This window comes from Aythya marila (assembly GCF_965140915.1).
Source record: "Aythya marila genome assembly, chromosome: 5".
Lineage (NCBI taxonomy): Eukaryota > Metazoa > Chordata > Aves > Anseriformes > Anatidae > Aythya > Aythya marila.
In genome coordinates, this window is record NC_139046.1 from 15,396,974 (window position 1) to 15,469,062 (window position 72,089).

At 38.1% G+C, this 72,089-nt stretch overlaps 2 protein-coding genes and 1 long non-coding RNA gene across 4 annotated transcripts in view; 2 read left to right on the forward strand and 1 right to left on the reverse strand.

The window, feature by feature from the left end:
- Window positions 1–10,985: 10,985 nt before the first annotated feature.
- On the forward strand, window positions 10,986–39,893 carry LOC309879246 (uncharacterized protein; the record flags this gene model as incomplete). The annotated part of the gene is made up of 8 exons (XM_082762782.1): window positions 10,986–11,616; window positions 16,561–16,831; window positions 20,482–20,629; window positions 21,769–21,945; window positions 35,877–36,534; window positions 37,428–37,698; window positions 38,359–38,506; window positions 39,324–39,893. 8 exons carry the CDS (start codon window positions 10,986–10,988, stop codon window positions 39,516–39,518), a joined length of 2,499 nt encoding a protein of 832 aa, XP_082618908.1. The 3' UTR covers window positions 39,519–39,893.
- A 10,872-nt stretch (window positions 39,894–50,765) lies between these two features.
- The window catches only part of LOC309879247 (uncharacterized protein), a 45,145-nt gene continuing 23,821 nt past the window's right edge, over window positions 50,766–72,089 (forward strand). The window contains exons 1-5 of the mRNA XM_082762783.1: window positions 50,766–50,919; window positions 51,683–52,372; window positions 52,917–53,187; window positions 53,987–54,134; window positions 54,971–55,208. Coding sequence (XP_082618909.1) covers window positions 51,700–52,372; window positions 52,917–53,187; window positions 53,987–54,134; window positions 54,971–55,208 — 1,330 coding nt within the window. The 5' untranslated portion in view covers window positions 50,766–50,919; window positions 51,683–51,699. The remainder of the gene's footprint in view (window positions 50,920–51,682; window positions 52,373–52,916; window positions 53,188–53,986; window positions 54,135–54,970; window positions 55,209–72,089) is intronic.
- Window positions 58,354–72,089, reverse strand: part of LOC309878914 — a 19,107-nt gene continuing 5,371 nt past the window's right edge. The window contains exons 2-3 of one of the 2 annotated variants that reach the window (XR_014317632.1): window positions 61,685–61,872; window positions 58,354–60,083 (exon numbers count right to left, since the gene is read on the reverse strand). This is a non-coding gene — a long non-coding RNA (uncharacterized lncRNA). The remainder of the gene's footprint in view (window positions 60,084–61,684; window positions 61,873–72,089) is intronic. The other variant, XR_014317633.1, reaches the window with a different exon arrangement.

Here is a 72,089-nt window from a genome sequence, read left to right on the forward strand (position 1 = left end):
TGAGGCAAACATAAAGTTTTGGCATCATTTTGTCATTGCATGAACAGTTTTGTGAACCTGTAGTTTGCCCTGAAGATGGTGAGAAAGCGTGGTGGGGTGCAGTGGGCACTGCAGCAGGGACCTGATCTAGATCCCACTGAAACTGGGAAGGAAGGCTCCTGTTGTCGTTAGCTTGCTTGGATGAGGCTCTTTCCAGGAAGCAGCAGCTGGTATGGGACCAATCCAGAATGAGAGTTCCTTTATATTTTTTGTGTTCCATGGTTGCCAAAGCTCTTCCTGTTTTAGTAGCTATTACAAAGTGTCTCCTCATTTAAGAGCTCTTGAGCAACTGTTGATTTTTTTTCTTTCCTTTCATGCCACAGCCCATTATTAAGCAATTTTAAAAATGCATACATATATATATTTAATATATACATGTCTTCAATGACTGGCTTGTACATTGATTGAAGAGGCAGAAGTGACACGTGTCTGTGGGAGGTTTCAGTCTGGTTATGACCCGAGGAAAACAAAGTTACTTGCTGTTTTCTGTTTTCTTTCTCTAGAAAGTATGTCTTTTCCCCTTATGGTGCTGTTTCATTTTGTGTTGTTTTGTTTTCCTAGCGAATCAATATTTCTGGTATCCACGTGTGTTAGTCTTCTACAGAGGGATAAGATTCATCCTGAATCCATCAAAGATGTGCCACACAGTGGGCTGTTCTGTATCATGCTTGTCAGATAGAGGAGCTGAATGCTAAAGGTGCCATATGCCCAGCTCAGTGAGGCAGTACATATGCGTGCAGGATCTGACAAAGGGCATGCTGTTTGTGGAGCATCATGTCTCCACAGAACATCTTCAGCCAACTTATATTCTCATGTCCAGTGTTGATACACTTACAATCTCTCTGCTTTCCAATAGGTTTGAAGGAATATTTAGCTTTTGAAGGTTTTCATAGATTGCTGTCAAAAAATAAAATAAATGTATAACAATTGAGCTGTATCATTTGGAGTATATACCATCTAATGTGTGTTATGTGGCCGTTAAGGTGAAGGCAATTCCCTTTTATTGCCACAAGTGGTAGCTCACACCGATTCTCCAGTGATACACCCCACACTATTTGTGTCTACAGAGCTGAACCCATATGGGTACAATTTTCAGCAGCTTTTATCCCCACCTCAAATACATTAGCCATGCAGTGATGTTGCAGATAGTTCCAGTTACCCAGAAGCAGTTTAAATGGACTGACCAAGTTCAGTAAATCTCTGTTGTGCTTTGCCTTCTGGACCTATAGCTCCCTCTTCCAGGACCAGGACTATTGATTCTTGTTGTTTATTGTCTTAGAGCTCATTTTTTTGCACTGTGGTCAACATTGCCTAACAGAAGCCTTTTCGGGAAAAGCTTTTTTTTTTTTTTTTTTTTTTTTTTTTTGCTAAACAGTGCAAGGTCAGAATTCAGCTTTTCAGTCTGTCAGAATGGAGGTAATGGAGTTTAGCCTTCTGAATACAACTGCAAATATTTGCAATAGCGTAGCTGGAAATTGTGTGTTTGCTGAACAATGGGCCCAGTGCAATGCACCAATAGAACAACTACCTGTGCAGCTGCAGTATTTCACCCAAAGACTATTTTGCAGAAGTGAAAAATAATCATTTGAAAAAAACAAACAAACAAACAAAAAACAATCTTCACCTGCATCTTCCCAAAAGGGAAGAAAGTGCTTGCTGAAGTATGAAGTGTGTCCTGTTAAGAAGTATGTTTATTTAAGTCTGAAGTATGTCTGGTTGAGAGGTCGCTTCTCAGATCTAATCTGTATTCCAGTGAGAGCTCTGTTCTAGGAGACACAATGAAATTTTTTTCTCAGTTGTTCTGTCCTATTTCCCTTTCCAGTTCACTTAATTTATGAGACCAAGGATATGATATGTTTTTAAAGATTCTACTTTCAGGAAAGAATACATTATTTTTCCTCCATTTATTTATCCATACCTCTACCTCTAATTCACACAATTTCTATTTACACCAGCTTCTTGGTGTAAAGTTTGAATTTTACCTCTTCAATTTTCACTATCCATAGTTTTTTCTTTAGTTGTAATTTCAGAGTTTTAATCTCCATGTGTGTCTGTGCACCAGGATCCAATTTACAGTGAGCGACAACCTGTCTTCTAATTATCAGTAATTCATCTTATGGTGCAAAGTTGTCTAGTGAAAAGATATTTCTGAATTACTCTTAAAGAATGAGGATCTTACTGTACTATACAGCTGCTGTGGCTTGTAAATTCTTCCAAAGCAGTTTATTGGTTAAAATTTTGTTTCTTTTTTATTTATTTATCTATTTATTGTATAATAACATCTGTATTGCTTTGGGCTCATGGTCACAAGATGCATCATGAGTTACTCTTATCAGAGTTGCTTACTTCCCAGAACTTGCCTACACTGTGCAAAGCAGATGTTCACAGATGTGTCTAAGGCAATCCTGGATGAGCTAGGTCAGATATCAGAAACAGTGGAATCATGTTGCTTGGAACTCTGTTGCATGGTTCTTCCCAGGATGTGTCTTTCTAGTTGGACCTCATTTTTTTGTTAGTACTCTGGATTCTCAGGCATGTCAGAAACAGAGTATGCAAAGTACTGTTTGTGTTTTCCAGCTTAATTCTGGACCGTGCAACTTCCTTTAATGCAATGCTGGAACTGCTGCCTATGGCTAAGTCTCAGCTCTCTGAGCTTTTTGTGCATATTGAACTCCACTCAGAGTTGTGGGTGTTTTGTGCTGCTTTTGATGAGAGAGTTGGTGTTTGTGATCAGTTTGTGCAATGTTAAGTCATGCTAGACACCTAAACTTGTTCTGAATAAACTGGCATGAGTCTATGGCATACCAATATGCTGTGCAGAGCTGAGTTGTCATGTCTGAACAGTAGCACAACAGCAGCACAATTAGCTTGACTTCTAGAAGTCTGCACCACTTCAGCGTTGTGTTGTCTGCCTCACTTATCTTGCTCTCGGTTCTGGTGCCATCAGGTAATCTGTTGCACAACATAGCAATCTCTAGGACTAGCTCCCAAAATGGAAAAGTTTGCTTTCCAATCCTATTTTCTCACAGCTCTATTTTCTTTTTTAGTTTTATCTTCCCTTTGATCCCAGAATGAAAATTCTCCTTTCCATGATTAAGTTATACATGAAGGATGGTGGCACTTACTTTCTGAGACTGCTTAGTTGCCCTCTTCAGTCTACAACCTCTGATGTCTTACTGCCTGTCTAGCTGGAGAACCTTGAGAATGCATGCTGCACTTTATGAACTCTTAGGTTCTCCTCCCTGCTCTCATAAGAATTAACTAAATTGTTACACCTGCTGTCAGAATATTTAGGTAACTGGTAGTCAGCAGTATTTAGGTAGCCCAGTATTTAACCAAATGAACCTGAACTTGATTTTGTCCAATAATAATCCATAAAACAAACAGTATTTCTTCTGACAACCGTCCTGTCATCCTCTTTCATGGTTTCTGTTGTTTGTACTGACAACATGCATGTTTCTGTTTACATGTTCTCTAAAAAACGGACGTTGATGTACCTTTGACAACACGAAGCATGTTGAGATTTATTGATGAAAAATGTGTTAGTGTCTGGTGCCAGAATAAACAATTTTTTTTCTTCATGTACATGTTTCAAGAGTTCTACAGCTTGGATTGTCATTAATGAAGTGGTGGATTCACCATCCCTGGAAGTCTTTAAAAGATGTTTAGATGTAGAGCTTAGGGATATGTTTTAGTGGGGACTGTTAGCGTTAGGTCAGAGGTTGGACTCGATGATCTTGAGGTCTCTTCCAACCTAGAAATTCTGTGATTCTGTGTGATTCTGTAATCTCTATCTGTGTAGGACATGAAATTCTTTAGTTTTGTGTATTTTGAGACATAATGCCTTGCAGAAAGGAGATCAGCCCAGGGAGGAGGAAGTGAAAAACAAGACTGAAGACATTATTGGGATGGTTGCCTATGTTTATGGTTTATTAATTTAATATTGATTCTTTTTTCTTTGTGCTGAACTGTGAATCTCATTTTAATATAGAATGATTTTCTTTTCTATAGTGTTTCTACCTCTTCTTTTAATTAAAATTTTAATAGCTGGTGATAAGGACTGACCATAGAATGTCAATAACCTTGATGTCTGATGTTCAAGGGGTTAGTGTTTTGAGACAATGAGACGGCTGAAGCTAATGGAAAAACTGAATTATGCCAATTTTCTCAGCAGGCAGAAACCTAAAAGCAGTATAATTTCATAAAAGATTGATCAAGGAAAATTTGTAAGGGCAAGCCATTAAAATGGCAAAAGTTATGAAGTGTGAGACAGACTGCATAGGAGGAGAAAAAAGAAAGGAATTTTCTTTGGTAGCAGGAAACTCATAAATAGCTGAAGGACCTGCTGAGGTAGATGGGAACTAATTCAGAAGAAGAAATAATTCCCTGGCTTTGAAGAGAAGCCATGAACAGTAAATTAACACCAGAGTTCTTCAGAGTGATGGTTCTTCAGTTTTCTTGAGACAAACTGCTATTTACTTCTTGTCCTCACCTCTTTGTCTCCTCTTTTCCTCTCCTGTAGCCTCTTTGATTCTAAAAGACATGCTGGAGGTGAGGGCAAGAGGTGTTAGTGGAGTGGAGTTACTGGAGTGGAAGGGGACTTGGAAGGAAGGGACTTGGAATGAAGTCATTTGAGAAGGTGGTGATTGTAAAGGTGTTGTGCGGAGGACTTGTGGTATGGGGTGATGGGTTTGAAGGGGCACAAGAAAAGAGGGCTAACAGGACACTGAATTTCAGGGTAAGGTTGAGTGTGAGAGACTGCCCTCTAACTCAGGAGGAGAGGTGTTGCACTGAGGAGGTCTGTCCTATCTAACATTTTTGCCTTACTCTTCCTGCTAGCTTTTCTGGAGCCCTTACTTCAGGCTAGGAAAGCAAGAATACTTAAAAGAGTAGAGGAGGCTCAGGAATATGATATGGCTCTGTTGAGTCAGAATGTTTGAACCCTCAACAGAAGGGATGTCAGGAGAAGCTGGGTGGGATCCTTCCCTCCTTCCTTTCCAGCGAAAGAGAGAGGTGGGGAGCGAGGCAGGAGGGAGAAGAGCTACGAAACCACAGCCACTTCTATCCTTTTCCTGAAAGGTGTTCCCATGTCTGAAGAAACACTGTTAGGTTTGAGGATAGCAACCTCAAGAAAAGCTATTATTGAAAGACTTACATACATCCATGCATTCCCAGTTATAGGTTAGGTAATAGTAAGTATTTTTAAGGAATGCTGAAGAATAAAGTGGGTCTACTTATTTGTGATTACCATCGGCCCTTGGAGAGTGAATTAGGACAGCATGTGACTTTGAATCTGGGGCTCTGGAGAAGAGGTGCTCTAGAGGGGAAGGAGATTGAAAGCTGAGATATTGACCAGGATCTTGAGGACATAAGATATGTGGGTTGCTGTCTGTTCCATTGGCAGATGAGAGAGAGAGAAAGACTGAGCAAGATATTTGGAAAAATAATTAAGATGTTGAAAGAAGAGAACAATTTAGCCTTTATTTATTTATTTATTTATTTATTTATTGCCTTTTTTTTTTTTTTTTTTCCTTTCATTTTTTAAAGGCAGCTTAGTGTATGCAAATCCATTCTACTGTACTCAAACACTGAATGCTGGTGACACTACCCCAAATTATGCTGTCCAGCCTGTGATAGAGATCTGCCATAGCTTTCTGACATTTTAAGATATTTATGGTTAAATGTTTTCTTCCAGGTGGACAAACACTTCAGATGATTTTGGGACTAGCTGTATGCTTTCTGGAATTGCCAGCCCACTCCAAGTTATTTCAGTCTTGGTGAATTCCTCATCCTGTTTGTTGTGTAGTGCAATGGTAGGAACTAAAAGGATTATTGAAAATCCCAAAACTAAACAGAGATGCCTTGGAATGATTTCTATCTATGTAGGTCATCACTAACAGTGCTCTACCTCCTGAGCAATCATTTTTGAGAAATCCTACAAGCTCTGAACCACTTTTAAAAGCCAGTATTTTTGCTGTTGCAGGGAACTAGGTGTCCTAAATTAGGTGTAACCGTACAGATTATGCAGTCTATATACTCTAAATCTGTTAAATTTTCTGGAGAAAGTACTGACAGTTCCAGAAAAGTACAACTTAATATGAATCTGTTTTCCAGTCCCCGTTGCCTCCCTTTTTAATTATGGTGCTTCAGTTTCAATGGGACAACAAATTAAGAGATTCCTCTGTCCCTTTGAAAGTATATACGCACCTGGTATCTGTGGTTTAGTACAGGCTAAAGAGAGGCTTTCGGGCCTTGTTTATGAAGTAGAATTCCCTACTCATGCTACCAGTGGTTGCTGGGTAGCAGAGAGGACCATAAATAAACCTCTTGATTTCAATATCTTTGTTTCAAATAGATGTATTTACACTAAATTTTGCCAGCAGGTGCTTAATAACATATAAACAATTAAGTGCTAGCTCTGTTAGGAAACGTGGGGACTTTTGAAAAAGCTCCAAGTATAGATGAAACAATTTCCTCTTTCACTATCAATATCACATCTTCAACACATTCATTATTACTCTGGAATATCCCAGTCTTTGAAATTGAACTAAATGGTTGAATTCTTTTTAAACCAGTGTTCTGTTTATTATAAAGATATAAATAATTGTTTGTGGTTCCATTTTTTTCATCAAATACAGAAATTATACAGTTGGGTTAGAAACTGTTCCTTTATATGAAGTTCTTTGATAGCTTGACACTAGAAAGATATGATAAACAGGTTTGGACATTCTTTAGTACTAGTGTCAAGAGATTTATGTTCTTCATATATATATATAGTGTCAATCCTGTATCAGTTTTCTTTGCTTTCTTTCCAATTGTAGGGCAGGATTTTCCATGTCCACTAGTAGGCTTTCTCCTACAAGTGTCCTGAGGTGTGGTCTAGGTGTGTTCAAATCTAGCTTAGTCATTCATCTGTCACCTTGTCATTAGCATGGCGTCTGTATTTAATTGGGCTTCCTTCCTTCCTTTCTTCATCAGAAATCAGTTTTCAAACACTTCAGCCCATTATTAAAAGGTAGTTCTAGGTGAGATTCTTGACTCTACTAGAAACATTGAAAATAATATATTAAGTACTCTTTCACATGAGTATTATGCCTAAAGAATAAAAAGAATAAATTATCTTTTCGGTCCAGTATATAACCGCAGAGCCTTCTATTTCTCAGACTTTACTTTATACACCACCTGTTTAAGAAGTTTTTTTTGTTTGTTTGTTTGTTTTTGTTTTTATTTTCTTCTTCCCCAATCTACGAGTTGCTTGATAAGTGGTAATCATCAATGACTTTCACTGGTTGCATCTTTCCTCCCAGAAAATGTTACTGAGTTATTGTTGTGGTTAGTATTTTAAAGGTGTTTAGAAACACCATTGAGATCAGCACTCAATCTATTTTGTGCGTAGTAAAGGTTAATCCCTGCCCTAAAATGCTTGCTTCATTATGAAGATCATCACCAACAGGTCGTGATTTGGCAATGCTTCCCCTCTGCTTGTGCACACATTTGAAATGCTGTGACCAGTGCTGGGCTCCCTAGTACTAGAAGGACATGGGCATACTGGAGTGATTCCAGTAATGGTCAAGAAAGGTGATCTGACATATGAGGAGAGTCTGAGAGTTCTGGAACTGTTTAGCTCAGAGAAGAAAAGGCCTGGGGGGATCCCACATAATAAATACCTGGTTGGTGATGGGAGGAGTATAGAAAGAGCCAGCCTCTTCTCCGTGGCATCCAGTGACAGGACAAGCTTCAATGAGCATAAATTAAGATAGAAAAAATTCTATTTAAATATGTGAGAAAACCTGTCTTATTGTCAGTGTACTTAAACACCGAAACATTATGCCCAGAGAGATTGTGGAGTCTCTGTCACTGGAAACAATCAAAACACTACTGGACACAATCCTGAGCAAACTGCTGTACCTCCCTACAAGCATCAACCCCCCTGCCTTGAGCAATGGGTTGTACTACGTGATCTCCAGAGGTTTCTCCTTCAACACTGCTGTCACTGTGCTCCCACTGGCTTGCCACAGCAGTCACAGATTACTGTAGTGAGTAGGGATGAGCTCAGGATACCAGGCTGTCTGATCTGACCCAGCTGAACTTGGCACATGATCAGAGGGGCCTGCTCCCCACATGCCAGATCACAAGATATTAAGCTGGTCTAAAGGCTTGTGCTATTCAACACCCACGTTCCCAGGCTTCCACCCCCTGTCCCTAGGCCATACTTGTAACTGGGATCACCTGCATACAATGGCATCCTGGCTGCATTCCTTTTCACTTGGGCACACGGCTGTGCAAGTGGCCCCAGAGTTGCTATAGCAGCTCACACTGCTAGCAGTTCCTCCATGTGGGAGTGTATAGTGAGGTACATTTATGGCTGCATTTGTTAATGTAGCAAAACAGTGTTTTAAACCCTGCAACTATTAGAATCATCACTGAGATCATCCAGAGACAATCATGCCCAGGCATGGATATGCAGGAGACAAACAGGCTAGTTCACACACACACACAAAAATAAAATAAAATAATAAATAAAAAAATTGTCCCAGTGCATCAAGCCTAGTTCTCTTACCTTAATGGCACAAATGTTATAGTGAATGGAAGTTGTACTCACGATCTATCACTGATTACTATTTCTGGTGACTCTCTTGTTCATAGAAAAAAAATAAATTTTGGCAATTGAGCTGTGTATCAGTGTTTGATATTAACAAGCAGCAGGTTCAGTTTGAAGAAAAGTGGTTTGAATCTAACCAGGGTGATCAGATATTCATGAATAATAAAATGTCACATGAGACATATATTCAGCAAAGTTAGGTGTCCAGTAAAACTAGTTTCAACGTTGTTTGCTCTGCCTAATCTCTAAAATTATAATGTGTGAGTCACAGCCCTTAGATGATCTTAACCTTTACTAGAGGATACCCTGCTTTGTGTTCAGCAGCATAAACAACTGAGCAAGGACCTGTGCAGACCTGGTGAACACAACAGGAGACCCTTTGACTGTACCGTAAGTCATGCATATTTTTTGCTGTGGAATTACTGTCAACTGTTACAACTGTTTCTAAATAATCAATTGATAAATTGTATTTTCTTATTCAAAATACATTTTAAAGCTTTTTGCATTTTTTTATTAGTTTATTTTTTAAATATTAAAGATATACCCTCTGTGAGGGCACATTCATATAGCATAAGCCTCTTTTGGAAAACATGTTGAAATGTTTGAGAGAGTTAAATGAAGTAAAGGTGTGATAAATAGCAAATATGGTGCATGAAATGAAGCAGAAGTGGGGATTTAAGTATTACTTTCTAAAGCTTCTAGAGATCTCAGGAAAAAAAATGGATAAAGTGAAAGGTTAAAAGAATTAGAATAAGGGTAACAGTGGAGCAGGTCACAAACAAATCAGTGTACAGTTTTAACTATGTAGATATAAAAACAAACTTTCTGAAAGTGGTTTGGCAAGGGGTTCAGGTTGGAACAGATGCTCTTCCTTGCAATAGTAGTATTGTTATAACCATAATATTCAAAGAGTGTCGATATATAAACATAGAGATCCGTATTCTGAATTCACTGAATATTGGAGAACCAAGACATAGGAAAGTGGAGAATGCAAATGCAGAGTCATGTGGGAGCTGGTAAAGATTCAACAAATCAACATGATTTTACAAGGCATGAGAGTCTAAATATAATTTCACTTAGGTTTTCCATTTCAAAATCCTTTTATTTTATTCTAGGGAGTATTTTATTTTATTAAAGATTCTGTAGGTAAAGCAACATACTACAGGAGGATGTTCTAGATTTCTAAATATGTTCCACCTCTTTACTTTCTTCTGTCTGTTGACAAAAGTTGTTGAACTAATTAGGGAACCATTAATACTAATTTCTAGAGTTAAAGGTATTGCTACAGATGTGAATGGATTATTTTCTTGTTAGTTTGGAAAAGGCTTTCCTGTTCTGTGGGTATCTTTTAGTTTTGTTCCTCTAGATTTCACTCATTCATCTTAACATTTTGCCATTGCAGCCTTTTATCCTAAAATCACCTCTTACTGGATTTGTGATGATAAAAGCATGATTGGTCTCGTGTTTCCTCTATCTTTTTGTTTGTTTGTTTGTTTTGTTGATAATTTTCAGTCACAAATCTGAAACTTTGCATGCAGCAGGCACACTTGATTCCATTTGCTTTTCTGCATAGTTAACTCAATTTCCCTTTTTTAATAAACAATATTGTCTTTCAATGGTCTTGATGATTTTCTAATTGCTCAAAGCAGATTTCTCTCTTTCATTAGTTATATGGAAGTTTATTTGGTTGCTTGCTTTTAAATAGTGTTTATTTGTTCAAGCTTTATGGAATTACTGTGAATTTTCATCTCTTCCTCATTAAGAAGTGCATTTACTTTCTCTCTGGTGCCTCTATGTTTACCCATAGCCCATTTGAAAATGTGTGTAATATTTTGATTGTCACAATGGAGGAATACTGTGTGTTTCTTTCACTTTGGTTATTTATTTATTTATTTGTTTATTTTCATCTTGATAAATTTAACTGACTAGTCTTGACTGGCCCCCTTGCCTGTGTATAGACCTGTACTTTTGACTTACAGTTTTTTTTTTTTTTTTTTTTAATCACTTGAAACCACATTAAAAACAGAACTCTGGGGAGACAAAAAAAAAAAAATGTTTCAGAGAAAATGTAGCCTAACCTTAATGAGGGTGCTTTTCATATTACTTCACTTTGCTTTGATTTAAATTTTTATTCTTTCATAATTTGTTCAGTAAATTGAGTAATATTCAAAAGCCTACTTCCTTGAAATGGAAAGCTGGTATCTCTGAATTCAAATGGCCTGGAATCACTGGTACTGAGCTAGTTCTGTACAGTGAAGGGGCTGACTTATTGCAAATTATGAGGTAAAAAGATCTGTAAGCCAAGTGTTATTTTTATTTTCTTCTTTTACAGATTTATACAAACATGAAGCTGTTTTTCCTGTGCCTTTTAATTGTTGGGATTCATTCCAACAGTTATCTCTATGAGCCTAATCGCCAAGGTGTAAGAAACCAAAATCAAAGAGGCCAAGAAAATCGATATATGCTGCAGCAGACTGTAGGGAACAGCGTTTGTCAGTTTGCATGCTGTTTCTACAAGGAGATTTCTTCTCGTGAAAACAGTGGGAATATTTTCTTTTCTCCCTTGAGCATCTCTACTGCCTTTGCAATGCTGACTCTCGGTGCCAGATCTGACACTCTGACACAGATTCTTAGGGTCCTTAGTTTTAACCCACGTGAAATTTCTGAAAACCAAATACATGAAGGTTATCGTCAACTCATGCAAATGGTAAACAGAAAGAATGAGGCATTACAACTGAATATGGGAAATGTCCTGTTTGTGCTTGACCAGTTGAAACCACAAGATAAATTTTTAAATAATCTCAGAAACTTCTATGAAGGAGAAGCTTATCCTATGAACTTCAAGAGGGCTAATCAAGCCCAGATGAAGATCAATGAATATGTAGCAGGAAGAACCAATGGGAAAATCAGGGACCTCATAAATAACCTTGATCCACTTACTGAAATTCTCCTCATTAGTTATATTTATTTTAATGGTAAGATATACATATCTTATTCTCTTACTTCATGTACTATTTCCTCAGGTCAGTCTTCGACTTCATCACCTTTTTTTGCAATATGTTTATCATAGGGAATCATATCTTGTTTTACTTTTGGTCCTCATTCATGTTTAATTATAAACAAAGCTATTAGAAATTATTGTCTGCTTAATGCTGATGATAATTTTAGCAAAATTTAAGGCAAATTTTCCACATATATTTTAATGTATACATTTCTTTCTCAATAAAAAGTGAAATATACTTTCAGGAAGGCATTTCTATGCAGTAAGGTATGTAGTCCTTTACAATCTAGTAAGATTTATTTTTATACTAAGACTTTTTCCTTCTCCACTTAGGATTTTTGGTTTAACACCTTTGGAGATAAATTTAAAGAACACTGTTAAAGTAAAACAAGATGTTACGTAAAAGCAAAGCCATGCACTTACTCAATATTTCTGCAGTTACGGACTATAATTATGTATCCAAAGCTAAATGTGTAAAAATAGTTTTAGTTTCACACTGATGTTCTGTTTTCAGTATGCCTTCAATAATAGTGTCGATTTTTTTTTTTTTTTTTTGATTTGCAGATCCTAATATTTTCCAGTGAAGAAATGGACTCCCCTTCCCCCCTCCCCCCCTCCCCCCCTTCCAGAGTATCAAATACAAGCCTTCTGATAATAAGCTTGTTTTTCTTAAGTAACTTACGGAGTTTGCTTAGATACAGTCTACAGATCTTTCCAGAGCTTTTCAGACTGCTATAATGAGAAGAAGAGAAGCAAGGTTGTAAGGCTTAAAGAGTTATCTAATAACAGATACTGTATCTTCTTTTTAGGAGCACATCTGAAATGCTTGTATCTCAACGCATGCAGTATGAGGAACAAAGGAAATGAACTGGAAGCTTTGGTCCTCTCCTAGAGCTGTGATATCATTGGTATTAGTGAGACTTGCTGGTATGAGTCCTACAGTTGGAGTGCTGTGATGGAGGGCTGTTCAGGAGGGATAGGCAGGGTAGGCGAAACAAGGCATTGCACAGTACGCAAGAAGGAGATCAGAGTGGATAGCCCTTGTACTTAGAGATAATCATAGAATCATTAAGTTTGGAAAAAACCTTCAAGATCAACTACTCCTTCTGAGAATAAATTTTTCCTAATTTCCGACCTGAAATTAGGTTGGAATAATGTGGTAGAGAGCCTCTGGATGAGGTTTTATAGGGATGGATAGCAAAGCAGATGTCTTTTTGGGTGTCTACTATCAACCACCCACCCAGGATGATAGCACTAATATCATATTCGCTGATTCTGTAGGTCTTGGGGGAGATGTGATGGTATGTGGCTGTCTTGACCATGGTGGTTATGAAATAGTTGAGTTCAAAATTTTTGGTGGCATGAGAAAAAAAGGTCAGCAGATTTGCCATCCTGGACTTGAAGAGAGTAGACTTTAAGCTTCATAACTGGTGGCCTTTCCATTTGTGGTCACCAAAATTGCAAGGGACTTGTTCTATCAGCTGAATGTTCATAAGTTTGTGGGGCCTAATGTTCACCCCAATGTACTGAAAGAGCACTGAAGAAGTTAGTGGATGTTATAGCTGGACCCCTCTCAACAATTTACCAAAGGTCATGGGAGTTTGGGGAGGTCTCTGATGTCTAGCCATTACACCATTCTACAAGATGGGCATGAGAGAAGCCCCAGGAAATGATAGACATCAGCTCCTGGAAACGTCATGGAGAACATTGTCCTGAGTGTTATTGAAAGTCATTTAAAGAATGTCAGGCATAGTCACCATGGATCATGAAGGGAAAGTCCTGCCTTAGTAGTTTGATAAGATCACCCACTTAGCAGATGAAGGGAAGGCAGTGGATGTAATCTTTCTGTATTTCATTAGGGTCTTTGATACTGTCCCTCACAGTATCCTTCTGAAGGTAATGTCCAACTGTGAGATAAACAGGTTCACGCTGTACTGGGTGATGAACTGGTTCAATGGTGGAGCCCAAAGTGTTGTAATGAATAGAGATAGCAGATAGTCACTATTCTGCCGTATTTATCACCAGTCTTGCCTCTCCTTGAATATTGTGTGCAGTTCTGGGCTCCACAATATAAAAAGGATGCTAAGATACTTGAATGCATCCAAAGGAAGACAAAAAAGCTGGTAGAAGAGTCGGAAGACAGGTTGTATGGGGAGAGGTTGAGGACACTTGAAATGTCTGATCTGGAGAAGAGGAGGCTCAGAGGTGATCTCATTGCTCTTTACAACTTTCTGAGAAGAGGAAGGGCTGATCTCTTTGTCTTAGTTACCAATGTCAGAATGTGAGGGAACTGCACAAAGTTGCACCTGGGTAGGTTCAGACTAAGGAAAAATTTCTGTTCTATGAGGGTTGTCAAACACTGGAACAGGCTTCCTAGAAAGAGGGTTGATGTCCCATGCCCATAAGTGTTCAGGGGCATTTGGGCGATGCACTCAATAATATGCTGGAACTTTTGGGTAGCCCTGAAGTAGTCAGGAAATTGGACTTGACAATCTTTACAGATCCTTTCCGACTGAACTATTCAAATTCTATTCTAATTCTTTCAAACCTCTCTCTTACTCATTTTATCACATTCTGAAAACTAAGCAATTGCAGAAAAATAATATTATGCAATTTATCTGCTAAAAATATTGTCAAGCTTTTAAACTGAAATGGAGAAGGCATGCATTAAAAATTATATTCTTTCAAAACTATTAACTTAGGTGTTTCCATTCCTGTCCTCAGTATGACAATTCCCCCCAAAGTAACTCATAATCAGATTTTTATTGTTTTACTTTTCATCTGTGCCCCTGTTCCTTGTGTTAATCTCTGAAGGTTTGGCCAGAGTTAAATGAAGCTCTTTAGAATCCATATGACTAGTATTTCTTAATTCTCTTGAGTACATACTCTTTTGTCTGAAATAACGTTTTCAAGAGAGGTTTTTAAGTACCATATGTCATGTTTTTAAAAACTAGCAAAAAAACAACAAAACAAACAAACAAACAAACAAAAAAACCCCACATTTTTTTCCCCTGAAAGGTGTTTGCAAACAGAGCAATAGATTCAGTAAAACCTCAAATGTTCTAAGAGGGAAAACTTGATACACAATGGGGAAAAAAGCCAGAGAAATTTCGTATTATCAAGACTCTTCTGGAGTCTTGTTCTCTCTATATACATTACAGCTTTCCTTGCACAGTACTGGTGACTGTCCTTTCTGTTTTTTTTTTGTGGTATAACTTAGTTTAGAAGTCCTTCCCTAAGGACAAAAGTCTGGAAATGTTTTCCTGTTTCTCAGCCAGTGGACATGCTATTCTACCACAGTAAACGGGTCCCTTATCATTCCCTAGTTGAGCAGATCACCACAAAGTATCATACGGTGAGATTAATTTTTCCACTTGAACTCTGTAAAGCATTTGAGAAAGGTGCCATCCTAGAAGGTAACCTCATAAGAAAGAGGAGAGTGTAAGGAATGAGAGTTCCTATGAAAGAGGAGGAGAGGATTACTGAATATCATCTCTGTCAAACCTGTGTGTTAAATTCTAACATTCTACTCAGTTTTTAATCAAGTAAAGCTCATTTTGAAATCAGTGGGTGTTTTCCCTAAGTTGAGCATTGCGTAAAGGTTGTTGGAGTGTTTCAGGAATTGTGTCATTCACATTTTTGTGATTCTTTTTTTTCCCTTTTTTTTTTTTTTTCTTTTTTCTTTTTTTTTTTCCTTAAACCTTATCAAGGCAAAAATCCTGCCTGTTACATGTTTGATGAAAGAAGTCAGCCAATAACATCAGAATTGTGTTATTGTGGTCAGTACTAATGAAGAAACATGAAATCAGTAAATTTTCTTGTCTTAAGAGTAATGATGGTTGTCAGTTTATATTTTTGTAGCCCAAGACATGCAGTAACTAAATCTCATTTCACTTTTTCAAAGTAGGATGTAAGTGCTGTTCATGGCTATTCTGCAGATGGTAGAGACAGCAGATAATAAGTTCATTTATACTAAGCTGCCTAGTAATCATTGTTCAAGCACAAATCAAAAATAATACCATCTTGTTTCATGATTTTCTTGGTGGCACTTCATTTAATATTGTGATTCTGCTTTTGCCTGCTAAACTTGATCAAAGGTGACCTTTGTTATTCAAAGCAAAATTTACTACAGAGAAATGCCTTTCTTTAAAAACAAAACAAAAAGCAAGCAAACAAACAAACCAAACAAGCACCATGAAAACCAAAAACCTTCTTCCTCCTTTTTTATATCTAGCTCGGCCTCTGAAATGGATGAGGTGAGTATCTAGAATTCAGTTTAGAAATTTCTTCCCAGTAATAATCCTTCAGAATTTCAATTTAGACAGTTTGTTTCACTATGACTAAGTGAAAAGCATTTGGAAATTTAATGTTTTGAGTTTATTTATTTATTTTATTTTTTACCCCAGCAGTTTCGTATGATTAGGTTCTTTGTGTTTTTAAATACAATCAGGTAAAGTGTCATATGAAACCCTTCATTCTGGAAGTAACCTGAATCTCATTATTTCTCTAGAGAATTTAACCCTCATTTCTCCCTCTACAAGTCCCTTTGGTGGGAACAAGCAAAAGGGACAATCTTTCTTCTTAGCTCCTGTTTAAAGGCTGCATCATATGAGGGCTTTATAGGCACCTTGAAATGGTTGTTTTGAAGGAAAAATGCACACGTCCCTTTACAGATTAGAATATTTGGTGAGAAATTTAAATTAAGTACAATCAGTCCTGCTGAAAGAAATGAGGGGGTTTTGTACATCACAGTCTTCTTCCTATTGAACTATTATGAGTATTCAGTAAGACCAAGTGCTTGTTGCAAACTGGTTTATCTTTGAAGCTGATCCAGGTGTAACAGTTTCTACTTCTATGAATGTGTCCTATGGTTTCATGTGCTCAAAATATCCTATAACTCTGTGTCTTGTATTTCAAGCTGAATGGGAAAAACCCTTTGACCCAAAGTACACTAAAAAGGAAAAATTTTTTGTGGATGGGAACAAGGCTGTTGAAGTCCCAATGATGTTTGGAATGGGCCTGTTCAAGCATGGCTATGATGAACAGCTGTCTTCCACAGTCGTGCAAATGGATTATAAAGGAGGTGCTTCAGCATTTTTTGTTCTGCCTGATCAAGGAAAAATGAGGAAGCTGGAGAAAAAATTGTCTTGTGAACGTATGGCAAGATGGAGGACATTAGTCTCAAAAAGGTAAAATTCTGAAGTTCTTGGGTCAGAGAGTAGGCAAGGAAGCCCATCAGTTTTAATCTGCTGGGCTACGATACAGATCAGGATGTTAATTTTAATTCTATTTTAATCTGTGGAAGAATTCCCACAGAAGGCTGAAATTTGTCTCTCTGGTGCTCCTGTGGTTTTACATTTAGTACTGCATGAATTGGAAACTTTCACTGCTATGGGACTTTTTTGATCCTGCATTTTATTTCGTGTTTTCCACTATAGCTGCCAATTCTCTGTCTTAATACCTCTTCCATCTTTTTTTCTATTTTTCTTTTTTTTTTTTTTTTTTTCCCCCTCTCTTGTCATCTGCTTCTGTCATCTTCTGTTTACAACTAAACTACTACCATTTTCCTTCATTTTTTTTTTATTGGCTTTTTCTTCCTTTCTCTCTGCATGTTTTTTGGTAATCACACATTAAATGCTGAAATGGTACCTTCCATTTGGCCATTGTGCGGACAAAAGTAAGTGATAAGTGTATAGAGCATCTGACTTGGCAAAGCCAATGTATTCATGCTCTTTGAAGACAAAGAAAGGTGATATTGTATTAATACATATCTGTTTCAAGGTAACTTTGAGAGTAGAAGACAATATATATATTATTTATATATCTAATATATATATATTTATATATCTAATAAAATAGATTCCTGCTTCATTAGTTTCACATGTAGGAGTAACCTTTGATAGGACAAAATATGTGTACAAGTGTAGGCAAAACTTTTACAAAATTAAACCCTTGTGTTCCTCAGATTTATGAATATGTCATGTAAGAGACCTTCACACATTCACATTTGGAAATGGTGTTTTAAATTATCAGTTTTCAAGTTGCAAATGACATCCTAATACGTCAAATTGTGTCATTCTCTTTACTCTGATTCACAGTCAAAAATTTTCAAAGAATTCTGAACTATTTTACAGAAGGGAAAAAAAAAAAAAAAAAAGACATAAAAAGAGTGTGTGATTCTCAGTGTAGCTTCACAGTTTTTAATTTCCTTGGAATAGCTATGTGGTTGGTCACTAAAAGCACTATAGGACAAATCAGAAGCTGAATCAATTTACTTATGAATCATTTCTGCCAAAGAAACACAATTTGCTTTTAAAACCAGCAAAAAAGTGCTAAATACAAATGAGAGTTTTTGCTTCCTCTCCCAATCCTTCCCCCCCACCCTCAACTGAAATAGATGAATAGGCGTACACCTTACATTATAAAAAAGGCAACTCTACCAAAGACCTTGAACTTCTTTCACACAGGTCCCCATTTTTCATTATGCTACCTCTCTCCTGCAAACTAATGAGACAGACTTCTCCTTTTCCCTGTAGTTTTCAAAGCAACTGATGGCATTTTTTTCTATCCTTTGGAGCCTATGGGATGTCTCAATAAATGGCTTTAATGGTAGAATGTGGAATGATGTAACAATTTGGGGCAAGTTATTTTTGTCCCTGTTTCTCTACCTGCAATCTGATGTTGACACAATTTGCAGAAGTATTGTGAGGAACATTGTTCATTATTGTTGAGTTTGAAATGTGAGATAGTGCCAAGGTATTGACACAGCTGAGTACAGACAGCTTGGATCTATTTGATGGTTGAACTGTGGAGAAAATATTCCTTTCTCTTCTCAAAAGTATATCGCAGTGCTTCCTGTCCAGTCACATTGTTGCTATATGCTTACAGCTTTCCCTTTCCTGCATGTTGAAAGCAAGTGGGGGCTTGTAAATGAGTGTCTTTATGTAATAGATAGACAGATGATGCAATGATTGTTGCATCCTTACTTGAGAGAGCAATCAGTGCCATCACAAATTAAGTAGAAGAGATCAGCAAGCCATTATCAATCCACCAGCACTCTCATTTTTGGCTACCAGCCAGCCTTTGCATTAGATATATGGAGATGCTGTGCTGTGAAAGTATGAGCCCTTCACTTTCCACCTGCCCACTGGATGACTTGCTCTTTGGCAAATTTAATTAAGTACTCCACATTCTCCTTTCCCTGGACTCCTGGACAGTTTTTCTGGTTTCTAACCAGAAAACAGTACCTACAATCAACATCGTCATCTCTGTCTCTAACTCAAGTGCTGCTTCTAGCTGTGAATGTTCCTTTTAACCTTAGAAAAGAAACTGTTAGATCCTTACTAAAAGATCAAGGAAGAAATTAGTCAGAAATATGGGGGTTTATTAATTTATTGAAAGCATCAAACTAGTCACTTTCCCAAATAAAATAAAATAACTTCAAGTAACTCAGACACCAGACTTGACACAGATAAATAATTATCTGTTTAGTAGCTGGACTCTGTCAAAGTGCTTTTGTTTGTTATTTTGTCATCTGTACAATCTCAGCCACATATTGTCCTTCTCTGCTATATCTTCACTGTCCTTGATTTTGTATTATAAACTTACAAGGCCAACGTTTCTTTCAAAAGTGATCAGTGAACTTGGATGTGCTGGATTTTCTGTGTCCAGCCTGGGACACCTGAAAGAATATCTTTTTCACAAGGTGAAACCTCTGCATCCTCCAGTAATGGGGCATGTTTAAGATCTTTCCAGCAGAATGCACAATGCATCACTAACTTCTGAAAATGTCAGATGAAGAACATTAAAGAGGTACATATGTGCTGTTGTGTTGGCTCACTCTGCAGACTAGAGACCTTAGCCTCTCAACTAGCCTAGCAACATCGTTATAAACCTTTTCTTCTCCCCTAATTAATGCTATATAACTCATGACCTCATGATGTTCAATATGGTCAAATGCCAGGCCCTGCACCTGGGTCAAGGCAATCCCAAACATGAGTACAGGCTAGATGATAAGTGGCTTGAGCAGCCCTGTCAAGAAGGACCTGGGAGTGTTCGTTGATGAGAAGCTTGACATGAGCCAGCAATGTGTACCTGCAGCACAGAAAGCCAACTATATCCTAAGCCGCATGAAAAGTAGCATGGCCAGCATGTCGAGAGAGGTGGTTCTCCACCTCTACTCTGTGCTCATGTGCCCCACCTGGAGTGCTGCATTCAGCTCTGGAGCACCCAGCACAAGAAGGACATAGGAGTATTAGAATGAATCTAGAGGAGAGCCACAAAGATGTTCGAGGGTCTGGAGCACCTCGTCTATGAATACAAGTTGAAGGAGTTGGTGTTGTTCAGCCCTGGAGAAAAGAGAAGGCTCCAGGGAGACCTTATAGTGGCCTTCCAGTACCTAAAGGGGGCTACAGGAAAGATGGAGGGCGGGGGGAGGGGGCTGGGGAGGGAAGCTTTTGTCAAGGCATGTAGTGACAGGACAAGAGGGAATGGATTTAAACTAAAAGAGGGTAGATTTAGATTATATATTAAGAATAAATTGTTTACTATAAGGGTGAAACAGGTTGTCTAGAGAAGTTGTGGGTGCCCCATCCCTAGATGTTCAGTGTCAGGTTGGATGGGCAACTTGGTCTGGTGGGAGCTGTCCCTGACCATGGAAGGGGGGTTTGAAATAGGTAATCTTTAAGATCCCTTCCAACCCAAACCACTCTATGGTTCTGTAATCTCCCACCTAGGCTAGAGAAAGCCTGCAAGCAAAATGAGTTGTGTTTCAGGACTGTGTTAAACTGTGATATCTGACCAAAAGCTTCATCATACTCTTGTGCTTCTTTTCTGGCAGCTCAGCAAATTTTTATCTTCCGAAATTCACTCTTTATGGGAGGTATAACCTAAAAAATATGCTATATAGAATGGGTATCATGGATGTATTCACTGATAAGGCTGATCTCTCTGGGATCACTGGACAGCCCCAGCACAGAATTTCCCAGGTAAGTCATACTGCTTTTTATTTTATGGGCCCATGGTTGCTGATGCTCACATCACTTTACTTTTAAACACTCATGATGCAAAACTCACATAAGAAGGGTTCACTTCACATGAAAAGGCAGAATTTGACATGCAGAGTATTTCACCCATGTTACTTGGGCTGTCATTCACATTGCAATGGAGCAGGTAACAAGTCCATAACTTTTTAATCCGGGAGTTATTTTTGTTCTGCTGGGAACCTCCTTATAAAACAGACAAGACCAAGTTGTCATCTCCCCACACCTTGGTGCCCTCATGCACTGTGTTGTTACAGTTCTGTCTCTACTTTCTTTTGCCTGTCTGTGGGTAAAAAGGGACTGTAGGATGTATTGTTGCTTGTGTTTTATGGTAGGAAGGGGAGAGGAAAAACAATGCTTGTTTTTAAACATTTTGGGAGAAAGGAAAATGTATTTCCTGAAAACAATTGGCTTCAAGCCTGTGAGCAACGAGTTCCATTAGTGTCAGTTTCAGGCAAAAGCTATAGATAAGTTATACTTCAAGATAAAGAGAGTTTAAAGTTGACAATCAGCACTAACAGGCAGTGCCAATTTCATTGTCTAATATGAGAAAAACAACAAACTGCAGGTGGAAGTCAATGAATTAGGATTTGTGAATGCCTTGATTTTGGAAATTAAAACTTGAACTTTTCTCCATAAGTTTCAATTTGCAAAATCAAGACATTCAGAGATCCTAATTCATTGACTTCCATTTCTAGCCTCCTCCTTTATTCCCTTTTTTTTTTCAAAGACATTAAAGAACATGAAAAAAATAATTTCAGGGTGCTATTCATTGTGTTAAACTGCATGTTAATTCTTCAACTATATGAACTTGTCAAAGACAATTAAATGTGATTTTGCTCTCTTTTAAGCTTTATTCTAGCTCCAATGATCTGCATTAGAGACAACAGGAAACAGGAAAAGAAACAAAGCAAAAGTTTTTATGAGCAGAGAGATGTTCTTACCTCAGAGTTGAGCTCTCTAAGAAAACCATGCTTTCTGGTGATAATTTCTTACTAACATCTTCACAGACTTCTAGCTCAAGTTCTTGTTTAGGTAACTAGTTTTGTGCCCCATTGACTTGTAACATGTCTGCTTCTTCACAGGCTATACATCAGGCTGTGGTGAAGGTGGATGAGACTGGCACCGAAGCAGCAGCTGCCACAGGCATGGAAATAGTGCCTATGTCTGTTCCAGTTACTATTAAAATGAACAGGCCCTTCCTAATGGTCATAACTTTGGAGAACAATATACTTTTCATGGGAAAAATTGTGAACCCTCTGAAAAAAGATTAAGTTGATGTACATATTAGGTACGCAGTTATCAACACTGTTAAATCTAACGTTTCACCTGATGAGTATAGCATAGCTACAGAGAGGTCTCCACCTCTTAACTATGTTATTCACTGTTTTTTTGTAGATGAGACACTTCAACAATTTGTAATAGTTGCATGTTTGTTTGGGTCTTTTTTTTTTTTTTTTTTTTTTTTTTTTTTTTTTTTAAGAAGGTTACATTCAGGCAAAACTGTCATTAGATCTGGAACAAAGTAGGCCTGTGTAATACCGACAGCATACATACATTTTCTAGCAGGGAAGATGAGGAGCATATGAGCATGTGGGTGGAGAGGATTGTGTAAGCCTGCTTCTTCCCTCATGGCTGCCTTCTCACTACTATTTTTTTTTTTTTCATTGACTAACAAATGGGTGCAAGTTATCGCACTTTATTACTTGTTCCCGTTTTCCTACCAACATGAAGTTCAAATTTAGAATAGATTTTAACATACATAGTGCTTACTACCTTGCATAATACCATTGTTCAGTGAGTCTGTTAGCTCCTTGCCTTTCAGATGTTCTGGCATCTAAGCTGCTGCAAAGGGGGGTCATAGAGAAGGTGTGTTTTTCCCTTGCAGATATATCCTTTTCTATCCACTGTTTCTGTAAGAGTTCCCAATCCAAACTCATTCCAGAGTAGATGTTTCAGAATTGGGTCTAAGAAAAGAAGACATAGATCAAATCTCTACAGCTTCCTGGATCAGACCTTTGTAAATCTGATATAAAGCTTAGAGCAGCCAGAGTATCTTCTGGCCTGTGCCTGCACCTAAACCAGCTACTAGAGGAAAAGTATGCCATCTCTTTGTGGTGCCAGTGCCTGTAGCATTACCATCTGGCTCTGGGAGATTACCCATGGTAGTAAGCACCATTGCAGTATTGTTTGTAGGACTGAGCACCCTACCAGTAGCACCTTATACCCCATTGGTGACTTTTACCATGTCTTGATATAACCCCTTCTGTTCCCGGACTGTCCAGTAACACAACATTGGTATTCTATTTATCATCCACTTCATAGTTAGTATAGCAGCAATATTATAGGATCTGTTTTCACTATTAGGATACACAATATCAAAAGCCACATTCATAATGCACATGCTTATTTATTTTTTCTTAAGTTTACTTTCCTATCTATTTTTACTTGTTTCAGAACATCTATCAGTATTTTATTTCTGTGCTCATTTTCATGATATATATCTGATTTCTGGTTGCAGGAGGGGTAAATTATTGACTAAAATGGGTTAGTCTGTTAATGGGTGTTAAGCATTAACAACAGTCTTTGTACGGTCTTGAAATACACAGACAAATGTACTATGGTAGAAGAACAACAATGAATAAATATGTCATTAAAAGTTTCTAATTTTGATATTTTATTTCTGTAATTTAGAGTTAAGAATTAAGAAGCGTGGTTCCAACATTTTTTTTACCAGTATCAAGAAACATTTATATATTGTTCATATTCCAGTATATATTGCTCAGCATGATAATGCCAGTAAAAAGCTTCAGAAAGCCCTCTCTCCTTGGCCTGAATATTAAATCTCATTCAGCATATAGCAGGTTATTTCTGTTAGGAGGAGCAGTTACTGGGAAGGTTGGGCATTTCTTTGATACATCAGTGTTTATTTTAAAGGCTATACAAAACATATTGCTTCTACTTTATCAAATGTATAGATTCGTGTGTGTCCCTCATCGTCTCTGTTCTGAAAAGGTCTCACTTGACTCTGATTGTTATGTTGCCAGTCTTGACTTGTGTTTTGTGCTGCAGTTCTTGTTCCTTCAGCTACTTTATTCCATAAACAAAATATGTTTGCTCCTAAATTCTATACTGAGTGATGGAGAGATATTCTGTCAGCCACCTAGATCATACTTTTTTTTTTCTTCTTTAATAGATTATGACAGAAGAATGAAAGAAATACTTAGAATCTATCAGTTTTTTGTATTTCCATGTAATATCACAGGTATACAGCAGAGAAGAAAAACTCATCTGTGTGATATTTAAATTGGGCACTAAGGAAGAATAAGCTCATTATCTCACACATTAAAAGTTAGATATACTCAACTTGTTTTCATTTGTCTTTGACTACATCACTGCATTTACAGCAAGCCTTAACAGAGGACATTTTTCTACAGGTTCTTGCAGACCTTTGTATTCTAATATAAAATATTCTAATTTTGAAATTTGTATTCTAATGTAAAATATTATTCCAATTTTGCATTCTAATCTCATAATATTTATATTCTAATATAGAATACAAAGAAAAGAAGGCTCTGGGGAGACCTCATTGCAGCCTTTCAGTTCCTAAACAAGGAACAAGGAAACTGTGTACAAGGAAGCAGAAGAGGTACTCTTTGTCAGGGAGTGTAGTGATAAGACAAGAAGTAATAGTTTTAAAGTAAAAAAGGATAGATTTAGATTGGATATTTGAAGAAATTCTTCACTATGAGGGTGGTGAGACACTGGAAGAGGTTGCCCATCCCTGGAAGTGTTCAAGGACAGGTTGAATGGGGCTTTGAGCAGTGTGGTCTAGTGGAATGTGTCCCTGCCCATGGCAGGGGAGTTGGAACTAGATGGTCCTTAAGGTCCTTTTCAACCCAAACCATTCTGTGATTCTATATTTATCTACAGACACTGCAGACCAGGTCACAGTGTTCTGACACAACCAGATCTTCCAGCTTTCTTTCCTTAAAAATGTGCAGTAGGAATGGATGTACATCCAAAATATCTGACTTAAAAATGAATGGCAAAAAAAAAAAAAAAAAGGAAAAAAAAAATTTGGCATGTTCACATGACAAAGTAAATGAGAATTATGAAGAAAACCTTCAGAAAATGGAATACCAAATCATTAAATAGAAAACTGCAGTAAGACAGGACAAAGACCACTTTGAGAAAAAAAATAAACTGCATAAGTTTATTAGCTACCATAGCAGCTAAATAATACATTCATTTTCAAAGAAATCAGAAACCTACCAGAGAGCCTGAGGGGTCAATTGATGTTCAAAGTGTAAAAGGAGTGCTCAAGGGGAGTAATGCCAGAGCGGGAAAGCTCAATCCATTGCACAAGTACTTCTTTTGCAGTGGTTGAGCCTGAGGAACTATTTCAAGTTGAAGTAACAGTAGAAGAGATTTTAGGGAAGAAAAAAAAATAAGTCAGAGCAAGAAACAATGAAGCATCAGGACTGTTTAGTATTCAAGCAAGAGCTCTGAGCTGTCTCAAGAAGAAAAATGTTAAACCTTTCACTGCGATGCATCGCTTAGACTGGTCACTGTATTAGAGTAATAAGAAGTTACAAATGTGACACAATCAAAAATAAATAAATAAATATGCAAGTAATCATGCAATGAATTGAAAATCACTTAGTCCAACCTCAGAATTTTGGAAAATGTAGAATTTGTAGTCATATGAATACACATGACAAAATATTCAAGAACTAATATGGCTTTGCTGAAGAATTCCCTGAAAGTGCTGTGGAGTGTGTGAGAGGATTACAATTTGATTCGTATATAACACAGAGAAAAAAAACAAACAAACAACAACAGCAACAACAAAAAAGACAAGAAATCTTCCATGAAGGATCTTTAAAAAGCACACAAACTAGCAGGAGAGGGAAACCCTTTAGATGGGTTTATAAGCAATAAGTTCAGGCATGTGTCCTTCAGAGAATTCAGAGATGATTTGGGAATGTAATGTATTGTGAGGTCATATATTTTTCTGATGGTCCCACCTTGTTCATGGGTTTTAAAAAATTAACTGTGTGTAAGGACCTCACTGTACTAAGTGACTGACTGATACAGTGGCAGTGGAAAATGGCTGTCAATAAATAGAAAGAAAGAATATGAGGAAATAAGCCCCTGTTTTATATGGCATGGTGGTCTCTTAAGTTATTGCCATATATTGTGTGTATGTACCCAACTCAGAGCCAAAACTAAGTGTTTATTTCATTTTGCTGTGCCTGAGGGTGTCCAAGACAACAGCAACACTTCTAATCACATCAGTGATTCAGTAGGAAATAAAAATCAAAGCTGACTTACTTGACTGCTAAATTTTTGCTAGTTTACATGCATCTTTTCATCTCTTTTGTTGAATGATTGAAGTAGGTGAACTTTTATTTGTATGTTGTTTTGTTATTTTTGTCTTTTTACAATTCCATGTATGATGGCTTTGCTATTTACCAGTGTATGCTCACAAAGAGAGTTTAACCAGTCCATGATCTCTCTTAATGTTTCTGGGTTTAATTCTTTTATTTATGTCTTAAAAATTAACTTTTTTATTATTATTATTTTATTTTTTAATTGGAAGATTTCATTACCAGCCTGCCCCCTCTGCCACCACCACAGTTAATGTGAATTAACTGTCAATATACTCGTTCTAAACTTTTCCCTCTACACCCTTGTTTTTACAGTATATGACAGATCTACATTTAAGTCATTTTAAAAAGGCAAATGAAAATAAAATGCTGTGTGCCAAAATTATATCTTTCTCATTGTTCAGGTCCACTACAACTGTTGTAGAAGATTTTCAATCCTGACTTGAAATAAATTCTTGATCTAAACTGTACTAAGAACAATGGCTGTCTCTCCAGTCATTTTTTTTTTTTTCTACAGCAGTGTATGGATAATGATCATAGTCCCATGTTTTTATTATATGTATTTCTAATGAACAATGTTTCTAGCCCAAGAGAAATTGCAAGATGTTAATTTTTCCAAAGATGGGGCAAAAATTTGAAGTCTCAACAATTCTCCTAAAAATTGTTTTGAAACTGTCTTCTTCCATTTTTTTTGATAAATGGTAGAAAGATTTTTTACTTGGTAGCATCTTACCAAAAAAGTCAGTGAGGAATATTTTCATAATCTCTGTTTGAAAATGCTGACAAAGCCAACACATTCCTGAAAATGTTCTGACTTCTCCGAGTCTGCTTTTTTAAATAAACATTGCATGGCTCCCTCAGACAACTTCCAGTTTTTTTTCTGAGAAAGGACTATTAAGGGAACAATAATGGGCAATAAGGGCTACAGGCACACTGAAGACTCTGTGTGCTTGCATAATCCCTGAAAGTATCTCAGATGCAGAAGAAGTTGAAGTTTGTGACACATTTTGGATTCAGTGAGTAATTTTCAGATCACACATTTGTAGCTCAGTTATAAGCCTACTACCATAAAGAAGGAAGGACCAGTATCCCCAGGACTGATGGAGTTGTTAGCTTTGACTTTGCACTGTGCCCCCATAGAGTAATAGTAGAAATAACTGTTTTGATAGTAAACTATGAAGGAAAGTGTGTTTAGAACATGCGAGTAAAAAATTTCGTCCTTTGGAGACCTCTACGATTTATTCCTGGTTTCCAGGATTTGGTTTCTGGTAAGGAGATTCTAGCTGTTGTGTTTCACAAGTTACCTCAGCAGGGATCTCAATAGTTCAGAGATTTCTGAAGAGCAAGTGATGCCAAGTGTCATCTGTTCTGTAATATTTGGGTGTTGGGTTTGAAGTTATAGTAATTATGAGTGTGGAGGCGAATTAGAAAAACAAACGTGTTTGTTAAGAGATTAATTCAATCATCATTAGTAGGAGAGCTGGAGCATTCACAAAGGCTGGAGACCAGTTCGAACTGGTTTCCATAATCCCCACCCACCTAAGCTCAACCAAAGGCATTAATTTAGAAGAATTGCATCATCTGGGGAAAAAAAAAAAAAAAAAAAAAAAAAAAAAAAAAAAAAAAAGCAAGGCAAAACTCTCACTGCTTGATCAATGAACCTGAGAGCAGGGCATAGTCACCTAGTTCTTGTGACCTGATTAACCTTTTTGCTCTTTATGGCTGGGCTCCGTTCTTGCTTACATCAGCCCTAAAACTGCTGTAATGCTTTGTTTCTCTGTGGAAGATGATACCTGTTTTTTTATTAGTAGTAGTAGTAGTATTTGTTTGTTTGTTTGTTTGTTTGTTTTCTGTGGAAATCATTCTGGGCTTTCCGTGGTCCCCAAAGGTTTGCTTTTGATGAAGGATCTTGATGTGAGTCCTTTGGGAATGCTTCCTCTCTTGATTCTTTATCTGTCTCTATTGGCTATTTCTCTCTAAAGTTTGGAGGGAATGGAGAGGAGAGGCCTGATGTGCCAAGGAGATGAGAATGGTTTGCTGGTGAGAATCACTGTGGATGATGTGAGAAAGGCAGAAAGAGAATGTCAGAACAGATATCAATATATAAGAACCAATGCCAGATAGGGTGTAGGGAAATTTGGTACCTGTACCAGAGTAGTCACAATTCAAAGGGTTTTCTGTTACAATTAACCAATATGAGATGTTTGTTTAATAGTTCAATTCATGAAAAAATGGCTCTTGTTATGTGTCTGTGCATAGATCTGGAGAAGGATTTCTTTATAAGCCCTGTGGTGTTGGCCTAAATCTTCCTACATAGTTGAAAGCAGCAGTCAGAACAAAGCTTAATCTGTGCTGTATCTATACAAAATAAAGCTGAGATCTGTTTACTTTCTGTGTTTGTTACTTAATAGACTCTTGGTTTGGTCCCTATATTTCCAACTAAGCTGTTATGTATGAGTAGAGAGACTGACAGGGAGTAATAAGCAAGGCAAATTGCCTCTGTTGTTTGCAAGACCACTCTCTGGGACCTTTCTTTGAACATTAGCCAAAATCCATATTGTGTGCTTAGGCAGCTGTACTTCTGAGTCACACAATAATGTCATTACAGTTTACTTCAATCTACTTTGATCAGCTGTACTTGATCAGTTGCATGGCTAAACGTAGGCACTTGATTTGGTATTGCTCAGAGGTACAGAGGAGGTATAGGAAACAGTTCAGCTGAGATGGTCCCAGATAGTAGGGTCAGTAGAACAACTGGGAAGATGAAGAAGAACTTTTTAATGAAGGCTTTTCAAATAATTTAAGTTGCTTAAGCCTTGAATTACTCATTGGGATGGTTCTTGTTAACTATATTTTCATGTTGTATAGACACATATTTATTACAATTTTAAGTACTATATTACTGTTTGAAACCCATAATTAATTGATTAATTTCTTTCTTTCTTTAACGCAAGAACATTATTAAGAAAGAAGGATGGGCCAGTGGTTACAGCATTGGGCTGGTACTTCGAAATTTCTGCTTCCCTTCCCAGCTCAGCTACTGATTCAGTTCATATAAACTTAGCTTCCTGTCTGCATATAGCTATCAGCAGAGGGTGGCAGTCCTTTCGTTTTTTGTTTAAACAGTCAGAGGAGGGTTCCAATGCCTAAACATAGATAAATAATATGATTTTAAAAGTAAAAGACCTACACAAGTCTGGCAGTATATGAAGAGGTTCAGGTGAAATGATCCCAGCTTTCAAGGTCTTTGTGTCAAACTGGAAGGTGAAAAACAACTTTTTAGTGAGCACAACAGTCATATTCATCTTTATTTTCTCATACAAGATACTTGTGCTTTATGAACTGGCAACATATATTTAACATTTTCTGGTCATGAAAGAAAAAAATGTCTGGTAAAAGCATTGGCTCAGGCAGTGTTGTGTGATGCATACAAATAATTAATATTTTCAATTTATGTGTGCTTAATCTCCTCTTCTCACGCTATAATGTCACTAGCACCTCTTGGATGCAGGTACTAAGCACATCAGAATATTCCCCTTTCTGTTCAGAGCACTATTTATGGAAATTTGCAACTCAAGAGCATTTCTAGCTCCACTTTGAATCTATATAAATGAAGCTGTAGTCCTGCAGACCACAGATTTTCAAACTATGTATAATTGCTACCAAGGGAGGTGCCATGGTCTGAAACAGATTAAAAAATAAACCTGTTTTCATTAAACTCAGAAGTAAAGAACTAAAACGGTGCTTGAGTCCACTGAGGGTAACATTGTATTTTCATTTCATTTTATATCAATGAGGAAACTAATGTGCTGTTTTTATTTTACAGATGAAAAAACTGAAGTCCAACAGACAATGTTAGTGATGTTCCCAAGGTCAAAGCTGAGCTGCTCAACAGAGCTAACAATATATCCTAATTTTTCAAACCAGTTCTTCATGCATCAGGCAGTCCATTCCGTTCTGAAGTCATTCCAGTATTCTCAACAATATTTGGGCATCCTTATAGTCAGTAGGATTTCAGCATATTTATGAATTCAGTATGTTTATTTCACCAATTGTTTTTTTTTTGTTGTTTTGTTTTGTTTTTTGTTTCTTCCTGTCTTGCAAATCATTTGAATATGAAAATCTCAAAAGACTATTTTGTTACTAATATTTGTTTGTTACTAAACTCTCAAGTCTGAAAAGAAGCTCCACAGTGAAGCTGTTACATGCAGAAATAATGAAAAACTGGCCATCATTTGAAATAACCTGGGGTCTAAATAAAGGTTTCTAATGTTAGAACATATTGCCTAGTCTTCTGCTCTTTTTTCAGGAGGATTCCTGTTGTCTGTAATTCCTGTGTCATATCTGCCAACCTGAATAATTGAAGCAGCAGTAGGAGGTACAGTTGTTACTCGTATACCACACATGTAAGACACCTGTTATGTTTCAGTAGGCAATTTGTAACTAGTATTGTTCTTGTAATTTAAAAATGAGGATTACTGTAAATATTGATCATCATTGGTATAGTATATAAACATATTAAATTCTAGTCCCTGCTGTCTACATAGTTCTTACAAGTGTGATACCAATTCAAATGAAATGAAGCTCTCTGGGCAGAACTTTGCTTTTCCAGTGAACAGCCTTGTCACTGTATACAAACTGTATTTCATCCCCATTTCCCATTGCCCCAGATGCCCATTTTGCCTTCCTGGCAGGACAGTGGAGGAGGTTCTCCAGGAAGTACTAAGGATATGGTATGGTCTCTGAGTGAAGATTAAGTCTTTCTTCTTCATTATATATGTTATCCAGGCTAGAAGAACCATAGTTTACCAGACATGCATACATCTTTGGTCTTATTTTTCCCACAACTTTGACTGCCTGATCCTTCCCAAAGACTAGTATAACTCAAAACTATCAGGGGAAAAGAAGGCGAAATGCATGTTCATTTCCCTTCCTCATTCCACTCTCAGTTTCCTTCACTTTGCTGCTATGTCAAAATATCTGTGGGCTATGCACTTTATATTTACAAAACCTTGTGTTACTTATGATGTAATCGACCCATAGTGAAAAAGACTTTTTGATAGTGGAAGTAACTTGTCTGTCTGTGAGTCATAATCCCAGAACAGTTATTATTGTTGCTAAATTAACGTTGAAACTGTAATTATCTGACCTACCATGCAGAAACATAACAAAAACACTAGACAAAATGCATGATTCTGTTGTTGTTGAACAAGTTTTTTATACCAGCCTTTGTTTAAGGATTCTTTAAACCTGCTTTGGAAAGATTTCTTCAAAAAAAATTTACTAGCAAGAAGCAGTCTGCAAAATGTTGGTAAATACATTAAATATATGGTTAAATTTCTCATAAAGTCAAAGTGTGAGATGAACTATGGAATATACACTGATCTACATGAAGTACCCAGCAATAACATAGAATTAGGTTATGTAGAATTAATGACTGGTAGATTATCATCTTAATCCACAGAAGTAATAAACCACATTTGATTTTTTTTTTTCAGTATTCTGGACTTTAATTCCTGTTAAAGATAATTATTAGAGAAGCAAGATCTAGTTCAATAGATGAATGACCAGTATGCATGTGGTAAATATAGTTTCATGACATACTTTGAGAGCTCAACTTGTGATCAACAGAAAGATGGGACTGTATTTGGCTCGTGGCAGTGTTCATCATTTTAGCTTAAAGTTGGTGTTGCACCTTATTTCTGCTGCCATAATGAAATGCTAGGGAAATGCCTTGTTGAAGTGTAGCCTAACATCATTATAAACAAAGCAGTAATTACAAATACTTACAAACATAAAGAAAACGAGAGGCATATAACCACTTTGTAGCACAGTTTGTCCTTGACCACTATGACCTTTCATTTATCTAGGCTTTGATGAGTAAAATAATCTCTGTGCTTGTGACTTTTTACAGATTTAGAAGGAACAAGTACATAAAAAAATAAAGGGGGGGAGGGGTGGGAGAGAGGAAAACAAAGAAGGGGCGTGTCAAGGCAAGGTTTGTCTATGTCTTGTCTCTATGTTTATATATGTTTATAATGACAAAATTATGCATGTTAGTAAACAAGTATAAGAGAAAAAGACTCACCACAAATGGGAAAACATATTTCATGTCACTGCTCAATCAAGGTCTTTGTTGCTAGCTGGAATAACGTTGTCGGCTTAATCCGCTAGCATTTTATTCTTATTGGGAAAAAAAATAATAGTAACAAGCACGACTTTTTCCCATTCCAGTAATTTCAGCTTGTGCAAGAGGGGCAAGAAGTGGGTTTGCACATACTGCATGTGCAGGAGCAAAGGTAACAGTTTGCTACTTGTATTCCCACCATCTTCCTGGAGCAGTAAGCTCACAGAACAGAGATATGCAGGGCCCACCTCAGCCAGAATAGGAAATCCGCCAAGGAAACATATCTACCATACATCCTCTCAATGGCACACAGCTAGAGTCAGATTGAGAAGGTACAGGTAATTTGGAGTCCATGTTCAGGTTGAGAATCAGAAGGAAAATTTGGCTCTGGTCAGACTTTGGAAGAGTGCCAAGCTGCCACGTGTGGCTGTCAGCTCTGTGTGTGCTCCAGCACAAGGGCTTTTGCTGCCTGTTGGCACCAAGTGTTAACATCTGTTTCCAGTGGTTCCAGGCACAAACTCATGGTTTCCAGTAGGGTCCTAATTGCACAATATTTGCACTAAGCTTCCTTACATGGTCAGAAGTAACAGACAGAAAGACACAGCTACAATTCAGAAAGTCAAAGTTTATCAGCTCCATTGGCTGAGTAGCAGAAATGATCTTCAAAAAACCTATTTAATCAATGTTTGCTCTACCCCACCCCCCTTTATTTCCCCTTTATTTTTTTCTTGGTTTGGCTCTATGCTTTATCAGGTCTGTTTAATATTTAACAGTGGAAATTAAGCAGAAGATGATTTAGCTTTATAAGTAACAGTGTGGAGAACAGCATGGTCAGTTGAACACTGAAGGGCTTCTGGTTTTGTAAGTACTGTAGAGGCACTTTTCTTAGAGACTTGAAAGTGATGCTTTTTGTGCTCTGTGGAATTGTCGTGTTAAGTTTATTTCACTCTTGTACTTGTAAATTTGTTGTGTGGGGATGTTGATGTGAAATATTAATTAATATGCAAGGACCAGTGAGATCTGCTGTTCTGGGGGAATATGGTTATTCTCAAATTTGAATCAAACAACCATTGAAGTCATGTGGACTTTTAAAGATGTTTGTAAAGAAGAATACTGATGAAATCCCTTTCAGGTTGAAAATAGCCTTCAACATGACTCAAAATTAATATAATCCCAGTAGTGACTGAACAACCACATCCAATTTATAAACTCTTCTGGTTACTTAATGTATAAAACAACTATTGAATTGCTAAGGACAGGCTCTCTAATTAGGACTGGTGTGAGTGTAGGGGGTGGATGGATTTAAATTTAATTGCACCTATTATTCTCACAGACAATTTGATCTGTGGCTTGGCACACAATTAATTTCTGAATTTCCAATTTGCCTATAAATATATCTCAGATATAATAAAGCTTTTATGGTTACCTTGGCTTTGACATATTAACCAAAAAATTTGGTGTCTGGAATTTTCTAATTTTAAAATATTAAAGTTAATGTGGTTAACATCTCTAAAGAGAAAAGGGTGCAGTGAAAGCTTGATGGCAATATTTCAGTGTTGTCCAACTTATGGTAGAAGTACTTAGAGAGCTATAATGATAACAGAAGGTATTGAAGTGACCTGTTACTAGTGGAAGTTAAGAACAGAGCCATGCCTAACATAAGCTTACTTCAGGAAAACCATATTCTTTGCTTCAAAAAGTCTTTAAAATTTAGGTTAAGTTCTGTTTGGACACAGGAACTGGTCATGGAAAATCATTCTGTTCTTCACTTAAGAGTGCAATATCTTAACTGGCTAAAGAAGAATAGTCTATGAGATGTTAAACAACAAACACTTTTACAACACCCTCTGCACTACTTTGTTGTTTCATTTATCTGGAGTACATAAGGATTTATTATTATTATTATTATTTTCTGGAAGGCAGAGGGAGAATTCTGCTTAAAATAAATTCAAGTAGTTGATTCATATTTCCATCTAGGGTCAGACTCCATCTTTTAGTTTAGGGACATTAATATTTATTACTTCCTGTTCTTACTAAGGTCACAACAGTTACTGTCTGCTCTCACACATACTCAGCATACTCAGATCATGTCAAACACGAGATCACAGGGCTAGTATATTCATAACAAAGAAACAAACAAAATGAGAGACAACTATACAAATAAAGAAATAAATCAGCTGGCTTATGACCAAGAATCCTGGAATTTGGGCTAAAAGCAGAAACTCTACTTAGATTTTATTTAGATAGCAGGTGCAATGATCTTTTATATCCAGGAATGAACAAGAGACAAAAAGAACTTCACCTTATCAAGACTTGTGAAAATACATTCACAGAAGAGAAGAATACAGACAGGCTGTGTTTGCTGGAAAATGGAAGAATAACCATATACCAGTAGACAAAATCTAGAAAAGTTTTTATGTAGAAGCTGTGAAGGCAAAAATCTCATTTGCCTGGTATGCTCATTTGTGAAGCAGGTTTATGTGAGATGTCTCCACAGGGAATTAAATTCAACAGAGCCTTGTTCCAGCTCCTATGGAGGGCAGAAGGCTTGTATGAAGCATACTCTATCAGTATTAGAAGAAGAAGCCCCCATAGGGGATTAATCTAGAGCATCCTTTGATTTCCAAATGGGATCTGTGCTCCTCTTCTCTTGTTGGACCCAGGTCCTTTCTGCTGCTCTAGGGGGAGCCACACATTCCATCAACTGTGGCTGTATTAGCAGGTTATCTCATGGTGAAGAGCATTGCACCATGTAACAAGCTACAAGCATTTGGTGCAGCCCACAAAATGGGGGCTCTCTTTGTTCCAAACAAGTCCTTCATCATCTAATGCAAACCTTCTGGTTCCCACATCTTTATGCCCACTTCTGAGTGCCACGCTGCCATGGCACAGGTGGCTTCCAGGCCTTTGCCTTGAAATTTGCCTTGAAGCTTATGTAAATGGCTTTCATCCATCACTTATCAGCTGTGGCTATTGGATGGCCACGAGTAGTAAATCACGAAGTAAACAGGGCTGTAAATGTCAGGTGCACTGGTGTAGTGAGTTTACATGGCAAGATTTTGGTAGTGGGGGGCTGCAGAGGTGGCTCCCTGTGGTGAGGCTCACCTGCCCAGATGAGTAAAACCACCACTACTGGATAGTCCATGACAGCTGTTTGTCTGTGTGTGCTATGCACTATGGCAGTGAGTGAACTTATACCACTTTCAGTGAGAAGCGAGCTGCCTTGAGATTCCTCACATTTTCCAAACTTCACTTGGGCAGGTACCATGGAATATGCAATGTCTTTGACACCCCCCACCCTTTCTTACCTTATGGTAAACTTTTGGTTTAGCTGTAGCCGATATGATCCAGGGAAGCAAATGTCATTATAAATAAGGATTGTTATGGACTTTGACTTTATATTTTCTTTGTCAAAGAGGGAGAGAATTGCCTTTTCAAGGAAGTTACAGTGGAATATTATAATTTGATTGTCTGATGTTTTAATTAATAATTTGGTTGAATTTATTGGAGACAAGACATTGTTTGCATGGCTACTTTAAATGTTCTATGTACATTAGATATTTACAGTTGCCATACATACTATTTATCATAACAAACTATTCATTATTTCTTACTGCCAAGCTCATCATTACCTTCTGTTCATCTAATGATTGTTTATTTTGTGACAGAATAATCTGAAAAGAGGATGAAGTGTCTTCTGTACCTGTGTTTACTCCTTGCTGATCTTTGTGCCACAACACAATGCCACCACAGAGATGTTTGCCATGAAGTCAATAACACAAATCTACATGATGGAACAGAGAATTTATTAAAGCACAACTGTCAAGACCAAGGCTCCAGCTACGCAGATTTTGTATTTAAATTTTACAAGCAGGCTATAACAAAAGAAGTTGATAAAAACATTTTCTTTTCTCCTATAAGTATCTCCACTGCCTTTGCCATGCTGGCTCTTGGTGCTAAGTCCAGCACCCTGACTCAGATTTTTGAAGGACTGGGCTTTGACAGTCCGACTGAGACACGCGTAAATGATATACATGAAAGTTTTCATAAAGTTTTAGCAGTACTGAACTGTACTGATGTTAACATCACTTTAAATATAGGAAATGGCCTTTTCACTGCTATTGGGTATGAACTTCAGGAGACATTTTTACAAAATACCAAACAGTTTTATGATGCAGAATTTTTTACTAGCAATTTCCATGAACCGACAGAAGCTAAGACACAAATCAATAATTATGTAAAGGAGAAAACCCAGGGGAAAATACCCGAACTAATTGGTCATCTTGATCCAAATACTATACTGGTTCTTGTTAACTACATTTATTTTAAAGGTAAGACACATAACATAATATTACAATGGATAATTTTGATGCAAAAGAAAGAAATTGTAGCAAACTCTTGATGTTTTATTAGCAGTGTGACAACTTAAGAAAGAGCTAATCTGTGGAGGAGTTTCGAGATAAAGTTTAGATGTGGCCAGAAGCAAACTTTCTGATTGTTAGGAATTACTGATTGATTGTGGCCTAATTTGCCTAAAAGTTATGGACAGAGAAGTCCCAGTCTGGTAGGTTCCCTAACAGACAGGAATGTCTCATAGCATGCAGACTCAGTAGTCTGGGACAAAATGACTAAAGATGTTTTGGAAATCTCTATGCTATGCCAATGAAACGTGGAGGAATTACATGCTTGCACTTCCAGGGTCCCCAGTATTAAAGTATATCTACTAGATATGCTGTGTAAAAACTTGAGACCTAGCATTTTGAGGGTCTGTGCATCTGGAGCCCAGATCATCTGCTTGGATGCTAGGATCCTTTATTCTGTTGAAGAATTCCTCATCGGACTGAGGGCAGTCAGTCTGCACCTGGTATGGGGCATCCCCTAACACGGGAAAATAGAAGTGCAGGAAAGGCATAGCAAGATCCTGTGGCAAAATCAAAGTAGATTAATTTAGGTAACATAAAAGGCACAAGAGAGTGATGGGAACATATGGCTAAAAACTGAAGCATGACTCTCTCTTAGTTAGTCCTCATCAAACTTTCCAGCTAAACTCACTACACAGATAAAATGCTTCATAGTGTGTTATGCAGGAAGTTGAAGTGATCTGGTAATCCTTTCCCATAAACAGTGCTCCAGCATACTAACGTTTAAATCGGTCTGATTTGTATCAGCCATTTTTATGATCTTCATATATTCAAATGAAACTTTGTCTCCTTCCCCCCACTAGCTGCCTGGGAAAAGTCTTTTGATCCTACACGTACATATGAGGATGACTTTTTTGTGAACAAAAATACACCCATTAAAGTCAACATGATGCAGTGTGACAGCGACTATAACAGTTATTATGATCAGGATCTATCTTGTGAGGTGGTAGAGCTGCCTTACCAGGGCACTGCACGAGCATTGCTCATTCTGCCTGATGATGGGAAGATGAAACAAGTGGAAGATGCTCTCTCCAAGGAAGCTGTTTGTAAATGGTATAGCAAACTTGAAACCAGGTAAATCTAGGTAGATGAATTACTATAATTTCAGAAACACTATTATTTTTAAGGGAAAGCATTAATTTCAGATATCCTTCTCCTGGATTTCATGTACTGATTTCATAGAGCAGGGTTTTAAATGATTCCCAAGATAAGCTAGAGAAAAACATTATTGATAAGCAACTACAGGCTTTCTGACCTGACGGAAGTGGACACAACATTGCAAGAACTACCTCAAGACTTGGTTGGCTACCTTTTGGATACCATACCTCTTTTTTCACGTTGCTAACCTAATTCATTTGCTTCACTGTATCCTAGATTTTATCTTCCTTTACCCTTCTTTTAGGCTTTCCACAGCTGCTCTGTTTACTCTCTGTAGACTTCTCACTACAAAATCCTTCTGGGTATGCATGTCTTGACACTGGGATGAAAGAGTAGCAATGAAGATTTTAGTTAGTTAGTTTGTTTGTTTCTTTAAGGATAAATAAATCCATTGAAAGAGTGTATGTACAAGAAGATGGATTTGGGCATCTGTCTGGATGCCCAAATACAAATGCTGCCAATAAGCAGATTAGCAATCAGAAGAATACCGACAAACATAATTGAATTGCATACTATCCAGCCTGCTGGCTGAAACAAGACTGCTTTTTTCACTGCTGTTTTTTCTCTGTTCAACAGAAGAACAGATCTGCACTTGCCAAAGATTTCTATTAGTGGGTCTTATGATGTGAAAAGTTTGTTCAAGGAAATGGGCATTACTGATGTATTCTCTAGTAATGCTGATCTATCTGGAATTAGTGGCAGCCGGGATCTTCAAGTTTCACAAGTAAGTGGATGGACAGAGCTAGTGTTGGGGTGGTTGTTAGTTTTTATGATCAATTATATTTGGGGTTTTTAATGACTTGCTTTCCCTCCTTGTCTTACTGAAGTTATAAACAAAACTTGTGATGGTGTCCACAGGCTTACTTAATAATTGTGTTTTTCTTCAGAGAGGGTCTGATGTCTCACCTTTGAATTATTTTAATTAATAGGCTGGATATTAAGTCCATGGAAAAGTTGGACAAGATTTGAATGCTTTTTTGGCACTGTAATACAATAGTTTATATGCAGTTGTATCATGAAAACTACAAATGAGATGTGTGTTATGATATTTGTGTTGATAAATACCTCATTTTTAAAAAATATTTTCAGTTTCCAGGAAACTTCTAATTTACAGTAGCAGAATTTCACCATGTCAGCTTAAGCTACTATCTAAAGTCGTAGAGAAGACATAGACTGCTCCTAATTTAGCACTTAAATAGCAGGCTTCCATAAACTTTAGAACAACAGAGAAAGTGTTGCTAGTGGAAGTCTAAACCATATAAGAAAATAAACCCCCCTCTGTTATTTGTTATCAAGTTGTTATCCCCCCTCTGCTCAGGACTGGTGAGGCTGAATCTGCTGTGTGTCTATTTTTATTTTTGGCCATTTAGTCCTGGAATAGAGAAAACACTCCTTGCAAGTTGTTGGAGATTTACCATACAGGAGTTTTGTTTGCTGGATTTTATCCCTTCTTCTCCTAAACATTCCATAAGATGAGAGTTTATCTTTACCTCCTTCTTTTTGTCACATATAGCAACTACATTTGCTCCTTTTCCCCACAGGCAATTCACAAGGCTCTGTTGGAAGTGGATGAGACTGGAACTGAGGCTGCAGGAGCCACAGCCATAATCCTTACCAAAGTTTTCCGTCCTTCAGTTACAATCAAATTCAACAGGCCTTTCATTATGTTGATTTCTGACAAAGCAACCAGCACCACACTTTTCATGGGGAAAATTGTTGATCCTACTAAGAAGTAATTGCTGAGTTACTGGGCATGCTGGACATGTATTTGGCATGGCTTATAATGGCAGCCATGTTTGCACATGTGGGCTGGTTAGTGCTCTTATAACTGCTCCATAATTAAGGGATATTCAGAGTTAAATGTAGAATTTCATTATCAAATTAGTAAGAAAAAACAAAACAAAACAAACAAACAAAAAAAACAACAACAAAACAGACGGTTTAAAAATGTAACATTTTCACAGTTGAGTAATTCAAGTTATTAATAGACTTTCAAAATTTTCCTTGGAAGAGAGTTCTGTTGTTTCTGTAAGTGATTTCTCTCTGCTAAGCAGTTTTGCCTAGACTGTTTTAAGTTCTGGGTTACTCAATAAAAGCTTTTTCCCAATGGGTAACAAGTCTCTTGTCATTCTGTTACCCCTACTCTGGGACTTGCTGATGATCAGTGCTCACCTGGGTCAGTCCCTACAGGGCCCTTTCTCCCTTACATATATCTTTGCTGCCTAGTCCATTGTTGTTAACCTCAATCTACCTGTTCTCCTTTCTCACATGCCAAATCTTGGCCTAAAATCTTTTTAAAAACTTTGAAAAAAATAGAAAAATTCTGAGACAACAGATTCATTCTGCTTTAGCAGAAAAGTGTCTTTCTGCAGCCCAAAAGGTCAGTAAAAAATAGTGAAAGACAATGACATTAAACATGAAGTGTTAAAGAATTGTCCTGCTACAATATCCTTCATCAATTACTACTATGGCTAATGAATAAGATTAGCATTATTGTTTAAATCTGTCACTTACAGACTGACTTTCAGTGTCTCTGGTATCTTGCTATAAATCAATTAACAAAAGCTTTCAGTTACTTATTAACATAGCAGTCTGTCTGTAAAATATGTTTTAAATGCTGTTAAGTGAATCCATATTTTCTCACATGGAGACAGCAATTCTTTGTACTTTCTCCTTATGTGCTTTCTTGAGTAAAACCTATTTTCAAGAGACACATAAGCACCCTATTGCCATTGCAAATCTGCAGATCTCCCACTCTTACTGCAGAGGAGCACTGGGGCCTGGTGCTCAGCCTTGCTGACCTGTATAGCAAACCCTTTATTGTGCAGTTGCAGTCTCAAGGAGAGGCTGACTCCTGCTTTGACAGCTGCTCTCCCACTGCACTACACCCTTTGATTCATGCCATTGCATAGTGACCCTGGATAAATGTTTTGCAAGCAAGGTTTAGTGCCCATCCCTTGGAAGATGGTGTTCCGGAATGTACATTGCTTATTTCCATTGTGGGTACATTGCTTATTTCCATCGTGGTTCTGGCAATGTGCTGTAAGCACTGAGAAGACAATGCAAGTCCCAAATCAACAAAGAACTCACGACCCCTAACATCACTCTGGCCCTCAGACTTATTCCCCCAAACTTGTTCCGACTTTTTTTATTAGGACCCATCTGTGGCTGTAGCATGGGTTTGGGGTGTGTGTGTTTGTGGGGTGGCTATGCTTCTGTCTCAGAAGATTTGGAGACCGCTTTCTTGTCTGGGAAGAGGAGTCCCTTTGCTCCAAGCAGTGAGAATTCAGTGGAAGCCCTGAGCTATTGCTTCTGCCAAGGCAAGATACCATCACTCAGTGGATCGGGAGATACCAACCTCTGTGTGAAGCAGCGGCTTTTACAGAGTTGAGATCAATGATAACTTGCTGCGGTGGAGGTGCTGTTTTGTGGTAGCTGTTTGAACTCAACAAGAGCTGGGAGCAGTTCCAGTGAGATCCCACCCTGATAAATCAGTGCACCAGTACTGATTACAAGGTAGGATGGTGAGATTTCTATCAGAGCAGGGTGGCAGAAAAACAGGTTCCGGGCCTATTGCTAAAGGGAAAGAGGTTAGGAAAAATCTCACAGTTGCTAGGACAGAGCAGAGGCTTTAGGAAATAACAAGTGTAGCAACTTCCTGCCCCATCTTCCTGCCCCATCTGCCTCCCAGGCCTTTGCTTTTGAGAATGGAAGCAAGGAGCTACAGGAGGAAAGCCACAATGGGAGTTTTCACACGGTAGTGAGAGGAATAGGGTGCTAGCCTGCCCCTGGCAAAAGTCTGTCTTCCCACAAGGAGGCTTTGAATGATGGGTTTTGAAGGAATCTTACCAGCATGTGGGGTGTCACCACAGTTGTCCCCCAGTGGAGGTGTTTCACAACCAGAACAGCAGGTTAACTTGAGGAGTAACATGGTCCTGGAGCAGGAAGAGGGATTTTCCCAAATCTCCCTGCTAGGGAAGGATATGAGGAGGACGGGTAACAAACTAGTCATGTGCCATCCATATGTGGAAGGAACGAAAATGCCTGTAGCTCACAGTGTGGAGATCCACAGAGCCTGGGTACTTAACAAACCTGGCTGATCTTATACTCACCATAGTCTTGATGACCTTCTTTAAGAACAGAAACAATTCTGTCAGGTACTGGAGAGGGGTCCTTTCATCCTAATTGCAGAAAAATCTGACCACGTTGATCTTCCCTGCATCATTTGTCCTTACTGCTTTTGTCTGTCTTAATGGGTGATAGGGAACAATCTTATTCATGCTATCTAATTATAGTTATGGTAAACAAGGAAATGGCATTCTTATAGACTAAAATTTTCATTTAGAGATCATGTCTTTATTTTGTCTGTGGTATTTTATGGAGTCTTTCATTCATGTGTAGGTAATTTTAATCTTCCACTACAAAAAAAAAAATAATAAAAATCTAATTGGAACAGATGAATTTCATACGTACATTCCCTCAGTCTATGCAACAGCTGGACCCAGACTAAGCCCTGAATGATACCTAGAATTTCTTTATGTCCTATAAAGTGTTGTCCATTTGACTTCTTTCAATGACAGGCAGCAGAAGGGCAAGTACAGCTTATAGTGGAGTATGCGACCTCTTACCCTACAATAACTGTCCAAGACAGGTGATCTGCTGTGAGTCTATTAGCCCTTTTCTGACAGGAAGCTCAAAGAAAAAGGACTTAACTAAAGAGAGCTTATCTCAGTTGTGAGTCCCGGCAAGGGAAAATGGACCCACCGGTCTCTGAAAAGCAGCTTATCTGTGTCCAAGCAGCCAAGCTTCCCCTGGCAGTCTCTGAGCCATGTGGGGGACAGCAAGTTTGTTCTGCTTGACCTTGTTTATGGTCCACTGGGACTGTTTGTTGATGGGATAGTTTCTGTCAGTAAAGCTCTGTTTGTATTTCCCCGTGGCAGGATCTATGAAATATGTTGTCACAAACCATGGAGCAGTGTGATTTTAGGTCTAACTCAGTATGTGTCCAATGCATTTTTTACCTTTCATCAGTAAGAAAAGGAGCTGACTCAATGCCATAAGGCACAAAGCAATGATCTAATCACAGAAATACCAGTTGATCCAATAAACCCTGCTAATCAAATGCTACAAGTACTTTGTACTTTCATTTCTTCACAGAATCATAGCATGCCTTGGGTTGGAACAGACCTTTAAAAACCATCCATTTCCAACCTCCCTGCCATGGGCAGGGACACCTTCCACTAGATCAGGTTGGTCAAGGCCCCATCCAGCCTGACCCAGCTAAGCAATTTGAGGCTTAACTTTGTTCTCCAGAGAGCTCTCCCTTGAACGGGCATAGCAGCTCTCTTTCTGCATCTGCATCATCAGTTCAGCCCTTAACTGCTGTTACTGGTTTGAGGAAATGGGAATTTGGCCAGACACAAGCCAACCCAATTCTAATTGTTTCAGTAGAACAAAACCAGCAGGCTTTTTTGTTTTGTTTTGTTTTGAACCAGCAAGCTGAGAATCATTAAGGTCTTAAAAATCAGTTGACTTTGATAGTTCCTGGGCAGGGTGATTTTGGACTGTGGATTCTGAGAACCAGGCATACCTGTATGGCAGCTACAGGGCAGCCAGTGCCTCACAGCCCAACTCATCTTTGACATGAGTCTAGTAGCTTTTGGAGATATAAAGAAAGCTTATAGCAGTGTTACTCCCTCATCCAGCATTGAAGTCTTTTCTCCAAAACACAGAGGAACCAAAGTTTCCCAAAAGAAAACAAATGTGCAAGAGAAATGTGAGCAAATATTTCACTGAAAACTCCAAATATTCTCTGCAGTGAGAGTTTAATTGGATGCAAATTCTCAAGAGGGAAAAAAGCATGAAGATCACCATGGGCTATGTAATTCCAGGTCCTGTGAGATGTCTGCAAATTTTATCCAACCACCTAGCAGTCCGTTTTGTAGTGCACCTCTGCCCTTACTCACAGGGGGGCTGCTTTGGTGATATCATCCATTCTCTGTAAAAAGTTATCCAGCAGTGATTGATCTGGAAAAAAACCTTTGTATTTTCCCAGTCCCAGGTTTTACAGAGAATCCATTTTTAAATAACATGCAATTTGTACTTTCCTTAGACTAACAGTTTTAAAGAAAACAATGTAATTCATTCATTTCATGTAGATGTCCTTGACTGTGATTAATAGCCTAGTTGCACAAACTCAGATCAGCACAGATGTTGATGCAAATGACTTTGCTGGCTTCTTGCAAAAGAGAATTTCCATGATGAAACTAGCTTTTCAGTTCAGCCCTACCCCTAGAGATGAATTTATCACAAGTGAATTAACCTGATTTATACAAATGAGTCTTATTTATTTCTCTTATATTCAATTGCTTCCAGTTTCTTTTCCATAAGCCATCTGGAAGTAAAATACTTATGATTTATTACTTTACTAAAGAACATATCCTTTGTGGCTGGAAAACTTCTGTTAACATCAATATGATGCTCTCATGGAAGGTCTGATGAACACTGGGCTTTGCCTGACTTGTGCAAAAATCTTATTAAGGAAAAGATGTTACATTGTTTATCCTTTCTCATGTGGGAAATATGGACCAGGTGGAAGATGCTCCACTGAAGGAAAATGTGTGAAAGGGAAAAAGAGCACAGAAAAAGATAATTCACTAAGTTTTGCAGTCGTCATAAGAACTTTGATTGCAGCCAGGAAAGAATCTTAGAGCAAGAGAAAACATCTGTACATGGTTGTGATGAAAGATGTAACAAAAAGTGAGTCTTAAAATACATATGAATGCAAAAGAGAGCATATGCGTAGACCTCATTTAGATATGCTGCTCACACAGATTTTCCTTTAGCCAGTAAAAAAGCCATACCATACCTCACATGTTCAAGAAATAGACACAGTGCAATTTGATTTTTTTTTTCCTGTTCCTGAATCTTTTATTTTTCAGGTCTGAGCTCTGTCCTTCAGGCAAATCTTATAGAAGAAATTTTAAGACATCTCGGGATCCACCTGCCTCTAACAGAGGTTATTGCCTTGTGTCAATGCTGGACATTGCTGTGTGTCATAGTCTTGACATACTCAGAATTTTAGCAAGGGTGATTGAGAAGAGCCATCGAATAGAGGCAAATACACTCCACTTCTAGGTGCATCTAGGTGGGCAGGGTAGAGAAGATGGTGCTGTGGTCATGTGGCTGTACCACATAGGTACAACCCCAATACCAAAGTGTTTTATGGTGGCATGTTAATGGAAATGGGGTTTTGCTAACCTAAAAACATGAACATTAGAAGCTAAAGGCAAACACACCATATTTTCTTTTTCATCTGTTGAAACAGGGAAGAGAACTGTCACAATAAACCATCTCATGGATATGTCAGAACATCCCTAAAGTTTAAAGTGTCAAAGAATTGTTTAAGAAAATGGAGCAATTGAATCATATCATAAACTTAATTTAATTGAATATTTTTTATTCAAAGCTAGCTGCTTTAACTTCTGATTCTTCACTATGGCTGACAGTATTAATCTATTAAATAACAAATGATTAAAAGTTTAGTCCTAATACTTTCTACCTGGCTCTGGAAGCAAAAATCTTCAAGTGTAATTCCAAGATATCTCCATAAAGGATTTGGTTATTTCTTGTTCGAAGTCATGTTTGCACCAGAAATTTAAATAATGTGAGACATCTATTTAAATTTAAATTTAAATTTAAGTAGCAATTCCAAGAGGTTTCTCTGTGTAGGCAACTTCATTCCAAAATGAGAACTTTTATTCCCTGTTGAAATTGTCATTCTATGTTGCCTGCATGAGAAAGGTTCCTTTGCACCAGGATAATAAAGTGTGTGGGGCAAATTCTGCTGGTAAAAAGTTCTCATTTCAGTAAACCAGTTATGGCTGGTAAGATCTCTGCAAGAATCCAAGCTTGTATTATGAATTTGCAAGCCTGTTTTCTGCGGGTACATCCACAGATACAGAGCCTCATGTTCTGGAGATTATGGGAAATGGAGCCCTGTGCCACCATCTTCTGGTAAAATCAAGGAATGGACATGACAAATTTTGTCATGTCTTGAAGCCTGAAAGAGCACTATATTTCTGGCTTACTATTGCTGTGTCAGTAGGGATTTTGATTTTCTTTTTAAGTTTTACATGCAGGATTGGTAAATACTATACTTGAACTGACTAGCTACTCAGGAATACATCCTCAGTGTTATGGTAAGTAGTTTATGTACTGTTCAGTTCTGTAGTGGGGTAGGAGGCAAATTAAATATTAGAAATTATTAGAGGGAAAAAAAAAAAAAAGAGCAAATCAGATAGGAATATTGTGCCACTGTTTAATTATCTGGATCATCTACACATCGATTAGAGCAGGTAGTTCTGCTCCTGTAATAACAAAAAGAATATATGAGAATTGAAACATCTTTAGAAAAGGGTACTAAGGGTAATCAAAGTTTTGAAATAGCTCCTGTTTGAGATGAGAGATCTTTAGCTAGGGAAAAAAATATCTTGGGGGGAATATAAACGTGGAGCAGAATACGTGGATGAAGACTGAAAGTTTACCATACATCTAATGCAGAAGCTAGGGGCGTTCTTATGCCCCTAGCTTCTCATGGAGGAGACAGCTTCAAAGCCAAAGAAAGCAGATGGTTCTGCATACAGCTAGTGGTGTATGTAGAGTGGACATTGCAGGATGATCCTGCAGTCCCAAAGATCTATCAGTCCTGTACATGCTCCACATGCACCTCTCCCAGTGCTCCACTGCGCAACAGATCACTTTTGGGGGAGAGTGCTCAGACCCAGGACAATGAGACTGAATGGAAGTTCTTAAGCTCTCAACCATCTTTTGCACTGCAAACCTCAAACTTTTCTTGTTGAGAGAGGATAAAATCAAATGGAATAGGAAAAGGTCAGAAAAGACCCATATTTACCCAGGTGCATTGTACAAGCTCTCTGCTAGAGGCTGAAGTAACCAGCATGTTGTCCTTCTCCCATTACGTAGCACTGGCACGAGATAAATCTAACTTGTAAGCAGGTGCCTTCTAGCTTAAAAATATATTTGTCTGGAGAAAGTGAATTTTCAGTGCTACATATCCGTGACTCTAGTTTTTATACTGAGCGTAAATCAGTGGAAACTTAGGTCATCTGCATTTCTTTGGTAAGCAAATAACTTTCAGTCCAAAGCATACAATGAACAACAGTTCAAAGATGCATCATTTCATCATTTTCCAGTTCTGTAATTCACCATTCCAAACTTGGAAAAGCTTTTCCAAAGTGCTTCCACAGTAGTCTAGTTTAAAGCTGAAAGTCTCTTAGAAACAATTTAAATTTGAAGGGTTTCTTGGCTGATTTGCTCCAGATTGGTTATATATGGAGTTATAGTCTGCTCGCTTTTCCAAGGTGGATTCTTCGTAACGATGCTTTTCAGTCACTATTCATCTAAGCAATTGTATTTTATGTACCATGTTTTTACCAAGAATTTTTGCATTTGCTAACTGCATATTCATTCAAACCAATTTTATTACAGTTCTTCAATAAGTTTTATCAGGTAGCTAGTGTACATATGAGATTCAGGAGTGTTAGGCATTTAGGAATTAGTGTTAAGTGTTAGGCAATTAGGAATTCCCTGCTTCCAAAGTATCTATCAACTAATGCCACAGAAACTGAATTAAAATATAAGCTTCTTGGAGAACACATATAAGTAAAGCTAGGGATAAAAATGGAGTGACATATTATTGAAATGTAATATATATAAAATCTATTTTTTTTTTCATAAGTAAATGTAAGGATGATGAAAATATTCATGACAGATAATGAGAAATTGAGTCACATGAACTGTGTAAGCTGAGAAAGTGTGACTCTTAACCTCAAATGCAAAGAAAACAAAACAAACAGCTTGGTTTCCAAAGGAAACAGCCTCAGATTTTCATGTCTGTAGCCACTTGCCTTCTCTTAGCTAACCTCCATAACACTGCAGTTCATTGCCAAATAGCAGTTAGGCTTACCAGAGAACTAGGAAATTGAAAAAACATTATACTATCATGTGAAAATCAGTGAAATCCAAGTTTGTACCTGCTGTGGGGATGGCAGGCAGGTCTCAGCTGCTGTAAATTTTGCTCGCAGCAGCCAGCAATGAGCACATGGCAGGGATCCCCCGCCTAGGAGTGCAGTTTGTGGGGAGAATAATGTACACGAACATTTGTACTATGAAAATTTAATGTGATGTGAATCAGTACCATGCACTGACGTTGTGCTATTAATCTTCATTAGAACAGAACAGAGGGATAAACTCAGAATTTTAATCTCATTAATTTCTTTGGGCTAGTTTATTGGCTGGACGCTACTGAAGTTGATGACAAAGGGATGGTTTGCCTAAAATGAGGAGCTGGATACTAAACTAACATAAAACTATGAGATCAGGTAAAGACAAGTTCTTCTACCTCACCACAGCTTGCTGAAAGGAGTCTACATTTAACTAAAATATAAAATAGCCATATCTAATGGCTTATTCCATTCTGATGATGATGACTTCTCTGAAAGAGTGAAGGTCTCTCAGCCTGGGTATTTACAGCCTAATCAGCTTATCTCCTTGCCTCATTTTTAATATATTCTGTTTTTTATTCCTTTCATTTACACTTGATGTGATTTTCAGGTCTTTCAACAAAATCCTAATGATTAAGCTTAAAATATTTTTACATCACTTCATAAAATGGTAGGAAAAATATTTTTGCTATTAGCAAAAATTGGTTTAAAGAATGGGAATTTCATAATATAAAATCCACAAAATGTGCAATTTTTCAAGTGCTTGAAGTGCTTCAAGGTCTTTTGTATTTATAGTTCTGTTAATAAAACTTCATAATTAGAGACAACATTTCTTCAGTTTTTGTCCAATTCAAGTCACAATGCATTAATTTTTGCCACAGGTTCTGATTTAGCAGCGATAATGATTATCTTTAGCAGAACTCCTCATACAATACTCATACGGTTAGAATTAGTAACACACATCTTGTGCGATCAGGTATCACATTCAAAAACAATTCCTAGGGGCATTATTTCTTATGTGTATTCAACAACATGCTTGGGTAGTTCTTGGATAGAAATCTAAGGTTTTTTGTCTCCCAGGCTTGTGCCTGCATTATTAGGTTAACATGTCATAGTAGTTGATCTTTCCCCAGCCATATGAATACCTACGGATCTATTTGTATTTCTACACGTACATATTGTGTGTGTTTCATAAGCAGAAAAATCCAAACAATTATCTGCACAACTCATTTAAGTATTTTTTAACTTTCATTTTATTTTTAGGAAAAACATCCTCAGAGGGAAGACTGGGCACTGTTTTCCTTTCACTTTCTTGTCAATCTCTTGCAGCCTGAGGATTAGCTATTCCCCTGCAGTATGGGTTGTTTGGGTCTGATTTTCTCAGGTTGAACTGTTCATAAGATTTGAGGGTCTTGTATCCAGATCAAATTATCAAGTGCTCCAGTCACTTGGTCAGCAAACATAAGATTAGTGTTGCCGATGTCAATAAGAAAATGTTGTTCCCTGCCCTCTTTTGCTGTTTGACTATAGAAAAGAAAAGTCTTGCCTGTCTTTTATGGTAAGGAAGGAATTATGTGCATTATCTTTTATATATTTGTGTTTTTTTGGCATAGCGAAACCTAGAAAATGAAGTCTTCTCTGTGAATGGCTTAGATACTTGCTAGGCAACACGATATTCCTGAATTACTATTCCTTGATCTCACAATGTCTATAAACCACAATAAATTAGTTTTTCTTTGTTTGTTTTTGTTTTGTTTTTGTTTTTGTTTCTATTGAAAGCAACATAAACATTCTTTCCTGCTTTGTGTTCTTAGATAGCATCAGAAGGTACCTTACCTCCTCATTGCCTTCCCCAAGAAGGCAATTGCGTTTACCAGAAGGTACCAAGTAGGTATTCCCACCACAGCCCTGTCACTCATTAAAACATAAGGAACTTGAGTATGTTTTGGGAGGTGTCAATACAATCAGGTATGCATAGTCTATACGTTTTTATCTGGCACATATTTAACTGATCTCTTAAACATGTCTGTGTTCCCAGGATGGAATTTTTAGCTTATCCATTGTTGCTCCAAAGAAATTAGAATTGATTTGCTGTGCAGCTGACCAGGCACCCAAGTCTCTCCTGGAGCTAGAGCTCCAGCTGTCCCAGGCCTTTCACAAAACAAAGCTGATAGAAGAGAGTTTTCTACCAAGTCCCTATTCCTTCCACATTTTTTTTTTCTGTCCTTGCACTTGCTGTCCTGTTGTTGTTTTGGTTTTGTTTTGTTTTGTTTGTGGTGTTCTTATTGGTGTTGTTTCTAAAAGGATGGAGAGAATTTAACCAACCACACCAATAGTCACAGGTGATGTCCAGCAGTAATGGGGCAGCAGCTGCACTGACTGGCAATGTCTCCCAAGGGTGGTAAAGCCACATTGCCAGCTGCTGTTATTCACTAAAGAAACCTAGAGACCATCACCACTTACATACAGTCTGCTCCCCTGAAAAGAAGCCCCCAGACCAGTAAATATGGAGTCAAAAAGGGAGTATGGTAAGGCAGAAGGGATTTATAAATCTTTTTTTTTTTTTTTTTTTTTTTTTTTTTTTTTTTATCCTGTTTTGAAATCCTGACAAGAGGAGTTATGTGTCTGGCAGCACCCCTGTCCTGTTTGCTGTCCCCCTGAGACCAGGCTGGGAAAGGCAGGCAGGCAGGCAGGCTGCACTTCTTGGGGAGCTGCACTGGGACCTTTGTCCCCAGGAGCCAGACCCAGGCTGCTATGGGTGGCCTTCACGTGAATTCACCATGTTCTTCTCCAGCCACAAAGGGCACAGCTATCCCACCAGACCCACGCAGAAGGCTTGTCACAGGAACCCACAAGCATGGGAGCAGCAGGAGATGTGTTCCCTATCATTCAGAACCCCACCATCCAGCAATATTGGCTTGGACAATTAATCTCAATGAACTGTCCATAATATCTATGCCATTACTGCTTGCTGTGCATCCTCACTGGTAATTTTTATTTGAAGTAATTAATGATTAACGGGGGCACTCCGCTTAATCCTGTTTAATGGTACTGAAGGGAGCAAGGAGCAGACAAGATCAGATGAACTCATCAAGGTCCTCTTTGTAGCACTGTAAGTACCCTTTCAGCTTTCTCTTGGATCACTTGGACACATCAGTTTGGGGGGTTATGTTGTTGCCCGGGAAGGAGCGCTTTTCACATGTAAACAGAGCGGTGTGTCTGTTATGCAAAAATTCAAAACATGTCAAAAAACAGCAAGAACTGCCTGCTAACAAAGAAGACACTTTAAGTAATCAAATAATAATAATAAAAAAAAAATTATTCTGGAAACAACAAATATCTATAACGAGATTTCACTGCCACGGTGACTCAATTTTATCTTTGAGAAAATTGTATAAGCATTTTGTAATTTGTCTCCTAAAAGTATGATCTGTGTTTATATTACATTTTTGTTTAACATGTATGTAACTATCTATTTATTTGATTAAAAGAGAAAGACTAGCAGTGCTGCAACAGCCATCCTGCAGTATCAAGAGTAAATCCAGCTTCCACCATTTTCTCTGGGGAAAAGGTCAAAAACTTCCAGTTATTTGCAATTTAAAATTAACAAACCAGCAAACCAAAAAACAGTTTTATACTATTTTTTTTAAAACTTGTTATTATGAACAACATTGCATCTTTTGAGAGAGTGCTCAGTAATGCACATAGTTACCACACATTCTTTCTGGGGATCACTGGCATCAGGAAAGTGAAACAAAAGTGAGAGATTTTTGAGAACAGGTATGTTCTGAGAATCTCATTTTACATGGCTGGAGCACACAAGGATGAAGAAATTAATTTCCCTGCCATATTCAGTGTGTCTATCTCTTTTCCAGGAGGGGTTAAAAGGAAAATGAAGCCCACCTTCTCCTTGTGTTTATTACTGGCTGGTTTGTATGCTGCTGCCCAGTGTCATCAGCACCCTCACTACCGCAATAAGCAGGATGATCCTAAAGGAGTATATTACCCAGGTCACAGTTCTCATGGGGAAGTAGCTTATCCAGATAAAAACAAAACTTTTGTCAAAATAGCTCCCAGCAATGCTGATTTTGCATTTTCATTTTACAAGCTGGTTGCATCCGAGGCAACTGATCAAAATATTTTCTTTTCACCCATAAGCATCTCTGCTTCCTTTGCAATGCTGGCACTGGGTGCCAAGTCAGCAACGCTGACGCAGATTCTGGAAGGGCTTGCCTTTAACCTGAAAAAGACTCAGGAACAGGAAATACATGAAGGTTTTTGCCAGCTTCTCCACATGCTGAACCGTTCAGATGGTGATCTCCAGCTGAGCCTGGGCAATGTCCTTTTTATAGAAGACATGTTAAAACCACTACAGAAGTTCTTGGATGATGTCAAAAGCTTTTATGAGTCTGAAGTCTTTTCTACTGACTTTAACAACTCCTCTAGTGCAGAGAACCAGATCAACAGTTATATTGAGGAAAAGACAAATGGGAAAATTTTTAAATTAGTGGAAAATCTTGATCCTCTCACTGCAATGGTTCTTGTTAACTATGTCTTCTTTAAAGGTAAGAAATATCAAAGGGTGCTAAGGTTGTAACTTAGATGCTTACTGCTTATTACAGGAAATGAAAATCAAAAAGAAAGAAATTATAGTTTCTAGTAAAAGGGTGTTTTTGTTGTTGTTTTTTGTTTGTTTTGTTTGTTTTTGTTTTGTTTCTTTAGTTGAAGGAACCCATGTTCACTATCTGGAAATTATTCCTATAAAATCATGTACATGTGTAGTCAGCATGAATGTCTGTGTCCTCACTTGGTTGAGTAAAAGACTGGATTTTTTTAACAAACATATTTGCTGTGCTTGGTAAATTCTTTAATGTTTTGATAGACTCATGCTCTAATGAAAGACGATGTTTTCAGTATTATCCATAATTGCTTTTAAGCACCTTGGAAATAAAAGCTGTGATACTGGAACAGCTAAGGGTGCAGTAACATGAATAAATAAATAAATAGGTTTGCTCTAACCAAAGGAAGACTGTGAGACTAGATCCTGTTTTATTCATAGTGACCATTCCTCTTTGTATTTTACTGAATTATTTTTCTTTTTGTCATAAGCCCATTGGGAGAAACCCTTCAGTGCTTTATATACACAACAAGAGGATTTTTTTGTGGATGAGAAAACAACTGTAAAAGTTGACATGATGTATCGGAAGGGTTACTACAGAAATTACTTTGATGAAGAGCTGTCCTGTTGGCTGGTTCAGATACCTTACAATGGAAATGTTGCAGCATTATTTGTTTTGCCTGATGAAGGGAAGATGAAACAGGTGGAAGATGCTCTCTTGAAAAGGACCATGTCCAAATGGGTAAAGTTCCTCCAAGACAGGTAAGAGATTTTGCTAGGGTGAGATGTGACCATGTTATATCAGTAATGTAACCATGTATACATTAGTAATGTTTGTCTCACCAAGACAAAACATTAAAGGGCAGGTTATTTTCTTGAACTCTGTTCACTTATTGGTCCCTCTCTGTGCATGACTTCCCTTTTCTTAGTTGAAAAATGAAAAACAGTTCTGGGTAGTGAAAACCAAGTTGCTTAGCACCAAGTTGACGAAGTTAATAGGCACTTATCTCATATGGGCAATGTGAAACTAAAACGGAATTTTAGTGTGTTTTTATTATTATTAATTATTATTATTATTATTATTATTATTATTATCTTTATTTCTGAAGTGGGTATTGGGGTGTTGAGAGCCAGGTGGTATCTGCAGTATTGTGTGTAAAAGGAAATTTTAATCATTCACCATTACTGAAGCTGTTTTTGTGGTGGCCTAGGCCCTGTTCTGTATTCAAACAGCCTTAGGTATAACGTATAACTAGCTATAATCTTTTGAGGAACACCTGCTTCCTAGTGAGGCTCTGTTTGCAGCAGAATTGATGGGGCTGTATCGCACTGGGCAACTCTTTGAAACCCACTGTGAAAGTGAAGGTTAATACGGGCTTATACTGCTCCAACACTTTACATTACATGGATATACTGTCCAGAAGTGTTATTTGAACCCTGATACTGCTTTCAGTTTAACTTATAACATCTAGAAAAATAAATGAGAATTGTCACTAAAGTGAAGCTATTGAAGAGCATTACCTAGTTGAAAATTTGTCCTTATGTATGTTATTTTTTACAGAAAAATACATCTGCACATACCAAAATTTTCTATTTCTGGTACCTATGATGTGAAAAAGATAGTCAAACAAATGGGTATGACTGATCTATTTACTGAACATGCTGATCTGTCAGGAATTACTGAGGAGCCTGGACTGATACTTTCAAAAGTAAGTCAGCACATGAAACACAGTGACCACATGATTTGCCTGTTCCTGGGAATTGTCATTAATATTATATGAAAAGATTATCCCAGTTTCTCTGAAGCAAAATTTAGTCATCAACAGCCACTAGTCTGGAGGCAAGGGAAGACATACCATTGCTAAAACTGAAGCCACACTTGCACAGAAGGGGTTATGCACACATGGCTCAAGGATGAGGAAGAAGACTTACATATCATTAGATGTTCTTTTGGCTACCAAAAAAAAAAAATTATCTAAAGGTAGCATGTTAACTTTGGTAAAATATCCTCTCACTCCCCTTAGAGAGGGTAAAAAGCTATTATTCCTGCCCTTCTTGTGCTCCCAAAAAGTTATTTTTTTCAACTAGATGATAGGGTAGATTCCTGATAACACATGAAGCTGCCAAATGCAAAACAAATGTAGGCCAAATTACCATGTTTCTTTACTACCCAAACTTCTTGTCATCAGTCATCTTGAGTGCTTTTTGGCTGTCCGCTGCTCAAGAGTTGCTCTCTGCACATACAGCTAACAGAGGCTACCAGGGGTGGTGTTACAGTTGATGGTGCTGTGGTGGGAAGGGCAGGGCTGGTGATGGCCTTCCCCAGGCTGGTGCTGCTGGGTTTCAATCCAGGCAGAGTTCTCTGGCAAGACTAAAGAGGGTGGCGGCCTCGCTCCCCTCCTGCTGCCATTCCCAACCCTAACCCCCACCCTGGCCCTAGTGGGGCTTCCCTTCCCCCATCCCACGGTGCCTAGGGTGGGTCTCAGCTGCCACATGCGTGTCTGGAGAGCTGGCCCAGGTCACCAGAGGAGTTTCCCCTTTCCAGCTTGTCAGCTGGAGGTTGTTTTGCTCTGTGTCGTTGCAGGTGATCCACAGAGCTGTGCTAAGTGTTCATGAGAATGGCACTGAAGCAGCGGGAGCCACAGTGAAGGAGATCACCTGGAGATCTGGCGATTTTCCCCGTCCACCTCGAATCAAATTCAATAGGCCCTTTCTCCTGACAATTGTGGATAAGTATACCCGCACCGTCCTCTTCATAGGGAAAATTGTAAACCCTCTGAAAAGTAACTGATTGGCCAGAGGACATGCACTTTTTCACATTACTGGCTAATTCCTGTGATACAGTAAAACATTTCTGTACACCACTGTGTACTAGTGCTTGTTTTACAACTGTTATCATTATGTACATTTCTAATCCCTTAAAAGACAAAAACTATTTTTACCTTGTCCAAAAGACACTGGTATTTCTCCCCTGCCTACCACTGTATACAGCTTGTAGTATTGATGAAGTACAAGTCCCCTTTCCACCTTTTTTTGTAAGAAGCCCTTCCTGACATGCTGCAGTGGGGTATGTGAGGTGGGCTGAAGTCCCTTGGATGATGTAGCTATTGCTGTACACTCAGATTTTGTGTGTGGGAGGGCAGGAGAAGGGAAATGGGGAAAAGGAAATGGGAGGTGTAAGTCCTGTCAGCTTAACCCACCAATCTTTGATAACTGATTTAAATGCATATTTCCTCAATATTGGTATTTTGGTTTTTGTTTGTTTGGGTTTTTGTTTGTTTGTTTGTTTGTTTGCTTGTTTGTTTTTATTTTTAATGGAATGACGTTGCAAGATCACTTACTGAGGCATTGGAATACGCTATGATGCAAAGGGTTGGCCAGGGTGGTTGTTTTAGCTTGCTTCCCTGTCTCCTTTGTGGAAGCCTTCCTCATGCAGACAAGAAAGTTGGTTTGTTTTACTGGGGTATTGCCCTGAGATAAAATAAATGGTGGGGCAGTCCGTGTAATAGCACTAGTTTTCTTTTTACAGATTTATTGTTACTGTAATTTCTCATTTCTCCTACTGATGCTGCCTTCACTGTCATGCTTTCCAGCTAGATATGGCAGATTGTGGTAGAGGAGGAATGAAAAATTGTAACTACAGAAAAATTTTATTTTCTCACTGGGAAGAATAATGCTTTCCTAGGTTCTGTTAACCTGCATTAAGCTCAGAAAGCTATCATAGACACACATGCAAAATGCAGGTAATATTTGATAAGTCACTTTCTAAGCATTAACAGTGGATTACTGTATAGAATAAAGACATACAGTTATTTGAAATTTATCATTTTTCATTCAAAGATGCATCAGCCTAATTTATTGCTATTGTATTATGTTGCTTTATAGTGATTCTTGGTCAATAGAATTTTAACATACCAGATATGCTAGGTAGTTGTGTGATTATGAAATGAAGGAAACACAAAGCAGTAAATATTTAAATTATTTTATTTTTTGCTTTTTAAAATTAGCATCTTTAACACATCCTATTAAAATAAGAAAGCCAATAGAAGCACTTAAATTACAGATTGATTATATCTTTTGCTATAGAATAACTCAAACTGGTAAAGATAATAAATAATAATAAATAAATAAATAAGTAAAATACAAATGGAAAATTTTTAGACTTTAGTCTCTTAAAATGTCTGTGACAAAAATAAAAATTATAATATTTCTAAAACACGGTTATCCTGGTTGAAGATCTTTATTTTCTCTGACATTAAATTAATGCTATCAATGTTAGTAATTTGTAGGTGTAGGTATGCTGATAAGCAATAGAAAAGTCTTTTCCATGTCAGCCGAGCAACATTTGATGTTCACACTCAAAATTCTTTTCAAAATCATGTAAACAATGCTAAAACTTCCTTTCTGATAGCTGTATTTGGTCTATTCAATACTTAGTGAAAGCTGTTGGCTTCAGACTACTAGACATATATACATGTAAGTACTTAATCTTGGTATAACATGCATAAAGAAATTCTAGAGAAGATCACTTAAAAGTTCTTGGCAAATTTTAGGGCTAATTCAGGACAACATGCTGAAGTTCAGCTTTGCAATGACAAATAACTCCATAGGCAAATACCAAGAGACACTATGTTTGTTGTTCCTTGTGAACCCCAGATCAATAGTATCTATTTGCTAGCATTGAAAAAAAAAAAAAAAAATCAAAATGATATTTTGCTAGTCAGATTTTATTTGAGAAGCAGTCTTGATGCTTAACCTACTTAAAAGTTATTGAGGAAAACTCAAGCTGCATGTGGGAGAATGAGCTGTTTTTCTTTGCCATTTAGGTATTAAAAGACACTACAAGATATATTGTGAAACTCTAATAGAGTGTGACCTTTCCCTACATTATTTTCCCAAAGGAAGCATAAAGAATAAGTAGGATGCTTAATTAGAATTTGCATAGAACTATGCTTATATAACATAAATTGTATATTTTATTGAATTCAGAAAGCTGTTAAATTCCCCTCCTCCAATAAAAGTGCAATCTTGAAATATGTATAACCTATTCCCCCCGCAAAAAAAAAAAAAAAAAAAAAAAAAAAGTTTTTAAACAATTGTATGCCATTCACAATGTCATATCTTTCACTAACTGATTAAATTTTGCATTAAAATATAGGGGCTAGAGGCAAGGGTGTTTGTGTTTTCATCCCTGCTATTCTCATTGTTATAAACCTTCCTTTAATTTTAACTACAGTTTGCTTCTGGACAATTTAAACCCTTGTCGTGGTTCCGCTCGAGTGGGCAGCCGAGCTCCACCACAGCCGCTCTCTCACTCCCCCTCCTCAAAGAGGAATGGGGAGAAAATATGTGAAAAGGGCTCAAGGATTGAGATAAGGACGAGAAAATCATGCAATAATTATTGTAACGGGCAAAACAGACTCGGCATAAGGAGATAGTAAGATTTATTGCCTACAACTAACAAGCGAGAGAAGTGAGAAAACAAAGGAAAAAAAAAACAAAAGCACCTTCCCCCCCCATCCACCCTTTTCCACCTCCTCCCCCCGAGCGGCGCAGGGGAACGGGGAATGGGGGTTATGGTCAGTCTACAGCACTTCTTCTCTGCCGCTCCTTCTCGGTCACTCTCGTCCCCTGTGCTGTGGGGTCCCACCCACGGGATGCAGTCCTTGATGAACTGATCCGGCGTGGGCTTCCCACAGGCAGCAGCTCTTCCAGAACTGCTCCAGATATGGGTCCGTACCACGGGGTCCATCCCTCAGGAGAAAACTGCTCCAACCTGGCTCCCCTACGGGCAGCAGCTCCTGCCAGATCACCTGCTCCTGCGTGGGCTCCTCTCCACGGGCTACAGGTCCGGCCCGGAATCTGCTCCGGCAGGGGTCTTCCACAGGCGGCAGCCTCCGTCGGTGCAGGGCCACCTGCTCCACCGTGGTCTCCTCCACGGGCTGCAGCGTGGAACCCTGCTCCACCGTGGTACTCCATGGGCTGCAGGGGGACATCCTGCTTCACCATGGTCCTCACCACAGGCCGCAGGGGACTTCTGCTCCGGCGCCTGGAGCACCTCTCCCCCTCCTTCTACACTGACCTTGGTGCAAGGCTGTTCTCCCACTCCCTTGACTCTCCCGGCTGCTGTGTGGCGCAGCGTTTTTTCCCTGTCTTAAATATGCTCTCACAGAGGTGCAAAACAACATCGCTTATTGGCTCGGATCTGGAAAACAATGGGGCCCTTCCCAAACATGGGGCAGCTTCTAGATCTTTCTCACAGAAACCACCCCTATGGCTCCCTGCTACCAAAACCTTGCCACGTAAACCCACTACAACCCTTCCATTTCTTATTCCACTCTTGTTTGTCAGCTGAAATACCTCTTCTTTTGCAGATGTTACCTTCTCTGTATATACAGATTTCATTTTTATCTTCCCTCAGCCTATGCTTTTTACCAGTCCTGGCTCTTTTTCATCTTCTCATTGCCTGCGTGTTCCTAATATCATCTTTTTACACCTGTTCCAGCTATAATGTACCTTCCTTGAAGTAAAAGACCAGAATGTTCCGACAATTTCATATAATGTCTTCAATACTTACAGCTCTCCAGTATGTCCAAGCAGTGTGTTTTCCACTTCAAAACTATTTAATATTTATGAGCTACTTATCCTTTTATTAGAATCCTTAAGGCAATTTAAAACACCTTCTGTCCACATGCACTGGATTGTCTTATTTATACTCTGAGTTTAGTCCCTGGCTTTCTAGAAGTATTAGGTCAGCTTTCAAGATCAGATAAAATGTAGCCAGGATCCAAGCCCTGAATAAAAGCATACCTTGATCATGCTTTATACTTGGGAAACCTTGTCTAAAAATTAAATAAGACTATGTGAATTTTAGACCGTCTATCATTAGAACTCTCTGCAATACTAAATTATCACTGATTTAATTGGATATCCAAAAAGTATCATGAAATTGCTGTAGGTAGCAAATCATCTTCAGATAGGAGTAGGAGCTGTATACAGGTGTATTCCTTGGTTCCCTGTTTGTTTCCTCAAAGATGAGGAAATTACTCTTACTGGAAATATGCAGCAGATGGCATATTTGGGTGTTAAATAATGAGTTAAATAAAGAATTGAATAAAAGCCCCCAAAACTGTCAGCCTCGAGGTTGTTACAAATTCAGTGTAGTCATGTTTTGTTCAGAGAAGTGATTCTTCTTTCAGTCAACTATTTATTTCCTTCTTCTTTTATGGATTTTTTGTTGTTGTTGATTTGTCTGCTGACTGAATATCACGATCAAGAAGTTTCAGTGCAAGAGGGGGAAGACTTTTCTTTGAGCTACTTAAGAACTTCTGCTGTTCTTTGCTAGTGCTGTTTCATACCACTTAAATGCCATGACATTCCTTGAGGATGGAGCTGGTTTGATGGACCACCTAAGGGACAAAGTGCAAGGGACATTCTCTAACCCAGCTTACTCTGAAGCCTGCACACAAATCTGATGTGGAAGCACACACAGCCATGTGTGTGCCAGAGCCTTAGCCTCAGTGATGTGTATGTGGACTCTCAAAGAAAATTGTGATTGTATGACTCTGTAGTCTCCTCTAAAGGCTATTTGGGGTTAACAGTCATAGAAGAATGCCAATCCAGCAGAAGCCTTGGTGCAGCACACACTGAATGGCTCTCTGAAATAAGAAGAGGAAAGAAAGCACTGTGGGAATAGCAATAAAGAGTGTATTTGTTGTTTTGTCATAACTAGTAAAGAGTTACCTACAAAAGTGAAGCAAAATACAAAAAGATAAATAAGGAGCTCAAAAAACAGGATTAATCCATGGTGGAGATGCATTTAACCTTTACCCACAAAATACATTAAATTAAAAGGGATTTGAAAGAAAACCAACAGAAATTGTGAGTAGTTCTAAAGGTCATAAAAGAAGAAAAAAGCAACTAGAAGAAAAGTGTGGGGGCAAAGAGGGTAATAATATACTTGAAGTAAATCGAGGAAAATAACATATTTCAAACAGCCAGTGGTTAGTGCCAATGCACAGGTCTCTTTTCCCAGTGCTGTGTGGCATCAGCTAGGAAGAAACTAAAGGCATGTAACATAGCCAACAGCCTTAAAGGTCAGGGTCTGAAAAGCAAATTGCATATTCTACTGGAAAGACTGATTAATGCTGTGGTAAACGTAAGCACAAATAGGAACCCATATTTTGATAATGATAGAAGGCAGAGACTGCTTAAAGAAATTCCTGTCAAAGCTGAAGTGCATACAATGTCAGTGTATCCTCATCAGACAGGAGATATCACAGAATCATACCACAGTTAAGGTTCTTTACAAGGTAATCACCTTTGTAGTTGTAACAGTCACATCTTGTTAGTGTTGTTTTGATCCTGAATATTATATTCCTGTACAGCATGGTACTGTTCTTTCTGCAAGTCATTCTCAGGACGCAATAACAAAGTAAAAAATTAGCAAGGTTTATGAAGTTCTGGCATGAATGGACCCTATGATACTTCAGGGATGGTGGGGTAGGAGTCTTTGCTTAATGCCAACATGTCTTGCTTGGTGTTGATCATTGATCAGCACACCCACAGCATCTTCTTTTTGGGGAAAAAAATCATCCCTGTGAAAAAATAATTTGTTGGTACCAGTCATGTCCCAGCCTCATCTCTTGGGGGTGTCTGATTTCTCTAAGTCAGATATCACATATTGCATTATATATTCGGAGAGTCTAGCAACTGTCATTGTAACTAACAGTCATTCCTAGGCAATATTATGTGAATTTCTCAGCTCTCAAAGAACCTGGTGATTTTTCACTGCTGGGAAATCAGTGGCTGCTAAGAAACGGCAAAAGCCAGAACAAAACAAATGATGCACTTCACAGAAATGTTTCCAACCCCTTTGAATGGAGATTCATAATGTTAACTCAGTAATTCTTCTGTACATTAGAATCTTGGCTTATACTCTGTCATCTGGCCAGGAGAAAAAATATCTGTAGGGCAGGATGGAAGGTCTGTGGTTATTTGACTCCTGCAAATCCTTGGCAAAGAGTTGTATGTCTTTTCTTCAAATACAACATTTTAGTCTTTTTTGTCTTACTTATTTCATGATATTTTTTCTCCCTATGGCTCCCTGCTACCAAAACCTTGCCACGTAAACCCATTACAGCTTATGAGTGTTATAATTATATGTTGATGCACACAGACAATCACTTGAAGTACTGTTGTGTTTCACTCCTAAAATCTCATTTGAAACTTCTTCCCTCCTGTGCATGCTGAAGTTTACCTGGTCCAATGCTGTCTGCAACTTTCTGCCAAACAAAGATTCGCAAGACGTTTTCCTGAAGATCAGTTTGATTTCCATGAACTGCTTCCTGATTATGTCCTCTGAGGCTGGTTACAGAGCTTTCAGCTCTTCCTACTTCACCTTTCCAGGAATAACAACATGCTTCAATGTCCAAAAATCTGAGATCACTATAAACCGGAAACCATTTTATGTCAGAAACAATTTCTGTCACAAATCAATTCAGTCTGTACAGAAAGAAGGTTTACACTGTCCATCAGAAATGCATGGCTCCGTGAACAAATCATGTTTCAGCTGAGGCTGTTGGCTTTCCATCACATTCCTCATATCTCTTATTCTCTCTGGATAGCTGGCTTTGACATTTATTATGAGATTTCTCCAGTTTAAGCGGACGTGAAATTTTTTGTTAGGAGTTAAGTGAAAAATATGTCACAGACTATTATCACAGTATCTTCAACAGTATGCAAACCACTAGATGCCTGTATTTAAAAAATAATAATAAAAAAAAAATAGGGGAGAGGGGGAGAGAGTTTTCTCAGAAGCTGATATACAACCTCCAGGATTCTTTTTGCCTTCTTATTCTGTATGGAGTTCAAGCAAGACAGCAAAGAGTAGAAGAGGGCATAACAATTGTGCTAGAGCCCATGTTATCTGTGTTACTTGGGGTACAGTTTCCTAACAGTTTCCTATTTCCCCTTTGTAGGGGGGTGGTTTTGACAATGGTGTAAAGGAAAATAACCTTTCTGCAGAACATGAAGCAGGAAACTATCTGCTCTTTTGGAATTGTTAGTAAATAGACATGCTCTTTGAGTTTCTGTGAAGAAGCATGTCATGTCTTGAAGAGCACAGCTCTTACATGAAAAAAGGCTGAAGTCTATTCTTTACTTTTGGGATGTTTGCCAGGTTTACAGCAGTACAAGGGAGCAGGTAGAAGGGGGATTACCATGATGTCCAAGATGTCCATGTGGTGCTGTGAGGAGCAGAGGCACAAGATGAGATTCCTCTTGCAGTTTGTGTGAGGTAGGGAAGCAAGAGCAGCCAGCAGTACGCCAGAGCTAATTAGCTCATCTGCCTGGGCAGGCCAGTGTGCAACATAGACTTTAAGTATTCTAATGCTTGATTGGAACTTAATTTGTGAATGTTAGAGCTTTTGGCATAAATAAGACAAAAAAAAAATGATGCCAAAGAAAAAAGAAATCAAAGGAAATGATTGCCAGGAAAAAGACTTAACATTGCACTTTTCACCCCAACCTGTTAGATGTTGTTTAGTCACACGGTACATGTTCAGATCAGTTGCCTCCTGTTTGATCCCCAGGTAACATAGGTGCCATATTCAGCCTGTCATATTCCTACTGACCCAGGCTCCTGCCCAGCAATTACACAGGGACAAGGAGAGTGCCATGAGATGATTCTCCTTGACACAGGCTTGCTCTGGCTGAGACTCTCACTTGCAAATGCAGTGGTGCTGTTGCTTCTCTACTGCTTGGATTGCAAAAGTTGGCTTGGGTTTGACCCTCATGCTGGATATATAAGGTCTTTAAAGCATTACAGCTTGGGAATGTTCAGAATAAAGATTCTGACCCTTCTGTTAACTGTCTAGGATTTCTAATTCTGTGTCATTTTTATATGACACTTGTTTGCATTGTCTTTTATTTGCATACTGTATGGCATATTTAAGGTTTTGGTTTTAAGAGGTTTTAATCTAGCTTTTGTATATCCTTGAGTCTCTGGGGCAAGCTTCCTGAACTTCTTTCTCCAAGGCAAGCTCATGCATAGGAACTGGCAGCTGATGTGTCATAATTGCTTCTTGCTCCTTCTTCCTTATTTTGGAATTAAGTGGAGGAGTGTACTGTGTGGGGTGAGGGTGTGGGGTGTGTCTTCTGCACCAAGTTGTGCTGCAGTTATAGAACACTGCAGCAAATGAAGTTTCTCTTCTGAGACATATTTATAGCTGTTCTATCTGCCAGCAATTGCCACCTCAGCATCTGCTCAAGGCCTGTTCTCTGCCAGGCTTGAGGAGGTGGTGGTTACCTCTCTTTGACTTTGTAGATCTGGTACAGTGGAGTTAGACATAGTGTTTAATTTAGACTCATTTGCATCCAACTCATTCAGTGAAGTCCTATGAATTATAAATGAAACTCAGAGCTATTCCAATCTCAGATGACTCACATTTTGGCCAGTTTTTGGGTAGTATAACATGTGGAGGTTGCCTACAGCAATAATTCACTTTCTGCACTAAAAAGAAATGAAGAAAAATAGAAGGACAAAAACACAATTGGGTAAACACACAAAGTTTTAATACTAGCTTCTCTTCTAAAAACATTCCTTTCTGTAGTTGTTCTGTACAAACTAAAACATCACAGATAAAAATCTTAATTTAATTCAGCACAGCAAAATGCAAATTAGTTCAGAGGCCATAGAAAGGATCTGATATGTCCCATCTTCCTATTTTTTAACAGTATTTTATGTTTATTTAGTTTCCTTTTTACTGACATTTATTCCAAAAATGGTTCTTCCCATGATTCCCCAAGAATTCCAGCTCTGTTTTCTTTCCAAAGCACTACTTTGGGATTTGACATGTATGCTTTGGATGGAGGTGGACTTTGGGTGGAGAAAGATGATGAAAGGTCAAGAGAAGTTTAAGGGGAAAACAGCCTTGCTAAACACTTCGGTATTCATGGAGTTTGGCAACATTGAACTAACCACTGAGACCTAAGCCTTGTATCTCATTTCTGTGGGCATAAATGAGGAATTATTTTTGGCACTCTGTGGATTTAATGGCTGTTCCAGTCTTTCTTTAGAAAATACTTCAAAGACATTAATTAAACCTTTTTTCTCTTATTGTTTGCATGCTGGTCTTTGAGCTCACTCATACATCTGAACCACCATAAAATTAACCTCCATAAAAAAATATTGATGATACTTTATGAAGTGATGGGTAATTCTCATGATGCTTTCTTACCAAGCTGTCAGTTCCATTCCTCATTACCTTGTAAATGGCAGCCAGTAAACAACAGGTCCTCTATGTGATTAGGCTGCACTCCCACATACTCACTGATTACACCAGTGATTAGCACAGCTTGAAAACTGTAAGATACTTTGACAACTCCCTAGAAAGCAACAATTTAGTTGAAACCTGGCTCATCTCAAGGTAGCCACCAGCAGTACTGACTTTGCATTAGGTCTTACAGGAGGTCATTATCTTTTACAGCAGAGGAAGGTGGCAAGAACAACTTATTCTCTCTTTTGAGCCTCTCCACTGCCTCTGCAATGCTCTTCTGGGGCAAAAGCATTCACGTGCACTTTGCTGCACAAAGGTCTCACATAAAACCTGGCAGAGACAGAGGAGCAAGAGAGCCATGGAGGTTTTCCTTCAATTCCTGCTAAGCAAGGTCCAGATGAATAAAGGCAATGTACTGGCTATAAATGACAATCCAGAAGTTTCAGGACAATGCCAAAGAGAAGCATGATGCTGAAGTGGACAGAAACTGAAGAGAAAATCAATGATCAATTTGAATATGGAAAATTCTAATTAGGAACTTTTTTTTTTTTTTTTTTTATCCATGAGTTAAATGCCAGAAGAGGATGCCCAAAAAGGTTGTGAAATCTCCATCCTTGGAGGCAAGTCCTCAAGGAACCCTACCTAATTAGACATGTTTTGAGAAGAGGGTTATATTAAGTGCCCTCTGGATGTTCCTTCCAACCTAGACTTTGATTCTAAGATTCTATTTCATAGAGATAAAAATGTGGGAAAAAAACACTTACACACTTGTTGACTATGGGTAAAAGTAAAATATTTGTTCAGAGAGACATAATTCCAGAAATATCATGTCTTATTATTTGATTAAGATCCTCAGGTTTTAATATGTCTTTGCCATTTTCATTGGCTTAAAGGTTGCTGGAAGAAACTATTTGCCAACACACCTGGACAAATTTTGAGCTTTTATTACTGAGTGGATGCATGTGTGTTGTTAGAAAAGCACAACACTCATATCTCTTTCTTTTCTACTTCAGTATTTTTCTGACAGTTCTATCTCTCTGCTCTACGCTAGGTCTTTTTCCAGGCCCCTGGCTGAGTTTCCCCCCATGCAAATGCTCCATGGAGTCACTCCATTGGGGATCTCACTTCACACCTCTGACTTCTTACTCCTGTTTCTATGAAATTTGCCCACTTTTTTGCATGACGTTCACAAAGCTCATTTGAATTTTGCTGGGAAGCACAGAAAGGCTGCACTAGCCAGGATTATTGAATATAGGTTTAGTGCTTATCCTTTCTCTGTTCAAATTACTAATTGTAATTGTGGGTTAAACTATCCCTATCTAAAAATGGGTAAACCTTGGCTTAGAAATATGGGTTTGGAAATTTCATATAAGGCAATTTCCTACTCTTGTTGAAAAACATTGACATGTGAATAACAACAACAACAAAAGTATAATTTCTGAGTTAAAAGTGAAGAAACTGTAAACTTAGACCTGTGACTATCTCTGTGCAGGCCTAACATTGCCTTGAGAAGCCTAGCTCTGTGCTGTGCTCAGGGTTTTTTTTTACTCTGACACAATGATACGTGTTGGAGTTATTATAGTCTTGACCATACAGATTGTGGTTACTTGGATGATCTAAACTTTTCACGTACCTAGGCAACTAGAATATTGATTTGATATAGGCATTACCAATGTTTGGCTTTAAAACAGCCTTTATCAAAGTGCAAAATGAGGCACATTTTAATCTTATTAACTGAGACCTGTTTTTAAATTGGACAGTCAAGGGAGACAAAGTCTGTATGGGAAAACAGTTTGAAATTGCAATATTTAATCACTGTAATACCTGAAAATCAAAGAAAACTTAGAAGGAGTGATCTTTATTTCATACACATACATGCATCGCTAACCAGCTGTACTAACAGATAGTGTGCCAGCAGCAAACTGTCAAATTAGATGGGGCTAATTAAACCTTATTACTTTGTTAGGCATGGCTCGTTGAATGGCCACTGTGACTGTTTGCAGAAATTTGCCAATTACAGCCCTAATGAAACAAAAACATGAGACTAGAGTATTCTCTAAAATCAATTACAAAATTCAACATGGTTGTCTCCCAAAGAAGTATAAACATGATACATCAGATAAGAGCAACATGCAAGCTGTGTTTATATTAGAGCTAAGAGACAAATAGTATTTCTTCAGCAAATGTGCTAAAGAGAAAAATGGAGCAAGCAAGCCAATGAGACATTTTAGTGCATGCAGAAATTGATCCAGTGTTTGCATGCCTGATGTAAAAATTTAAGCTGCTGTTGTAAAAAAAATATATATTTTTTAAAGTCAATCATTACTACCCTAATAAAAGGAGAAATTACATATAGCTAACACCAATAAGACCTTTCTATAGTTGAACTTTCCACTATTGTAACTGTAGTTTTCAAATTTGGATCTTTAGAATTATACACTTTAAGCCACAGCAGGGCTCGTGGTTAAAAACATGAATTGGCCCACAGATAAGGTGCTTGGCACCTTAGCATTTCTTTCAGGCATCTGCCAAGTCTAAGCATGAAGTACAGATGAAGACATTTTTGTTTTGGCTTATAAACATAGATACAGAAACTCTGTTTCCAGCCATTCCAGTATAATAATTTTGCCTTCTACATGACAGAGATAACTAGAAATATTTCAGTTTTTATAAATATCAGTTTTTCTTTGAATCCATAAATTCTATACATGGTTTAATGAATGAAAGAAAATGAAATTATATACCTTCTTTACTGAGATTTTAGAGACAAAGTATTATCTCTGAAGCTTTTCAATGTCAAAATTGTAATACAACATTTTGTCTCATCTCTTTATAATAGAGTTTTGTTTCTCAGTGTGCTTCTCTGTTTGAGAGTGATTTTTGGATAGGTATCTGTTAAGAGAAAACTGAAGTAAATTTTGAATGCATTTTAAAACTATGAAATATGAAATTCAGTATCCTGCAGACATGATTTTAAGGGCAGTCAGGAACTGAATTCCTGCTGTATTATGTTTGATTGACATACAAATCCCAGTTCTACCTGGACACAGTAAGAATCATAAATCTAAGTTCCTTCTGGATAATTTGACAATCACATTTAACAATCACATTCATAATCTGTAATTGCCATAGTCAGTTTTTGAAATTCAAGTTCTGCAAGTTATTATATTAAAGACTCATTCAATTAGCAATCTCCTGATTTAGAGATCTCATTAATCTCCAGCTACAGCATAAATGAACATGCAGGCTCTGTCAAACAGGATAACATGGATAAGACAAATATTTTTAGGAAAAGAAAAGCAGGGAAGATTTTTAAATGAATCATCACCAGGTTGAGTGTGGTATATCTTCCATGAATCCTCCTTCCCTTCCGAAGGACTGCAGACTTGAAGGACAGGGGCAGGCAGACCTTTTAGTTCTGTTCTAAGAATCAAAATTAATGGAAAAATCTGACTACAACCATGTATACAAGACATAGTCCAGGTAGGTTCTTCAGTGTAACACTGAATCCTGCTCCAGGGTCCCCCTCAGTAATCCCACATTGGCTGAATACTTTCAGCAAATCTCCAGTTTGGTGTTGGGGTAAGTGTTGGTAAACTATGGCAATGTGTATACTGTCTTTGTGGACAGAACATGAAGACAGCCTTGACCCCTTTAGCCAGCTGATGGAAAGTGGCTCATATTCATACTAGATATGTGATATGAATGTTATAGATCTTCTGGAGTAGGGTGGCTGTGTCTGCTCTACAGGCCCTCGCTCCTAGTCCTCCTTGGCAAAGGAAGACATTTTGCTGCCTTGAGACATCATTTTTGTTTGTTTGTTTGTTTGTTTTTCTTTTCTTTCTGTGTCCAAAATAACAGGAGAGTTGTGTAACAGCCTGAGGAAATGTTTATATAGAGTGGTTCTGGGAGTGGACATTGAATTCAGCAGGGTGTAGCTTGGGCTGCCAGAGGTTGCAAGGCTTGCTGGGCTTTTGCTGATGAAGGGAACTAGGTAGCTTGTATTAGAGCTGCTTGGAGTATGTGTGAATGGCTTGAATGTGAATACAGTCATATGGTCAGGAATGAACTAAGATATAAATCTAAGTGTCTTTGTAGGCACATTTTGCAGGTTCACTCTCACCACATATGGGCCCCTCTAGTGGACCAGCTGCTGGCTTGCAGAACTCTTGCTGACCTCCTTGTACAAGAGACTTCAAGCCAGCATCTCATGAAAACAGTGGTAACTGAAGCAGAAAAGCAGATTTTAAAAGTTTCAAAACCAATCCATGTTGATTTTCAACAAGAGAATAATACAGATGAATGCCTGAACAGGCAAAATATTTGCATTTGTGTCTCTGACAGTTTACTCACAGTACTGATGCTTGGTTGGGTTTACTTTGGTCATACAAGGAACCCAGAATTACTCCCAGCCCTTGTATACAACTCTTCTCTACAGCACTGAGTCTCTTTCCTTCTATCTTCTTTTTCAGCTGGCTGTGTTGTTGCACAGGTTTCCTGCTTGGGAAACTCTAAGTTTAACACAAAGAGGTGTGAAGATCTGTACCACAGCCCATTTCATTCTGGACACTGCACATTTCAAAGCACTGCTGTCTTCCATGCACTACTGTAAAGCATGTTTGCACTGAGTGAGACTCCTCAGTCTTAGAACCTTTGTAAAGGTGGTGTAAACTGTGCATGGCCCACTGAGTTCAGCCTCACTGTAAAAGTAACTCACCTATTCCCTCACCCAGATTTTTTTTTTTTCAGTTGCACTCCAACCAGCAAAAAAATTAAGTAAATTCCTTTGTATTTGTGCACAAGAATCTTTAGTCACTGACTTCTAGCAACTTCTCCAGGATGTTGCCACAGTATAATGACTCACCTTCACTTCCTGATAGACTCAACAAGAGGATGCATCTACATCTTCCAAGAACGTCCTTCTCTGGCACCTACAACCTAGAGACATTCCTCCAGGGGCTGGGTGTTACTAAGCTATTCTCCAACCATTCTGATCCACCAGAAATCACAAAGAAACACAAACTGAAGGTTTCAAAAGTAAGTTTGTTAAGAAAGGAATGGGATAGTATGGACCTGAAAACCTTGACCAAGAAAAGGTTTAAGAAGGCTCCCCATAGTCAGCAAAGTTAGTTGCTTTTAAACTACCTTTAATCACTTTTGCTACTCAAAAGATTAGGTTGAAGAATAAAGAAGTAAATCAGATAGATGTTTATACTGGAGATACTTCTCTCATTAAGCTGATGTGTCTCATTAGACTTCCAGCATCCAGGTACACTAACCTTTGTCTTACCTATAGGACTTCCAAGTACCAAAGCTGTGTTAAACAGCTTTAGAAGCTGCTAAGAAAGCTACATGTTCTTTCCCCATGGAGAAGAAACAACCTTTAGGACTACACTGTTTCAATATTCCATAATGTGCTTATTCTTCAAGGTGTAGTTGTACCACAGACCAATTTCATCTTGAGTAGTAGTGAAAAATAGTGGATTTCAGATTTCTTTTGTGTGGAATTAGTGACCTGTCTGTTTAATTCATACAACTCTGTCATCTGTCTGTGCAATATTTTCAGCCACAGGTAATGATCCTAACAAACCCAAAGGGATGTATTATTTTTTCAATGGCTTTTCATTAATCTTTTCTCTGGGGGGGGGGGGGGGGGGGGTGGAGTTCAGGTTTTTTTTGTTTGTTTGCTTGTTTGTTTTTCTTTCTTTCTTTCTTTCTTTCTTTCTTTCTTTCTTTCTTTCTTTCTTTCTTTCTTTCTTTCTTTCTTTCTTTCTTTTTTTTTTTTTCTGACAGCCAGGGTTTCTACATATTTATTTGCATCATGGATCTTTATCCACTGTTGAAATTGAAATGGTTACTTTCATCCCATAGAGCCTGTCCACAAAACCCTACCGAATATGTATCAGAATATCACTTTGTCTACAGAAGTTATTTCTATGGAAGTGGCTCTCACTTCTGCTTGTTCAGTCATTAAATTCATCTGTCCTTTCCTCTCATTGATTGGTGATCAGCATACCCACAACATCCTCTTCGTGTAAAAACTACAAATCCTGCTGATGACTAAACAGTCAGAGGTTGTTTCTGCTCTAAACACTAGTCCTACTAATAGGTAGATTTCCATGTGCTGATATATTCATCAAAAATGTATTTTACATGCCCAGGAAAATAGTTGATTTGGACTGTTATAACTTCTGGTCTGCAAACTATCCCTTATTTCTCCACTTGCCAGAGAAAAGAATAAACAGAAGATATTGTTACAGCCTCTCTGGGGGGGGGCAGTTTGTTGAGCCATTTTTAGCTGGCTATTTTTAGCTGGTATCCTGAAAGCAAGATACGCACAACTTAAAAGTATGATGCAACAATTTATTAGTTATAACAGACAAAATATACTTAAGAATTAGCAAGCTCTCAGGCAAAACATCTGTATTCTACTCCCAGATTCTGACCAAAATTCAGGCAGGGGAGGATCAGATTCTGCAGCTCCCAGGTGTGGCAAAGCATCATCTGCCAGCTCCATCAACACTGATGACAGTGTCACTTCCCCTGATGACCCAGCGATTCCTGGGTGACTAGCCCTTGACTAACCCGACTAGCCTTACTATTTTGTTTTCTTTGTTTTTTTTTCCTTTAGGAGATTAAACCTTTCCATACTGATGTTTTCTTGTTGAATCCCAGCAGTACTGCCAATCTCTGTCAATAGTTTTTATCTGTATCTGTAGTTAAAGTGCAGTCATTCGTTCTAGTAACAGGCAAATGGAAAGCTGTGTTTAGCAGTATTGTCCCTGTTTCTGCCATTCCTGTAATGCTTATTCCTGTTCAGACGAGAACCACCTTTTAGAAAACAAAAACAACCCGACTCCCCCCAAAAACACACACACACACACAAAATAAAAATAAAAATAAAAATAAAAAATTGAAACCCATTTCAGCCTCTGAGAATTACATAGAAGAATACATCCTGTACAAGATAGTTTATATCCATCTATTCATCAGACGATATTGGCCAACAATACTAAGGATGCTGAATCTGTATGAATGAAAAATAAAATGCCCATTTTGAAGAGAGCAGAGCAATTGGCTAGAAAAATTAGTCACACACATTTGCTTCATTAACTAGCCTCACACAAGTTATTGAGCTTTCTGTAGCAGTTGCTGCCTGAAAGCAGGCCTATGTGGTATTACACAGCACGTGTGATGCCAATATGAGTCTGTGTGAGGCAGCTCCATTTCTGAAAGGATCATGAGGGCATCACTGGGAACTCTGAGAAGAAGCCAAGGGTGCTTGTGTCCGCCAGGAAAGTGCAGTTACAGGAGGTGGTAGTTTCTCACAGGCTGTCACTACTTCTAAAGAGCACCATCAGCTACTTTTCAACCAGGGGTGCTCTG